Source organism: Furipterus horrens, unplaced genomic scaffold (assembly GCF_987537825.1).
Source record: "Furipterus horrens unplaced genomic scaffold, mFurHor1.1.pri manual_scaffold_6, whole genome shotgun sequence".
NCBI classification, from domain to species: domain Eukaryota; kingdom Metazoa; phylum Chordata; class Mammalia; order Chiroptera; family Furipteridae; genus Furipterus; species Furipterus horrens.
This window is the reverse complement of record NW_028327176.1, coordinates 54,129,060-54,201,148: the sequence shown is the minus strand read 5'-3', so window position 1 is coordinate 54,201,148 and position 72,089 is coordinate 54,129,060. Positions and strand designations below refer to the sequence as shown.

Sequence of the window (72,089 nt, the reverse complement as noted above, 5' to 3'; positions counted from 1 at the left end):
TAACAATGGATTAGGTCAATGCACAGTGTTCTTCATCTGAGTTCATGGTAAACCCACTTTTCCAGTTGCTCAGTCTAGAAATTTTGCAATCATTTGGCTCCTTTATTTTTCTATCTATGGCACAAACAGAACAGCAAATTCCATCTGCCTTGCTCTCAAATTGTATCTACAACTTGTCCACTCTAGTTTAAAGGGTCCACCATTTGGGGTCTGGATTACTGGGAGACTGTCCGAAATCAGAGTTTTCAAATGTCTAGATTCACAGAGTCCTTGATGTCTTACTTTTAGGCTTAAATTCACAACAAAAAGAAATAACCGTCCTATTTATTATTATTATGTTGGCCAAAACGTGTGTTTGGTTTTTTTTCCCCCATAAGATTGCTCTAGTAGTGCTTAGTTCTCTTTAACTTCATTCAAAACAATTTTCTTAAGAATATATTTCGAAAGCGGTCCTATTAGCGTGTATTTTAAAAACACATAAGAAAACTGGTAGATTTTGTGTAGCCATTTTAATATTGAAGATGGGAGAAAATCAGCAACATTTCCAGCATGTTATGCTTTATTATGTCAAGAAAGGTAAAAATGCAAATGCAACACCAAGAAGAGACTTGTGCAGAGTGTGGAGAAGCTGCTATGAATGATACAACACATGCAAAAGTGGTTGGAAAGTTTCATGCTGGAAATTTCTTGCTCCAAAGTGAGGAGACACATTGAAGTTGATAGTGAGGTATACCCAGAACAGGCTATGTAACATAAACGACCATTTACGCAACACCTGAGCGCCATGCCCACTAAGACACTACTTCAGTCAACTTTCCCAATAACACTCAAGGCCAGCATGCCTGTGCCACTTTACTCCTGATGTTCACTCATGGGCTGAGGTCACATTGCATGTGGTGGAGAAAAGCCTCCACTTCAGGCTTGTCTCCAAAGGCCTCAGTATTTACAAGGGCCCGTGGGTGGAAACCTGACTTTCAGAGCACAGTATCCTGATGTTACTGGTAGATGACATCAAACTTCAGGTGAAGCCTAAGCATTTAAGTAGAGGGGCCATCAAGGGCCTCCTCTGTGACCCAGGCTGCATGTGCTGCCTCGTCTAATCACCACCTCAACCAAAGTCCATGAGAAAAATCTGATGGAAACGTCCATTGCCATGGGGGCCAGAGCCACAAGCGCATGTGCACACTTAATTGCTGCTTGAACAGCCCTACTACAAAGGGATCAGTTCAAAGGCGCTCCTTGGGAGGCCTCCTGGGGCTGCTGGGAGAAGTGGTGGGGGGGGAGCATGGGGAACAGGAAAGAGAGTGGAATAGGGGAAGGGCAGAGATGGGACTCATCATCATTTGAAAATTGGTAATGTGTATTTCAACAATTATTTTTATTGAGGTATAATTTGCATACTATCAAGTTCATCGTTTTAAATTGTAAATGCAGTGACGTTTAGTGCATTCAAAACTCGTGTAACCATCACCATCATCTATCCCCAAACATTTTTACCAGCCCCAAAAGAAACCCCCTTCACCATTAGCAGTTAGTTGTTTCTTGTTACCTCGTCCCTCCAGCCCCTGGCACCACTACTGTGCTTTGTATCTGGATGAAAGTCACTTTTCCAGAGATTTCATACGTGGAGAAAAACAATATGTGACGTTTTTGTCTGTCTTCTCTTACTAGCATGTTGTCAATGTTCATTCATGTTGTAGCATGTGTCAGTCCTTCATTCCTTTTTATGACTGTATAGTGTATTGAATGGATTTACCACTTTGTTCATCCTTTCATCAGTTGATGGGCATCTGCATTGTTTCCAAAAGCATTTTACATTTATTGAGAGTTCATTCTGTGCCAGGTGGCAACAGGCTACCTTAATCACTCCATTTCACAGATAAGGAGATTGGCTTGGAGCTTGTCAAGTATTTACCCTAGATTAAGAGCTGGCAATTGGATGAGCTGGGATTTGAACTCAAGCAGTCAGACTTCTGAGGCAGTAGATTCACATGATAGAAATTTAGAAAAGTACAAAAGGGTTTTCAGTGAAAATCCTCCCTTTTTTCTTAGTTCCCCAGGCACTACTTTCCCTCCTCCATCAGAGACATTATTTTGCCATGCTGTGGATTCTTCCAGAGAAATTACCTACACTCCAACATATCTGTATCACAATTTACAGATGAATCTGTCTCACTAATTTGAAATATCACTTTTATGCAACAGTAAATCCTTATATGTACTTTTGTATTACTCTCTTAGAATTGTCCATGCTTTTTTCCCTTTTATATTTCACATTTCTCTAGAGTCCTTTTATCTTATTTTTGATTTCTAAAACTTTCATTGTTTTCTCATTTGTTTCCCTTAAGGCATTATCCATTTTGTTCATTCACTCTTGTATTATATTTAATTAGTCTTCATTTCTGAAATTTTTAAATGTGTTTTTAATTCTGTACTGAGTTCCATCATCTCACTTTATTCTGATTTATGCTTACTTTCATTATTTTTAAGTTATGGTAAAATATTCATAACACACAATTATCCATTTTAACCCTTCTTAAGTATACAATTCAGTCACAGTAAGTACATTCATGATATCACACAACCATCATTACCATCTAAATATAAGTAATTACATCAAAAGACTGAGCAGCACTTCAGAAAGGTAGATGGAGCAGGATATGGTTTTAAAATTTCCAAACCCTGTCACGAAAATAGACGAACCCATACTAAACATTCATGGGTAGCTTTTACATGCATTTATCATTTCCAGAATATTTTCTTTATTCCAAACAGAAATTCTGCGCCCTTTATATTATAATGTCCCACCATGTTCTTTCAACTTCTGCTTTGTTTTACTGAATGTCTTTTAGCTCATTTTGAAATAGCAGGTTACTGTTTTGTGGGCCCATCTATTCTGACTCGTTTCTTTTGCAGATGAGATACTATTCTGCTCTTTATTCTTCTTTTTCCATACTACCTTTGTATGGGATTTTATCTCAATCCTTTCCTGTTATTTATATTTTAGGTAAAATTAGTTTTAATGTCCTTAGAAAAGGTGAGGTTGAAGACCTCTTTTTTAACTTACAAAATTTTTCTGTATTTATTTTAATGTAGTCTTCAGAAACATGGGGCTTGCTATCTGAGGTTTACTGGCTCTGTTCTCCCTCCCCAACTTCATCAGGACATCTTCCCTCTGTGTCTATAGTTCCTCTGTGCACTGTCTCCTCCGTGTGGGCTACATCCAGGAAAGACACTCCGGTGCTCAGTGTCAACATATATAGGGTCTAGACCGCTCTAGTCCTTCATACTCTTTCGCCAGCCCCTTGTACTTGCTCACTTTGGGCTTGGGCAAAACCCCTCTCAGTCTCCGCTACTCTTCTCACACAGGCCTTCAGTGCTTTCTGGTGGCTACTGTTGGTGCTTTGAAGGCCTCCTGCCGTCATGTCCCACAGATGCTTTCTACTGTCTGTCACTTCTTTTGGTGCAGATGCTGAGGCCTGGCAGGTGTGTGTATCCTGCACCCTCTTATGTTGGGGTTTCTAGTTTTGTGGTAAATGCTACCCATGGGTATCTTGTTTGGGTTGACCTATTTCCAGGAAAGGGTTTGAGGATATCCAATCACTGTGTTGCAGAGCCTATTTTTCTTAAATTCTGCTCCATCCTTTTACATATATTTTTAAATTGGGGACCCTGTAATTTTCAGTTCCCCAAAACAGAGTCCCATTTGCCCTGCCCTCATAGGACTTTGGGTCAGACAAGTATTTCTGTCTCCCCTCTCTTATTGCATAGCACCTCATGTCTACATTTGTTCACACCACATTTTGAATAAGAAGGCAAAACACAACGACCTGAAGGCCTCCTGAGTAGAGCTACATTTGTCCACCAGGAGATGTGGAATAAGCCTGTGGGCTGCTGGAGGAAGGCAAAACACAACGACCTGAAGGCCTCCTGTGTAGAGCTACATTTGTCCACCAGGAGATGTGGAATAAGCCTGTGGGCTGGTGGAGAGTCTGTAGGCAGTCTCTAGTCATGTTCCTGTATCTTTTGCTTCCCTTTTTCCTTCCCTTTTTATCTTCTTTTCTAAAAGTGTACTAAACAGAATTGGCCCTGGCTGGTTTAGCTCAGTGGATTGAGCGTCGGCCTGCGAGCTAAGTGTCGCTGGTTCGATCTTCCAGTCAGGGTACATCAGAGAAGGAAAACTCTGACTCCAAAAAACCTCCGCTGCCTTGCGGCATACCTCTTCAGGGGAAAGGCTAAGGGAGTAAACCCCGACAGAAAATCCGGAGCCGGAGTCCCTAAGGCGGTTTGACGTTGTAGTCAACACCGGCAACTCCTGCGGCGCACCTGAACCCAAGCTGTATCGACTCCGTCTTTCCCTTGGACCCTTCAGCTGCGAAGAGAGGGGGGGTCTGCTGCATGGGCAACAGCAGACCCTCCATATTACCCTGCCCAGGCTCTGTAGCTTCAGCGTCATCATAAGATGTCGATTCAACACGGGAGGAGACAGATACCATGTCACTCCCGAGTCGGACTGCACAGCCATTCTCGGCGGTGCAGATAGACTCTTAAGAAGCTACACCATCGTCTCTCGAGACGGACGGCTGCCGACGACGACGACTAAACAGAATGCCCCAACTGCCCTACTTGTAAGAGACAATAGCAACAACAATAACAACAAAAAAACCCCTACTTCCGGCCATAGACAGACAGGCTGAGTCTCCCTCCACAACTAAGAAGGAATACAACTACCTCAAAACTAGAAACAACCAGAAGTTCGAGGAAATCAAACTACATGGAAGTCCAGCAAACAAAGATATAAAGAAGAAATACTCATGCAGACAGGTAGCGGGGCGGAGCCAGGGCGGAGAGGACGCAGTGTGGTAGCGGCAGCAGGGGCGGCAGCGGCAGAAAGTGCAGTCACATGTTTTAAAAAGTCAGGAGCGTTCCCAGCCCCTCACCGGACCTCTCATCTCACAGTCCCAGCACTGGGGAAAATCAAGCCTCATTGCTTCTGACTGTGCACAGCAGTTGCGGTTGGGGCAGAGGAAGAAACTGCAAGTCTCTCAGCAGGGACCGCTTGTGTAAAGGGCCCCCACAGTCCTAGAACGTCCGCAGACCCACCCACTCTGGGAACGACGGCCAAGGGGCGAGTGCTGGGAAGGCGGCATTGTTCCCCCTCGGACCCCATACAGCACCACAACATGGTGAAACAGGTCACCCTGTACTGACAAATCCCTAAGGCTCCGCCCTTTACAACGTAACAGGAGTGACAGCTCTACCTGGGACACAGAGGCAAACAAACACAGGAGCCTGTCAGAATGAGGAGACAGAGAAGTATGCCCCAAAATGGGGAACAGATCAAGGTTCCAGTGGGAGAACTAAGCGACGAGGAGATAGCCAACCTCTAACAGATGAGGAGATAAACCACCTAAGAGATGAAGAATTCAAAACACTGGTGATAAAGATGCTCACAGGCTTGACAGATATGCTTGAGTATGGCAAACACAGAAGAGAAGAAATGAAGGCTATGCTAAGTGAAACGAAGGAAAATCCACACAAAACCAACGGTGAAGGGAAGGAAACTGGGGTTCAAATCAACGATTTGGACCATAAGGAAGAACAAAACAGTCAACCAGTGCAGAATGAGGAAGAATTGAAAAAAGTGAGGATAACTTCCCAAATTTTGCAAAGGAGATGGATATACAGGTCTGGGAAGCACGGAGGGTCCCAGGCGAGCTGGACCCAGAGGGCACCACACCAGGACACATCATGATTTAGATGCCAAAGGTGAAAGATAAAGAGAGGGTCCTGGGGGCAGCAAGAGAGAGGTGGGGAATTGTCTACAGTGGGGTGCCTATAGGACTATCAGCTAATTTCTCAGAGGACACTCTGCAGGCAGGAACGGACTGGCAAGCAGTAGTTAATGTGATGAAAGGCAACCTGCACAGGACTCCTCTATCCATCAAAGCTGTCATTCGGAATGAAAGGGCAGAAGAAGTGCTTCCCGGACAAGGTAAAGCTAAAGGAGTTCATCATCACCAAGCCATTATTATATGAAATGTCAAAGGGACTTACTTAAGAAAAATAAGTTCAAAACTATGAACACTAAAATGACAACAAACTCACAATTATCAACAACTGAATCTAAAATATAAAAACAAAATCCAACGAAGCAAACCAGAAAAGGATAGAATCACAGGTATGGGGATTATTTGGAGGGTTATAAGCTGGGAGGGGGGAGGGGGAAATGGTGAAATGGTGCAGAAATTAAGAAGCATGATCGGTTGGTACAAAATAAACAGGGGGAAGTTAAGAATAATATAGGAAAGGGTGAATGAAGCCAAAGAACTTATATGCACGACCCATGAATATGAACTAAGGGGGATGGGATTTCTGGAGGAGGGGGGTACTGGGCAGAGGGGAGCAAAGAGGAAAAAGATTGGAACTACTGTAACAATATAATCAATAAAATATACTTAAAAAGAAAAAAAACCTGGTCCCTGCACCTGCACAGTTTTCTTCACCTCACTCCATGGTAAAGCAACTTCCCAGTTGCTCATTCCAACCACCCACCAGAACATCATAAAATTTCATCTGCCTTAGTCTCAAATTGTATCACGAACAGTTCACAATTGAGCACTTTCCTCCACATCCACTTTATTCCAAGTCTCCCGTCAGTTCTTGCCTGGATTAGTAGGAGAGTCTTCTATCTTAGAATTTCCCAAAGTTTCTAGATTCACAGAGCCCTTGGTTTCTAACCTCTAGGATTAAAATAAAAAATAAAAGTTTTACCAGTTCCATTTATCAAAGTAGTTGGTTCCCAAAAACTTAAAAAGCATTTGTGCCTGTAGTAGGCTGGATAATGACCACCCAAAGAGATCAGGTGCTATTTTATTTATGAAAAGTGTCTTTGCATGAGTGATTAAATTAAGGATCTTTAAATGCAGAGGTCATCCTGGATTATCAGGGTGAGCTGAGCCATAAATGCAACCCCTGCGTCCTTATAAAGTGGAGGCAGAAGGAGATTCGGTGCAGACAGAAGAGAAGAAGGTGATGTGACGATGGGGCAAAGACTGAGTGCTGCCGCCACCAGCAGATCAAGCCTGCGACCAGCAGAAGCTGCGAGAGGGGAGCAACAAGATCTCCCCCAACAGCCTCCAGAGGGTGTAGTCCTGCTGACACCTTCATTGGGCCCAGTGATACTGATTTCAGACTTCTAACTTTCAGAACTGTGGACAATACATTTGTGCTTTTTTCAAAGCCACCCAGGTGTGTTCATTTGTTACATCAGCTTCAGGGAAAATGCTACAATAAAACTACACATTGTACTGATACGATCGTTCAACGACTAAGTAGATATTTGAAAAATAATACATGCGAATTTTAAAAATATTTTTATTTTACCCTTAACCACAATTCATCGTCATCATCATCGGCAGCCGTCCGTCTCGAACCACAATTACTCATGTGATTATTAGGCACTGTACAACATGTCATGCCCTGGCTGGTTTAGCTCAGTGGATTGAGCGTCGGCCTGCGAGCTAAGTGTCGCTGGTTCGATCTTCCAGTCAGGGTACATCAGAGAAGGAAAACTCTGATTCCAAAAAACCTCCGCTGCCTTGCGGCATACCTCTTCAGGGGAAAGGCTAGGGGAGTAAACCCCGACAGAAAATCCGGAGCCGGAGTCCCTAAGGCGGTTTGACGTTGTAGTCAACACCGGCAACTCCTGCGGCGCACCTGAACCCAAGCTGTATTGACTCCGTCTTTCCCTTGGACCCTTCAGCTGCGAAGAGAGGGGGGGTCTGCTGCACGGGCAACAGCAGACCCTCCATATCACCCTGCCCAGGCTCTGTAGCTTCAGCGTCATCGCAAGATGTCGATTCAACACGGGAGGAGACAGATACGATGTCACTCCCGAGTCGGACTGCACAGCCATTCTCGGCGGTGCAGATAGACTCTTAAGAAGCTACACCATCGTCTCTCGAGACGGATGGCTGCCGACGACGACGACGACAACATGTCATACCTTAAAATCAAATTGGATCCTGCCAGCCTCATTTCCTATTCCATATCAGTTTTCTAATAGTGCTTGCTTCTTGTTTCAGCTACTGCCAAAAACTCAACTTCACAAAGACAAGATAACATTGAAAAGAATATAGCGTGACCTAATGCTGAAACTGTCAACTAATCACTGGGTAGAAGCACACACGGTATCTAACAGCTGTCAAGTATCACTGTAAATGCTTCAGAAATTTAAAATACACTGCTACACCCTGATGAGTTTGCTGTGGTGTTCCGGGGGCACCCCAGTGTACTGGGAACCGCAGTCCTAATCGGCTTACCTGCTCCAACCTTTGCCTCTAAAACTTGTCAACACAGCCACCAAAACTTCAGTCAGATCCTGTCCTCCTCCTGCTCAAACCCTCCCAGAGATCCTCATTTTTCTCAGAATCAAAGCCAACATTCCAACAGTAGCCTGTAAGACCCTACCAACATCAAGGGCCAGAAGTCATTTTCTATAAAAAGCCAGACAGTACATATATTAGTCTTTGTTTGCGGGGTTGTCTCTGTGTCAACTACTCAACTCTCAACTGTAGCAGCTTACTCCATATACAGGTGGGGACAAAGAGGATCTATGGTGTGAGTAGGTAAAACAGTTTATTCTAATAGCATTATTTATTAATTTTTGTATTACTTTCCATATGAAAAACTGTATACCTACTTTGGCCCCACCCTGTTAGGTCATTAGCAACTCAGCCCTCACTCACAGTCACAAGAGTGGTGAATGTGAGCAGCACTAAGCAGGGGAAGAAAAGCAGAGGCAACCAAGGCCAAGTCGGGCTGACTGCACACATCTCTCCCTTTGCTTGGTGCACAGTGTAACTCACCACAGTGCCTTGCTCACAGACCTCTTTTTAAGTTTCTCCACAAAATCCATCAGGTCAAGGTGGTTCATGATGCTTCTAAAAAAAGTCATCAGGTCAAAAACATGTGATATGTCTTACAATGATAGAATCTTTAAAATTTTGACAAGGAAGAGAACATCTGGACAAAGGCAGAGCACTGATACACAGCATGATCTTCAAACATACCAGTGAATGATATAAGTGAGGTAATAATACATATAACAAAGTAGGAAATACATGGAAGATTATTCTCTCTTCTGAACAGAATTCCTGGGGGTTTCTGCATTACTTAGCACATATATTCTGTTAATAAAAAATGAGGTCATAATGTGCCAACCTATTTCTCACAGAAACTGAAAAGTCCACATCAGACTCCTTCTTCCTGTACACTTTCACCTTCCCTCTTCCCTCTTCTCCATCAATGTCCTTGACTTTCTCTAACTATTATCCTCTTCATTTCTGCCTGGCCTTGCACCCAAACATGGCAGACAGAGAATCCTAGAGGCCCAAAATTCTACAGAGGCTGTTTGCAAGGGGGAGGAGACTACAGTAACTGCCACACCGGATACACTTTATGTAAGAAGGAAATGGAGAATATTGTGAATGCCTCTTCCATGTGAAAGAACAGGATGGCAGCATTCCTTCATGGGCCAAAGAAGCAGAGGAGGCAAAATCTGGTCAAGAGAATCGCAACCAAAGGCTGGGAGCGGAAAGGTTTGCAATGAGCTGACCCCTCTCGCTCTTTGGTATTTGCTTCTAATGGGCAGAGTCCATTTGGGGAAGCCAAAGACACTGAAGAGAAGTCCCGGCTGCTCAAAGTTGACAGGAAGTAACATCCATGAGAGTAAGAATTCAACATCAAATCTGTTCTCAGATACAACACGGACAATGAAGAAGAAAAAGAAAAGGAGAGCAGAAGAGAGATGCAAGTACAAACAGGCCCACCTTAGTGCAGCCCAGCCCAGCCCAGCCCAAGGAAGGTAGGATTCAAGGAGAAGGAACTATAAGTGGGAGCCTTAGACCACATCATTCACCACAACATGCACTCAACAAACTCCATTTTATTCTTTAACCTAGTCACACAAAGAGCTCCTTAATCCCTTTCTCTGCTCCTCCAAAGCTGCAGTATATTCCCTAATGAGATGGCCTGATATAATTTCATTGGGAACATTGTAATTATATAACCTGGATGCCCTTTCCCTTCTACCTAAGGATATTAACAATATCCTATTATACAACATAATATAGAGAATTAACTAATATTTAATTATATTAATGAGCATCTATAGAAACATTGAGATGATTCTTTTTTTAACATAAGAGCCTGAGGAAAGTGAGATTATCACATCTGCCTTGTAAACTATGACAACGGTCCCCCAAACTCAGCCATTTAGTTGTTGACTTAGCTCCCTCCATCCAATCCTGTCATCTTGTTGGGAATTTGAGCTCCCTATTGGCTCCCTGGTGACTTTAAACTGCCTGTTTTGTGACATCGTTCTCCCACCAAACCTACCACAACCTGGTAGAATCTTGGGGTTTCCATGGAGCTGCCTGTAAATAAATTTGTATCATCACAACTGACCAATGACCAGTAACCAGTGGCCAGTGACCAGTGCGACCAGTGACTTTCGCACTGGGCACATGTGCTCTTGGGCTCCAGCCACTCAGCCTTCTCATATTGTCTCCTCGTCCTTTGCATCTACAGTTGATATTTCCTCTTCTCCTCTGACCATGTCAGGTAATGAGAGAATCTTTTCTAAAGTTATTCCTTAGATATTTTTGGGCCCTACATTTAGCACTAGAGCCAAAATACTATATTATAAGGGGAGAAAGTGTGATCTGAAAATCTGGAGACTTTAGTTTTGATTTTGACATTCCCTAGCTATGTCACTTTGGACATGTAATTCAATCTCTCACATAATCTGCTTTTTCCTCATCTATTACATTAAAACATTAGTTTGGTTGTTATTTCTAATCCCTTTCTTTTCTAATAATGAGCCTTAAAGGACACCCATATAAAAGTGAAATCAAGACTTGCCGAGACCATTACAACAGGAACAGATAGAAAACCTAGGTGACAGAGAAAACTATATATATATAAAACCATGTGTAATGGTCTCCCACCACTGATATTTCTACCTCAGAGTTTTAAATTTAGTGCTGTTTAAAAAGTAATTTATACCAGTTTTTCAAGTTTTCTATCCAAACTAAGTGAAAATATATTGAAATGTAGGTATTATTTTTATCAGCATAGGCCAACAGGAGGAACCGAGAGGGAGGCAAAATTATAAGAACGAAGGAGGGAAAACCATAGGAATGAAAGAAGACAGCATGGAGGAACCCTTAAGAGCAAAAGTGGTAGTTAGGAATGGAATGTTGAAGGAATCCAAATATTTTAAATTAAAGCAGCAATAGCACAGGGTAAAATCTGCTCAGAGTAGGGCAAAATAAAGGTGACTTTTAGCAAATGCTTCCATTAGTAGAGTAGAAAGAAAAGTAAGACCAGAATATAGAGTATCACTAGGCAAAGAAAGTTGTCCAGAAGTCATGTGTTTGTGTTTAAAACCACCTCTCTGAACACAGATGGCAATTGACAACTGAATATAAATATTTAAAAGCTATATTTCAGAGCAGAGGTTTTCTATAAATGTGAAACTATAAAATTGGTTATCTGGGGGGCTGGAGGAAACAGCACTTTCAGTGTTTCACTTCATTCTGATTTTTAAACTTTGTAGATGTTTAGTCTATCAAAAATAAATATTTTTAAATGCTATATCCTTATTTGAACCAGAAAGACTAATTCTTTTGTGTGATGATTATGTTCTGAGACAAAGTGGGTTTTCATCTTTACAGTTAGTTTCTCCCTAACACAGACAGCACACTGATAAACAGCCATCATCTCTTTTTAGATCTTAGCTACCTAAGAAAAAGAGAAAAGTCACACCCCATACTCTAATTTCACATTTATCAAGAAACAATTTTGTGGAGTTTCTTGGGTATTCTTACTTCAAATTTTTGAAAATTAAATCTATGATGAAGGCTTTGGGTATAACACATTCCTGGATGTTGAAGGCCATTATAATCCAGGTTTTAAGATAAATATAAAAACTACATGATACTTTTAAGTGTCCTTTTGTGTTTTATTAATTGGAATATATATTTCTACTGGACTCACTGTTATATAGCTGTTATATATCTGTACTTGCTGGGTAATATTCACATGAATGTGAATGAGCACAATAATGGAATTCCTTTACACTTACTTTACTCTCTGCGTTATAGCTGGCTTTACTAAAATATTTGTCTATATTGGGGCTACCTGTACATACACATTTATTGCATCTTGCTACTTGTTAGGCAATTTTTACTGATATGTATTCTCTGTCTGTGTGTACTAGCTGGGAATTCCTTCAAAATCACCTTTCATTCTGGGCTACACTTTGCTTATAGTACTCACTGAAATAAAATAGGCAACATTCAGTTTTATACTATTGCATGTATAAAACAGAACTTCACGTACTACCAAATTTATTATGCTTTGATCCTTGCTGCATGCCCTAAATTTTATATATATATATACATATATATATATATTTATATATATATTTAGTTCTGAAATATGATTTTCATTTCATTTGTAATGTATCACTTGTCATATATGAATTACTGCTGTTGTTGTTATAAGCACTTTATGGATGAGTAGCCTAAAGCTCAGAGAGTTTAAATAATGTTTTTCTTTCAAAAAATACTTCTTGAGAAACACACTCTCAAATACTCATTTTGAGAAAGGATCAGAAGTCAGGCTTCAAGAATGTAAGAATGACCCTTCATTTTTACCAGCCAGACTGAGTTATATGTGATTTCTAAGAATAACATGTGAACTGTGCAGGCAAAATGAGACACTGAAGGTTATGATGGTAATAGCTGTACTGGTTTCTCATGGACAAAACTCTGCCTACATTAGAGTTGTATTGTTCCCAGTTTATGGCTGTGTAATGCTCAGAGCACAGTCCTGCAGGGCAGTCAGGATGCTGAGGTTACGTAACCTGAGAATAATACTGATATAAAGGGAGAACTTAAACAACTCTATCTGACCTCTCTGAGCCTCACTTACCTCACAAATAAAATGAGAATGCTAGAACAGAGGTTTTCTAAAGACTCCTGGTTCTAAGCGCTTCAATTCTAGGAAATAGCATGCAAATCAACACAAGTGCAGGCTCAAGAGATGACAGGGCAAGGAGAGGTTGATTCTAATCTCGAGAACAATATACAAACCACACTTGTTGGTCTTCTGAACATTTTTCCTCAGTTGGGAGCAAAGGCACTTAATACAGGGAGTAGTAAACTGCTCTAGCACTTACAACCATCATAAACTGTTTTATTTTTGATATCTCAATGAGCACTGGTATTAGAGGCTTTCTCATAGCAACAATCTAAAGATAATTATATTCTTCAAACATAGTGAGAGTTCATCAGTCTCACTGACTTTTTTCAACACCCTCTTGTTCCCCACAGAAAATTTCCAAAATCCACATTTCCTTGGAAATTCAGATTCTACACAGCCCTCTCTTCCTGCAGTGAGCAATGCAGCCTCCCTAACAGGAAGGGTCTGCAACTTCTCCAGTAACTCTACTCCAGCTGTCAGTTCACAATGGCTACTGCCATCAGCCTCTGGCACCTCTTTCCAAGCACTCATGGGTAGTGCCTGCCTCTACCAACATGCTAGCACAACTATGTGGCCTGGAGGCATTGGCCAGAGCCAGATCTCCACCTCAGCCGCTTCCAATCCTGGGGCTTTTCAGTGGGCTATCACAGGAGGCTCTGAAAAGAAGTCATCATCACTCAGAGCCTTCACTGTGCCTGCCACTGGCCAAAACACAGCTGTTTCCTCCATGTCTATGGTATCCCAGTATAATACCACTTCAGTTGCCAATAACATGGCCCCTCTGTATCCATCACTTTCTGCCCGCCTTGTTCAGGTGGCACCATCTCAGATTCCAAATCAGGGATATAGCCTGTCACTTCCCTACCAGGAGGGAAGTAAGGTATACTACTATAATCCAGGCACACAAGGGCCTCTTCTCTCTGGAGAATTTGGTCCCTACCTCCAATCCTATGGCTCTGTTGTTTCTTACATGGAAAGCAGAGCCTCTGTCCCTCAACCAGAGATGGTCATGGTACTAAAGGACAATCAGCCCACAAACGTGATTCCACCGGCCTCCACCTCTGGAATCTACTACTCTGTGCCCACTCAACCCATCGCAGATACAAGTTTTCAAGGTGAGTACAAAGAGCAAAAAGGAAGAGGAATAAAGTCAGCATTCAAAAATAGGGTCAATCTGCAGCCGGGAAGTGGTGAGTCCACAGACAGGTGGAATTTATGTCCTGTGACTTTAGAGACTACTACCCTCAGTCAGAACTCTGCATTTTCAGAGTCATTACGGGAACACATAACAGAGGTGGGAAGGTTGGACATCTAAAGGCCATGTATGCTCTATGTAGGAGAACCACAAGAGCATATACCAAGGGATATCACCCCTTCACTGCCCTGTACTACCACACTGAAATGAACTCCCTTCCCTGATTTCTTGATTTAGTCTATTTGTAAAGGTATTTCAGAACTCTTACTGTGACAGTGCCAATTTCACTTTCTCTCTCTTGGTTTATACCAAGACTTAAAAGAGTTGTTTCTCAATACTTTGTTAAAGAAAAAATAATAGGCTAAAAACCTGTCTGTGCTTATTCATTTCATTAGGAAGATTTCCACTCCTTCTCCTACTGTGTGGTATTAAGCGTTCTTATTAACTCAGGAAAGTTGAAAGAATTAAAAGGATTATATGTGAAAACACTAGGCTTGTAAAATATTTTTAAAATCACTTTTACTTCTTATTTGACTCATAACAATCCTGTGAACTTCAAAGATAACCATGGAACAATGACATTAAATGACCACCAGTAACAACTAGAACAGTGGCCTCCTACCTCTTGCACAGGGTGCAGTCCATGATCCTTAAAAAGAGCTCATAGAAATACCTTTCCCATTGTTGGAAGGAGCAAGATTGCTGCATTTGTGATAAGGAAGAATTTTATTTACCAGGAACTAACTAAGTTCTCCTTGATTCCTTTGTAGTGATGGAGCATTCCCTGAGGATGGAGACTTCCCTGGGATTGCAACCTCCAGGCCAAACATTTTGTCTGCCACAAACTCCAGAACTCCCTCAGTCCTGTAATAGCAGAAATACCCAGATACTTGAGAGTAATCCACCACCTGGTAATGGGGACATTTCAGTGGTAGCTCCTGTCCAAAGTTCTAGTAATCTACTATCACTGCCTCCAGTGCCAAGCCAGGAACAGAGAGAAAATAAGAATTCAGACAATATTAAAGCTACCCTTTCAAAGCCTCTGGATTCCTACCAGATCCCAATAGAAAACCGAGATCTTCCTCTGTTCCCTTTAGAAATCTCTGATACTTATGAGTTCCTGGACAGTATTGATCCTCTTGTCCCAGAAAAACAGCCTGATTGTGAAAAGGATGATCTCAGAAAGAAAACCTTGAGTCTTAATAACAGTCTTAAAAACCAAGAGATACTTGAATATGGGACTGAACCTTATGATGGTTTTGTAGACATCGCTACACTGGTGAAGGCTATTCAACTTCCCCCACCCTTAGAGCCCTTGGATGATCTTGATCAATCCATAGGTCCCAAGGATATTCAACTTCCCCCGCTCTTAGAGTCCTTGGATGACCTTGATCAATCCATAGGTCCCAAGGATATTCAACTTCCCCCGCTCTTAGAGCCCTTGGATGATCTTGATCAATCCATAGGTCCCAAGGATATTCAACTTCCTCCACTCTTAGAGCCCTTGGGTGATCTTGATCAATCCATAGGTCCCAAGGATATTCAACTTCCCCCACTCTTAGAGCCCTTGGATGATCTTGATCAATCCATAGGTCCCAAGGATATTCAACTTCCTTCACTCTTAGAGCCCTTGGAAGATCTTGATCAATCCAAAGGTCCTGAGGAGATCAAAACCAAAGGTAACAGAGGCAACAAGTTGAACAAGGTGCAGGAGAACTCAAGTGTCATTAAGGCTTCTGATAAAGCCAGGAAGAACAAACGTAAAGCCTCCGAGCCCATCAGCGTTGCTCCCAATGCCAAAATCAAGTCTGAGAGCCCGGATTGCGTGTGCTCGGGAGAAGTGGGTATTTGCAAAGTTGCAGTCAGTGGCATGGCTCCTACAAACACAGCCAGGCATTCTAACAGCAAGCCTCACAAATCTGCATCCAGCAGAAACAGCGAAACTAAGAGCCACGGGCAGGAAAAAAACAAAAGAAAAAAAGACAACAACTCCAAGATCGCTGAAAAGAATAAGCAGGCAGGGAACAAATTTAAGGCAGAAGAAAAGCCAACCAGTTCCAAGAAGAAACAGAAGAAAAATCAAACTGAGCTGACCCAAGAGACCTTCAAAAAGCCTCGCAGCTGCCTAGCTATGCACATGCTGGAATCAGTGCAAGTGTTTCACGCACTAGGGAAGAAGGCTGATAAGAACACTGAACTGTTTTCATCCCGGGCTGTGGGAAACTCAAGCAACCCTAAAGGCCCCCAGCCACCTCCTCCTACCAAACGAAGGCTGGATACCTCGGGTGAGGGCAAAGGTCCTGAGAAAACTCAAGTCAAACACCAGAAAACAGATGGCAGTGCTGAAAAAGAGTGTTCTTCTCCAACTCAGATTGAGCTGCCACCTCCTGGCCAGGTCAAGTTGGTATCTTTGCCTTTTTTTAAACTGGACAAACCTCAAGCTCGACCAGTTCCTCGCAGACCACAGCCTGTGGCATCACATCGGCCTGCTGTGGCTAACCCTGCCCGGCCTGGTTCTACCTCAGTGCAGCCTGCTGCAGTCCATTCATCCCGGCCCACTGCTGCACCTTTGACAGGTCCTGACAGACCACCTTGCTCAGTTTCAACCAACCCATCTAGACCAGGTTTGACCAACACTACCTGCCCCAGTGTCCCTCCGTCTGCTGCTCCCAGGCCTGTGCCGTACAAAACATCAGGTTGCAGTTCTTTCCAACGGGAGCCCTTTCACAGTACTGTGACCAAGCCCCACTTCCCACCCAAGCCTCAAAACCAGTATCTACTCCAGGATTTCGCCCTCCAGCCAAGGCCATGGAAGAACCCCGGCATTTCTGGGCCCATCGTATCATATCCCATCACAAATGAGCAGAGGCCAGAGCGGGAGGCCATGAAGAGGAAGGCTCAACTAGAGCGTGAGAATGCTGCCAAATACACCTCTGTGGGGAAAGTGCAGTATTTCATTGAAAGGGAAAAAGAAATGGAAATCTCTCAATACTATGGCTACGCACGGTAAGAGAGGCTAGCATGGTTGGTGCCACTTTGAATACCAACTTCTTCCCATAGATAGATATACATTTCTCTATTCCGGTATATTTTAAAACTTAATAAAATTGAATAAATAAATAAATGTAATAGACTTAGTAGATGAGAAATAAAGAAGCCTTCTGAATTTGGAGATGCTGTTAACTGTGGTTTTTCTGTGGTGACGGTTGGGATCAAAGGCTGCCTGAGAATGAAATATTGGAAGTTGGATGAGCAAATCAGGGACAAGGGGTAAGAAGTGAGGAAAAGGCAGGAACTTAGTCCGTGGTCGTAATGACCATGGGACTCTCCCATGGGGGAGAGGTGTTATGAGTTTATAAAAAGAAACAGAGGAGGGAAAAAGGTCTAAAATTAAGATAACAGAAGAAAATTGGATTAGAGTTGAAGATGGCAGAAGATGACTCTTGGTTGGCCAGAAGAAATATAAAAAGTCTCCTGTGGTGGCTGGCCGAATGCCTCATGATCACCAAGTAAGTATATATATTAGAAAACAGGTTCTGGAAACATTTCCAGCTGGTTTGGGTTGCCTTATCCAAATCTGATTGTAGTTGGGGGAGGTGAGTACAAAACAGGGGAATCTACCAGATGAGTGGCACTGGATTACTGTTATCCTGGGGGCAGCTGGTCACTGGGGCCTGGACAACTGGTGAACTGTTGCAGTAGGAGGGATACCCAGAACAGGCCATGTAACGTAAACGACCATTTACGCAACGCCTGAGCGCCATGCCCACTAAGACACTACTTCAGTCAACTTTCCCAACAACACTCGAGGCCAGCATCCCTGTGCCACTTTACTCCTGATGTTCACTCATGGGCTGAGGTCACATTGCATGTGGTGGAGCAAAGCCTCCACTTCAGGCTTGTCTCCAAAGGCCTCAGTATTTACAAGGGCCCGTGGGTGGAAACCTGACTTTCAGAGCACAGTATCCCGATGTTACTGGTAGATGACATCAAACTTCAGGTGAAGCCTAAGCATTTAAGTAGAGGGGCCATCAAGGGCCTCCTCTGTGACCCAGGCTGCATGTGCTGCCTCGTCTAATCACCACCTCAACCAAAGTCCATGAAAAAAATCCGATGGAAACGTCCATTGCCATGGGGGCCAGAGCCACAAGCGCATGTGCACACTTAATTGCTGCTTGAACAGCCCTACTACAAAGGGATCAGTTCAAAGGTGCTCCTTGGGAGGCCTCCTGGGGCTGCTGGGAGAAGTGGTGGTGGGGGAGCATGGGGAACAGGAAAGAGAGTGGAATAGGGGAAGGGCAGAGATGGGACTCATCATCATTTGAAAATTGGTAATGTGTATTTCAACAATTATTTTTATTGAGGTATAATTTGCATACTATCAAGTTCATCGTTTTAAACTGTAAATGCAGTGACGTTTAGTGCATTCAAAACTCGTGCAACCATCACCATCATTTATCCCCAAACATTTTCAACAGCCCCAAAGAAACCCCCTTCACCATTGGCAGTTAGTTATTTCTTGTTACCTCGTCCCTCCAGCCCCTGGCACCACTACTGTGCTTTGTATCTGGATGAAAGTCACTTTTCCAGAGATTTCATACGTGGAGAAATACAATATGTGACGTTTTTGTCTGGCTTCTCTCACTAGCATGTTGTCAATGTTCATTCATGTTGTAGCATGTGTCAGTCCTTCATTCCTTTTTATGACTGTATAGTGAGTGTATTGAGTGGATTTACCACTTTGTTCATCCTTTCATCAGTTGATGGGCATCTGCATTGTTTCCAAAAGCAATTTACATTTATTGAGAGTTCATTCTGTGCCAGGTGGCAACAGGCTACCTTAATCACTCCATTTCACAGATAAGGAGATTGGCTTGGAGCTTGTCAAGTATTTACCCTAGATTAAGAGCTGGCAATTGGATGAGCTGGGATTTGAACTCAAGCAGTCAGACTTCTGAGGCAGTAGATTCACATGATAGAAATTTAGAAAAGTACAAAAGGGTTTTCAGTGAAAATCCTCCCTTTTCTCACAGTTCCCCAGACACTACTTTCCCTCCTCCATCAGAGACATTATTTTGCCATGCTGTGGATTCTTCCAGAGAAATTACCTACACTCCAACATATCTGTATCACAATTTACAGATGAATCTGTCTCACTAATTTGAAATATCACTTTTATGCAACAGTAAATCCTTATATGTACTTTTGTATTACTCTCTTAAAATTGTCCATGCTTTTTTCCCTGTCTTTTATATTTGACATTTCTCTAGAGTCCTTTTATCTTATTTTTGATTTCTAAAACTTTCATTGTTTTCTCATTTGTTTCCCTTAAGGCATTATCCATTTTGTTCATTCACTCTTGTATTATATTTAATTAGTCTTCATTTCTGAAATTTTTAAATGTATTTTTAATTCTGTACTGAGTTCCATCATCTCATTTTATTCTGATTTATGCTTCCTTTCATTATTTTTAAGTTATGGTAAAATATTCATAACACACAATTTTCCATTTTAACCCTTCTTAAGTATACAATTCAGTCACAGTAAGTACATTCATGATATCACGCAACCATCACTACCATCTAAACTTAAGTAATTACATCAAAAGACTGAGCAGCACTTCAGAAAGGTAGATGGAGCAGGACATGGTTTTAAAATTTCCAAACCCTGTCACGAAAATAGACGAACCCATACTAAACATTCATGGGTAGCTTTTACAGGCATTTATCATTTCCAGAACATTTTCTTCAATCCAAACAGAAATTCTGCGCCCTTTATATTATAATGTCCCACCATGTTCTTTCAACTTCTGCGTTGTTTTACTGAATGTCTTTTAGCTCATTTTGAAATAGCAGGTTACTGTTTTGTGGGCCCATCTATTCTGACTCGTTTCTTTTGCAGATGAGATACTATTCTGCTCTTTATTCTTCTTTTTCCATACTACCTTTGTATGGGATTTTATCTCAATCCTTTTCTGTTATTTATATTTTAGGTAAAATTAGTTTTAATGTCCTTAGAAAAGATGAGGTTGAAGACCTCTTTTTTAACTTACAAAATTTTTCTGTATTTATTTTAATGTAGTCTTCAGAAACATGGGGCTTGCTATCTGAGGTTTACTGGCTCTGTTTCCCCTCCCCAACTTCATCAGGACATCTTCCCTCTGTGTCTATAGTTCCTCTGTGCACTGTCTCCTCCGTGTGGGCTACATCCAGGAAAGACACTCCGGTGCTCAGTGTCAACATATATAGGGTCTAGACCGCTCTAGTCCTTCATACTCTTTCGCCAGCCCCTTGTACTTGCTCACTTTGGGCTTGGGCAAAACCCCTCTCAGTCTCAGCTGCTCTTCTCACACAGGCCTTCAGTGCTTTCTTGTGGCTACTGTAGGTGCTTTGAAGGCCTCCTGCCATCACGTCCCACAGATGCTTCCTACTGTCTGTCACTTCTCTTGGTGCAGATGCTGAGGCCTGGCAGGTGTGTGTATCCTGCACCCTCTTATGTTGGGGTTTCTAGTTTTGTGGTAAATGCTACCCATGGGTATCTTGTTTGGGTTGACCTATTTCCAGGAAAGGGTTTGAGGATATTCAATCACTGTGTTGCAGAGCCTATTTTTCTTAAATTCTGCTCCATCCTTTTACATATATTTTTAAATTGGGGACCCTGTAATTTTCAGTTCCCCAAAACAGAGTCCCATTTGCCCTGCCCTCATAGGACTTTGGGTCAGACAAGTATTTCTGTCTCCCCTCTCTTATTGCATAGCACCTCATGTCTACATTTGTTCACACCACATTTTGAATAAGAAGGCAAAACACAACGACCTGAACGTCTCCTGAGTAGAGCTACATTTGTCCACCAGGAGATGTGGAATAAGCCTGTGGGCTGGTGGAGAGTCTGTAGGCAGTCTCTAGTCATGATCCTGTATCTTTTGCTTCCCTTTTTCCTTCCCTTTTTATCTTCTTTTCTAAAAGTGTACTAAACAGAATGCCCCATCTGCCCTACTTGTAAGAGACAATAGCAACAACAATAACAACAAAAAAACCCCCTACTTCCGGCCATAGACAGACAGGCTGAGTCTCCCTCCATAACTAAGAAGGAATACAACTACCTCAAAACTAGAAACAACCAGAAGTTCGAGGAAATCAAACTACATGGAAGTCCAGCAAACAAAGATATAAAGAAGAAATACTCATGCAGACAGGTAGCGGGGCGGAGCCAGGGCGGAGAGGACGCAGTGTGGTAGCGGCAGCAGGGGCGGCAGCAGCAGAAAGTGCAGTCACATGTTTTAAAAAGTCAGGAGCGTTCCCAGCCCCTCACCGGACCTCTCATCTCACAGTTCCAGCACTGGGGAAAATCAAGCCTCATTGCTTCTGACTGTGCACAGCAGTTGGGGTTGGGGCGGAGGAAGAAACTGCAAGTCTCTCAGGAGAGTCCGCTTGTGTAAAGGGCCCCCACAGTCCTAGAACGTCCGCAGACCCACCCACTCTGGGAACGACGGCCAGGGCAGTAGCTAGAGGGGCGCCAGTCGGGTGCAGTAGTGAGAGAGGTGACTGGAAAAGGGGCGAGTGCTGGGAAGGCGGCATTGTTCCCCCTCGGACCCCATACAGCACCACAACATGGTGAAACAGGTCGCCCTGTACTGACAAATCCCTAAGGCTCCGCCCTTTACAACGTAACAGGAGTGACAGCTCTACCTGGGACACAGAGGCAAACAAACACAGGAGCCTGTCAGAATGAGGAGACAGAGAAGTGTGGCCCAAAACGGGGAACAGATCAAGATTCCAGTGGGAGAACTAAGCGACGAGGAGATAGCCAACCTAACAGATGAGGAGATAAACCACCTAAGAGATGAAGAATTCAAAACACTGGTGATAAAGATGCTCACAAGCTTGACAGATATGATTGAGTATGGCAAACACAGAAGAGAAGAAATGAAGGCTATGCTAAGTGAAACGAAGGAAAATCCACACAAAACCAACGGTGAAGGGAAGGAAACTGGGGTTCAAATCAATGATTTGGACCATAAGGAAGAACAAAACAGTCAACCGGTGCAGAATGAGGAAGCAAGAATTGAAAAAAATGAGGATAACTTCCCAAATTTTGCAAAGGAGATGGATATACAGGTCTGAGAAGCACGGAGGGTCCCAGGCGAGCTGGACCCAGAGGGCACCACACCAGGACACATCATGATTTAGATGCCAAAGGTGAAAGATAAAGAGAGGGTCCTGGGGGCAGCAAGAGAGAGGTGGGGAATTGTCTACAGTGGGGTGCCTATAGGACTATCAGCTAATTTCTCAGAGGACACTTTGCAGGCAGGAAGGGACTGGCAAGCAGTAGTTAATGTGATGAAAGGCAACCTGCACAGGACTCCTCTATCCATCAAAGCTGTCATTCGGAATGGAAGGGCAGAAGAAGTGCTTCCCGGACAAGGTAAAGCTAAAGGAGTTCATCATCACCAAGCCATTATTATATGAAATGTCAAAGGGACTTACTTAACAAAAATAAGTTCAAAACTATGAACACTAAAATGACAACAAACTCACAATTATCAACAACTGAATCTAAAATATAAAAACAAAATCCAACGAAGCAAACCACAATAGGATAGAATCACAGGTATGGGGATTATTTGGAGGGTTATAAGCTGGGAGGGGGGCGGGGGATGGTGAAATGGTGCAGAAATTAAGAAGCATGATCGGTTGGTACAAAATAAACAGGGGGAAATTAAGAATAATATAGGAAACGGTGAAGCCAAAGAACTTATATGCACGACCCATGAATATGAACTAAGGGGGATGGGATTGCTGGAGGAAGCGGGTACTGGGCAGAGGGGAGCAAAGGGGAAAAAGATTGTAACTACTGTAACAATATAATCAATAAAATATACTTAAAAAAAAAAAAAAACCTTGTCCCTGCACCTGCAGTTTTCTTCATTCTCACTTCATGGTAAAGCAACTTCCCAGTTGCTCATTCCAACAACCCACGAGAACATCAACAAATTTCATCTACTCTACTGTGACAGGCAAGTGGAGAAAGATCCCAGTAAGCTGTGCTCAACAGAAAAGCAAAAACATAAGTAGCCATGCAAGTCTTCCCAGATATTCCAGGCTTTAAATGTCATATTCTATTCTGTTCATTAAGCAACCTTCATTATCTATAAAAGTTTTCAAGTTTTCTGAATAATTCTACACAGTTGATAACAATTACCCTGTCAGGTAGGTTACCCAGCATTCTGATTCATCAGTCTCTTGCCCAACCGACAATCAATCCCTAAAAGTTTATCCACTCCTGTGTTAGATGGTATATATGACAATTCAGTGAAAGGAAGTTGGTCAAACCTCACAACAGACTGCCAAAGAAAGTAATGCCTAATCACAAAATACCACAACTAATTGCAAATAGTGATTAGGTTCCAAAGAGATTGTCTCCTAGGTAAATTTCAATAGAAATCTTGAAGAGTTAGGGAAAAAAAGAAAGCTTAATGATTGGGTCAAAATAGAACATGACTAAAAATTTTTGTACAACACACATTCATATCATAAGTCTAGTCAAAAGGAAATACATAGAAAAGATAGAATTTTTTAAAATTATGTACATGGGATGTTCTTTATTACTTTATCAGTTCTAAATTAACATCTTCCTTTAAGAAAATTTAAGAAAGGAACAACAAATCATTTCCTTCACTATTGCAAATACCGCATATTTGACAGCAAAGAGTTAAATATTAATATGATTTTTTCCTTAAGTTTGAACTTAAGGGAGAAAAAATAGATTATAAACCTCATTTGACCTGATCTTATAAAAAGTCACTCCAACTGTCTTCAGTCCTTCTGTCTCCAGATAGATTTCCAGGATAGGTTTGTGTCACTCAGTCCATCCATAATAGGTTGGATAGGATAATCCATAGTAACCGCCAGGACGCCAACTTTTATTCTGGACTACTTGATTTGCACTTGGCTGTACATTCCAAGAATACCTTCTTAGTGAATAGTCCTCTCCAGAGGGACCAGGAGGAGGAGGGCTATGGCATCTCTGGTAAAAGTTTTGATTCTGTGAAAAGTTTCTTAAATAAAACAAAAGTAATAAACTCTTATTAGTTTTAAAAAAATATATAATAAGCTTTGTAAATGATACAGATACTCTGGTTCTGTTTTCTACCCGTATAACCTTAGCAGATAAATTACTTTATCTTCAGATGTCTTAGTACTTTATAAAATGGTAGAAAATAACACCTTCCACCTTCATGAGTTGTTCTCAAGGTAAATTAAGACAATACAATTAAATGACCTACCATAATGTCTCAGCACACACAATAGATCCCTAGGAGCCTTCCCACCTTTCCCTATAGAGATAAATGCCCGTCCTATTCTAATCAGATACTTTCTTTTCAAGTCTGGCAGGTTGAGACAGAACAAGTTATTTATTTCTGAAAACATAAAGCTGCTTTCATTTTATAAATACATACATATATAAATTAATTATAAAGTGAAGAAATTCTAACCATGGTACATGCAACAAAACTGGAAAATTAAGATTTAAAGCAAGATCAGTAAATCTAATATAATCATACAGAAGAAAATTTGAAATCCGAGAAAAAAATAACCCTCTGCCTCCCTAACTCTCAATCCTGCCTAATCTAATTCAACTGGTTAATATTTCCTTTTTGGTATTTTACCCCCTAGCATCTTAAAAAAAAAAAAACTGTTAGATCATATCAGATTATTTTTACTTACCGTAAATGAGCTGTCATGTTCCACAGCCTCATAAAATGTCACGGTATGGACATAATTTACCTAGCTATTCTTCACTGTTAGAAATATAAGCTGCTATCTACTTTTTCACTACTATAAATAATGTTGGAACTAACACCTCAAAACATACACTTCTGTACCCTGAGTACCTAGCCGAGTGTCTGATATGTAGCAGGGAGGCTTGAGAAATGTGCTGAATGATTAAATGAATATAACTTTTCCCATATTTTATATTTCCTTAGTCTCAATGTGGAATTAACAGGTATGAACATTTTTTAATGGCTATTAAAGTTATGTTTCCAAAGGACCATACCAATTTTCAGTGCCATTGGCAATACAAGCAACATTTTAAAAAAAGGTTTACATCTTCTAAAAATGCTAAAATCTTTTTGAAAGTGTTTATAATGTGAAGTATTTTTTTTAGTTCATGTAATAGTCAACAATCCCTATGAAATAGGTATTATTAAAATTGCCATCTGATTGACGAAAAAGTAGAAATTTAGAAATCTTACCCAAGATCACACAGCAAGTGAAGGGAGAGCCAGAATGCAAATCTAGGTCCAGCCTGACAACCACTACACTGGACTGCTTTATCACAAACTGTTGTTAACTTCACAGGCAAAGAATAGAACCTTGCTATTTTAACTGTACTGAGATTTTTTCAATTTCCCAAGTGAAAATACTTTTGTGATTTATTTGTTCAAGTCCTTTGCAAATTTCTCTACTGGAATTTTTACTATTTTCCCTATAATTTATACTTACTCTTTAAATAACACTCTTTCTTATTCTGAAAAATATACCACTTTTAACATAGCCAAAGAATGCAAGATTGCTTTTGGTAGTCACATCACATTGTTGGCTTAAACTAAGTTTAGAAGCAATGAAAATTTCTAAGGTGCTTTCCCAGTCACCTCTGAAAAGTCACATATTTCCCATCCTACACTTGACTTTTCAGCCCTAAGTGCAAAATATGAAGAAACGATACCTCTCGGTTGACACTGACCAGCAGGAAAATGTCAATTCCTCACCATTATCATAATGTGTTTGCACTAATTTATAATACTATTCATTTCTATTTCAGTTCTAGAAAAAAAAAAGAAAGCAGAGATACCTTACAGACTGCTGCAAGTCTTGGGTCTGCATGTGGAAACGCTAAGAAGGTGTTGGGTAACCTTGGGTCCAATGCATGTTATTCCTAGGTCCTTGGTTAACAGCCTTATTAGTGGTATGGACTGGTTCCATCATATATGTGGAATATTCAAAACCAGTTGATCTGTATACACAGGATCCCTGATTCCTTAAAGAGAATGTTTTTTACACATAATATTACTGGTTTCCAAATTTAGTAGCCAATTTACTGTCTATATTTTGGGCAATGACAATAACAATCCCATCCTCCCTCCGTTCCTACTTGTTTAGATTTCCCTGAGCAGGTAAACAAGCAACAGGAAGAATGGCTATGTACAACTTAAATAACATAAAAACAGATGTCCCTCACCACAAATTTTACATACAAAATGCAACTTACTTCCTGATGGGACCATTCTGAAGGTCTTCAATGTAGTTTTGTCCTTCTATGCAATGTCCCCGGCATCTATTGAATACTAAGGAGTGGAAGAACTATTACAAATAACTGTAGAGAAAGCAGACCAGAGCTGAAATCCATTGACTAATTAATCAGGCTGTTATATCTCAATATTTCCAAGATACATCTCTGTATAAACTTTTTGCAAAAGATTATCTTAGGCCACAAGAAATAAATTACAAGCTTTTCTTGTTTTCTAAAATTTGAGAAATTCAACTACAATTACACCTTCCACTTTCATAAAAAGGGAAAAGCAGTGATAACCCTCATACTTATATTCAATTGCATCATCTGGTCTCATGTCTTCTACGTCAATCAAATATCTAACAAAACAATATAAAAATCAAGTTTTTGCAGAAAAGGTCCAATTTCACTTACAAAAATAGATACAAAAATCCTAAGAAAATATCAGCACATCTAATCCAATAATTATTGAAGAATGATACACCATGATCACAAAAAGGCTTTATTCTAAGGATGCAAGGATGAGCCAACTTTAGAAAATCTATTAATAAAATTATTTACATTAGTACAACAATTTAATTAACAAAAGAGTAGAAAATACAGACCCAACTTGGGCAGATGTTAAAAAGATATCTGACAAAATAAAGTAATTTTTTAACCAAAATATGACAGACTATTTATCAGAAATCAACAAATAGCAAAAGACAAATTAGGGAAAATATTAATATCATATCTAAAAAATAATATTTAACCAACTGCATGGGCCAGAAACTTACAAGTCACCATCCCTGCCAGCCACTTCCTCCTTACCCTCATTTTTAACCCACCACCAATCCTAACAATTATATCACCTACATATTTCTAGAATATGTCCACATCCTCCCACCAAAATGACCACCAAATGCTGCAGCAAGCCACCATTATGCCTCAACTTGCCTAACCTGTCTACTTGCTTCCACCCTGTGTCCTTGCAATACAGACTGATTATGTTCTACACTAACCCTCAGTGAAAAGAGCTCAATGGTTTTCTATCACTCTTAAGATGAAGTCTAAAACCTTAAACACAGGCCTGCACAATCTAGTTTTATTTTAATGCCGTACTTCCTCCATGGCCCAGGCTCCCTTATCAGGTCTTCCAACACAGCATATGCTTTCCTGTTAAAGGGCCTTTATTGTTCCTTATGCCCAGAATTTTCTCTCCCATGTCCCTACCTTGTTAACACCCATTATTCCTTCAGATATCAGGTCAAATCTCCCCACAAAAACCTCCCTACTCTCCATGATGAGTCAAATCCTCCCTAATATGCTCTCTTAATACCATGTCCCTCTCCTTCTTGGAATTTGTCAAAGTTGTAATTTTATATGCATGTGTGTGAGCTATTCCCTCTCTAGATTGTTAGGATCCACAAAGGGCAGGTCAAGTCTCTTTACTCAGAAAGTCTCACAAGTCTTTTGGCTTAGCACCCAGCACAGTGCTCACACATAACAGATGCTAAACAAGTATGTTCTGAATAAACAAACATAAATCAGTACACTGTGGCAACATCCACAAAAAAGCACAAGGGCATAAACTTTTTGATTCAGAAATTCCATTTTTAGTGAAATGATCCCTGAGACAACTGCATATATATTCAAAGATGTACATAGAGGAATGTTTATTATTTCAACATTTTATAGTATCAGTCTTCTACTCTTTATGTTCATCAGTAAGCAAAGGAACAATGCAGCCTTTAAAAAGAATGAGGTCTCTAAATGCTTTCATAGGATGATGTCCACCATGTATTAAATTGTAAAACAGCCTGTCTAAATATCATATCATTAAATTACATGTACATGCTTATATTTGCATTTTTAAAGTCTGAAAAATATGTAGTAAATTATTACTGGTAGTAATCTCTGGGTGGGGGGCAAGACTGCTTTCTGCTCCACACACTTCTATACTGATTGCATTTTTGCAACTAATTTATATTACTACTTAAAACAACTTAGGCATGGTCTGCATCTTGGGGTTGGCAACTCACCTGCAGATGAGGTAGCCAGTCCTGTTTAAACCATGGGTACAGTGGACACCAATAAGTCTGTCTATAAAACAGGGAATGTACAGTTAAATAAATAAATACCCTAAAAACAAATCATCCAGTTTTCTGAAGAGTAACATTTATTAGTTACGTAACAACACTACCACTACCTGAAAATAAATAACACTTGCAGAGAAGTGTGTGTGTGTGTGTTTTATTAACATACTATAAAGAATGATCTAACATAGAATCAAAATTCATTGTCTCTGGGAAATTTTGCACAGTTCCCAATGAGATGCAATAAAGCAAAATGGTGAAGGCCTGGTCAAGTACAGTAAAACTCCACTGAGACAAACTCATTTGTCTTAACATAGAATGCTCATCAGTAACTGATTTAATTACAGAAAAATGGAGTTAAAGAAAAACAGGCTATAAGAAGTATGAAATTTCTTTCTGAGTGAAACAAATGGAATACCTTCACTGTTAAAACGGATTATTAGAAAGGGCAGTTTCTGAAGTACTCCTACGTTCTCAAGGCACTTCCATGCCTTCCCTCATTTGCTGCTCCTAACCCACCATAGATCTATGTGCCCAGTGAAGTACAATGAAAACGCAAGACCTGGAGATGTAAGCCTGGGCTACACAGTGGGCAAAGAGAACAAAGACAAGAATCGTGTCTAAGATTTTTCCAACTATGCCACAGCTTTTCTCAGTCCATTGTTTAAAAAATTCCACGAGAAAGTAAATAAAAAACAGCAATGTGTAATTGATCTCTGCAAAAGGTATGCCTGTGACTAGGTGCTGTCTAGTGGGAAGGTGCTCATCATTTCCTACCTGGACTACTACCTCCCTACTTCTCATCTCTTCTATTTCAATTGATCCTCCATATGGAAGATGCTCTTTCTGAAATACACACTTGGCTGGGTTGTTCCCTTGCTTAAAAATCTTCATTTTGCATAGAATACAGCCCAAACATTTAGGAAAGCATTTAGAACTCCTAATAAAAGGATGTCACTCTGTCTCTCTAACTGAACTGTGAATCCGCAATGATCTGAACTGTAACTTAAAAGGACCCACATGGTCCACCTCCCTCCTACCCCACACCAACCTCTCTGATCCCACTTTCTATGGCTCTGACCTCAGTCGCTCTCCTCACACCAGCTACACTGGCCTCCTCAGACATGCTGATAGTCATGACAGCTGCGCCTCAGGGACTTAACACGTACTATTCTCTCTGCTTTAGAATACTACCCACCCTGTCTTCCCCAGATATCCAATGGCTTGTTCCTCGCTTCCATTAAGGCACTGCTAAATGATATCTTAACAGAGTAGCCTTTCCTCATCACCCACCACATCCTCTCACTTCTTTATTATTTTGTTATTCTACAAGCACTTATCACCACCTGGCATTTCATACATTCACTTATTTCTCTCTCCCCCCACTAGAATGTGAAGAATATAAGGGCAAGAACTTCTTCTGTTCCTACTTCCTAGATCACTGTCTTTACCTTCGAAGGTGTTACATATAAATATTTGCTGAACATGAACATAAGAATTATATCCCCTTTCACTCTACCCTCCAGTGGCACCAGAGGCCACTTCTCTATGACACAAATTAAAACCCTGTGCATTTTGCACTGCTTCCAACACTTGAGCTGTCCTTTCCTCGCTCTCGCCAAATCCTCTTCCCCCCTGCCCAGCTCAAACACTGACTTCTCAGAAAGGCCTTCCTCAATCCCTCTATATTCCCAGTGCACATAATTTATTTTTTATTATAATTAACTCAGTGACTTATAGTTATTGCATGTTTATCTTCCTAGTTAACTGTGAATTTCTAATAAACAAAGACTGCTACTCACCTCTAAATCCCTGTACCCTAACAATAAACCCAAAAGGCTCTTGAATATTGACTGAATTGATTTATTTTCTGAGTCTACCAGTTCTAAGGAGTAGAATATGTAGTGTCCTCCTCTTCGCCTGTGAGCCTGGTATCTGTGTGAGGGGTTTACAGCAGAGGTAGCCAAATGGATCATAAGCCAGGTCCTGAGACCGCTATGGCAAGGAGCACTGCAAGACACAGTGAAGTCAGCACAATGCAAGCAGGAGACCAACATGGAGTCAACCTATGCAACAGACTACACGTGGTGTAACATGTGAACAACCAGTACTTACAAACATGTTCTCATACACTCACATGGATCTTCTAGCCCTCATGGAAACAGATGGAACACCGTATAATAGTTCCACACAAAGGGCCCTGGAAGCCATGAGCAGGCCAGTACCTGTACCCTAACATTTTAAGAGGTAATGTTTCTGTGACTAGTTTACACAAATAAGATAATTTACCTCCTCTGTAGACTCGGTGATTATCACAGGCCAAGTCCAGCCTCTCAAGATTTAAAGTACAGGGTAGATCTGTGACCAGGGCTTAAGATAATTTACTAACTAGTGCCTCCATTAAGCAACGAGGTAACAGTTTGAAAATTTACATTAAAACCCACTGATTTCATCCCTCTCTTTCCTTCCATCTCCTATCTTCCCACATCTACCTCTAGTCTTTCTCCCCTACTCACTGTTTATTTATACTTATGTGTCACAGTTACTTAATAAAGTGTACACTCCTTAAGCTAAACCTAGAAACAAGACAAAAGGAACACTTTGTCCTGTGGGTGTGTGGCTTTACAAAAAAAGATTCCTCAGTCTTAAAATATGGCAAACATCATGATCCTCCTGATAGTTAAGATGCCAGAAAAAGGCAACCATTCTTTAAAATTCACAAGCTATGAAGATCTGTTTTCAAACAGAATTAGGTAGATCTTAGAGCAGGAACAAGAAAACACCAGTCTAGTTTAGTTCTTCCTGTCTGAAAACTAAAAATAAGAGGTGGTCGTGACCTTCCCTTACTTGTACCCAAAGTGGAAAAACAGCAGTGAAGATGCAACTTCACTGGTCCGCTCCATTTTGTTCTGCTTCTACGGGTTTGTCTCACTCCAAACCTCTGCTTTCTGCTTTCTTTTTCCACTCCAAAATGCTGAGATTCTAAGCTTTTCTTCCACCCACCAATCACCTCTTAACCAATAAATAAGACAAAAGAACATTTTTATTTTATTACATTTTCCCCATTCAAATATTTAAAAAAGATGAGCTAGTTCAGCTCCTATTTCTCACTAAACTCACTTCCCAAACTAAATTGCTTATTTGTAACCATAAAAGGACACCTTACTCTATTACCACCATCTGATATGCCCACATTATCAAATACAACAGGCCTAATGTAGGAACTATTAAAAATATTTAAAATTTCCCACCACACTCAAAATGCAAACCAAAGTTCAGGTAAGAAAAAGAACAACTTACCGTTATCTTTATTTTCTTTTAAAAAATCCATTAACAGCACATTTAAATTTAAAAATAGTGTCATCATCAGGCACCTGATGCCCAGTCGTATAAATTTTTAAGTAAGGAATAGTTTCTGGTAAGTCCTATAAGGCAAAATCATGAAAACATATATTATTTCATTTGCAGGGAAAGAATTAAAATTTAATTCGAAGAGCCAGAATATAAACCAAGAGGTTAGAATAAACTCAGTATGTCAGTAATTCTGATGAGAGCCATTTTTTTCGAAGCTGCTTCAACCAAGAGGTATCACTAGATTTGCACTAAAACTACAGAATGAATAGTTGACAGGTTTTTAAAAATGAAAGCAAAATTCATGTGAATGAATGCGTATATAACTAAAAGATACATAAATAATTTTACCTAATAGCTTACATTTCAAAGGCAATAGAATCAGAAGAACTTGGACAGAGCAAATTTTAAGCACTGTTCAGAACTGGTATTCTTGGGGTGGGAGAAAGTAGATATTGATAAAAGCCAGAACAAGTTAAATAAAAATCCTGCATTTCTGAATTTAATAGAAAACTATTAATATGAACCTATAATGTACTGTATTTTATATTAAACACAAACATACAAACATATTTCCTAATTGTTACCACTGAAAAAGTATAGGAACAACTGATATCATGTCATGTCAACAGGACTTAGGAGCCAAACTGAGAAGCTCCAACTGGCCAAAGATAGGACCTTGATTTGTGCCTCAGTAAGAGTAAGAACTGCAGTGAAGTTCCTGATGATACAAAAAATAAATAAAATAAAATAAAATCTAACTGGTTTTCACTGGAGGAGTAAGTGAATCAACTCATTATTTTGAAAACTGTTAAATAAAAGGAAAGAATCATGCCTCTATAGCTGGGCAACCAAATAGCCAATGAGCTTCTTGTAGTAGAAATATACCCAGCTAATAAATTAAAAAAACAAAACAGTAGGGTTCACCATTTTTGAAGTCCCAAATGAATTTATGGATATAGGTAACAATCATAACTGACTGCTAATATTGCAAAAAGAGGCAATCGCTTATATGTCTCCATGGAAGAACACATCATCACCTATGAAACTGTCTCGCAAAAAAAACAAAACAAAACAAAAAAACCCCTTCAAGCCTGAATCTGATCAAGCCTCTAGTTTACAACACAAGGACTAAAGAATATGTTAACGGGGAGATCCAAGATGGCGGAGGAGTAAGTGGAAGCTACACTAACCTCCTCCCTGGACCAGTCTGGAGTTACAACTTAATATTGGAGAAATCATCTGGAATAACCAACGGAACACTAGCTGGAAAGAAGTCTTATAACCACGGAGAGACAGAAAAGGCCGTTACATCACAACTTGACCGGTAGGGAGTGCGGAGACGCGGAAGGGCTGGCTGGGCTCACACGGGTGGCAGCTGAAGGGACTGAGAAACAGCTCAGCAGCCGGGGATTTCCCCTGAGAAGGGCAGGGTCTAAACTCCCAGCTGAGCTTCCCAGCCTACAGCAACATAGTGGAAAATAAAATAGTATCAGCTGTGAAAAGCAAAAAGCCACAGGGTTTCTTGTTAGCCGGAGAGAAACAGCAGGAGAAAAAGAGCTCTTAAGTGGATCACATACGAAAATATTTTGGCCCCCACTTACCCTGGGCTCAAGCAGAGGGAAGGCAGAGAGGACTGGAGACACTTGGGGAGAGTTTGGCACGGTGGCTTTGAGGGGAGAACTGGAGGAGCAGCCGACTGGGTCCCAGTGCTGACTCATCCCCAGTACTGCGGGTAGACCATTCCCCTCCAAGTGGCGTCAGCGTGAGGGGAAGCAAAAGCCCTGCCTACAGGAATTAAGCTGCCACACCCACAGTCCTTAAGCCTGACAGCTAATCACAGATTGAATGGATTAACAATCAAAGAAGACAGACAACAGCAGTAGATCCCTGGAAGTCTCCAACAGGCTGCCTAGGGCCAGACTGGTACATGATCTGACGCCACCAGAGGCAGATCCAGGAAGTGCAGATCATTCTAAGAAGCACCAAGAAACAATAGGAGTCAAAAAAATGGGGAGACAGAGAAACAACCTCCCATCAAAAGGAAAGGTAGAATCCCCAGAAAGAGTGCTAAATGAAATAGAGGGAAGCGAACTATCAGATATGGAATTCAAAACATGGATTATGGAGAAGCTGAATGAGCTCAGCGGAAACTACAAAGAACTCCAGAAAATCTATAAGGATCTCACAGAAAATTACGTGAGCATGAAAAAGGACATAGAAGCTATCAATAAGAGCCAGGAGGAAATGAAGAATACGATCTCTGAATTGAAGAACACAGTAGAAGGAATTAAAAGCAGGCTAGAGGAAGCAGAAGACCGGATCAGCGAGCTGGAGGACAACCTACACAAAAACTCCCAGACAATGCAACAAAATGAGCAAAGACTGAACAAGACTGAAGAGGTTCTAAGACAGCTGCAGGACAACATGAAACGCAATAATATCCATATCATAGGAATTCCAGAAGGAGAAGAAGAAGAGCAAGGGATGGAAAACCTCTTTGAAAAACTAATGACAGAAAACTTCCCTAACATGACGAGAGAAAGAGTCACACAAGTCCAGGAAGCACAGAGGGTCCCAATGAAGATGAACCCCAACAGGCCCACCTCAAGACACATCATAATTAAAATGGCAACATTCAAAGACAAAGAGAGGATCCTAAAAGCAGCAAGAGAAAAACAACTAATAACATACAAGGGTACTCCAATAAGGCTATCATCAGATTTCTCAGCAGAAACACTACAAGCCAGAAGGGAATGGCAAAAAATATTCCAAGCAATGAAAAACAAAGGCCTACAACCTAGAATACTATACCCAGCAAAGCTCTCATTCAAAATGGAGGATGAAATAAGGAGCTTCCAAGACAAAAGAAGGCTAAAAGAATACATCTCCACCAAACCAGCAATGCAAGAGATGCTAAAGGGTCTGCTCTAAGAAGATAAAGAAACAGAGAGAGACAGAGAAGAACACGAGTACAAAGGGGAAAAATGACAATGAATAAGTACTTATCGGTAATAACCTTAAATGTAAATGCATTAAACGCTCCAATTAAAAGACATAGGGTAGCTGAATGGATTAGAAAGAATGACCCACACATATGCTGTCTACAAGAGATCCACCTTAAAACAAAAGATCTACACAGACTGAAAGTAAAGGGATGGAAAAAAGTATTTCAAGCAAATGGGCATGAAAAAAAAGCCGGGGTAGCAATACTTATATCAGACAAAACAGATTTCACAGCAAAGTCCATAAAAAGAGACAAAGAAGGGCATTTCATAATACTTAAGGGAAAAATCCATCAAGAAGATATAACCCTTATAAATATATATGCACCCAACTTAGGAGCACCCAAATATATAAGGAAACTTTTGAAAGACTCCAAGAAAGATATAGACAGCAACACACTCAATAGTAGGGGACTTTAACACCCTATTGTCAACAATGGACAGATCTTCGAAGCAAAGAAACACCAAAGATATTGAGGCACTGAATAACACTCTAGATCAAATGCACTTAGTCGATATATATAGAAGTTTTCACCCCAAAGAAGCAAAATATACATACTTCTCAAGTGCACATGGAACATTTTCAAAGATAGACCACATGGTAGGACACAAAACAAGCCTTAACAAATTCAAAAAAATTGAAATTATATCAAGCATCTTCTCAGAACCCAATGGCTTAAAATTGGAAATCAACCTCAAGGAAAAAACTCAAAAACATTCAAACTCATGGAGAACGAATAACATGCTATTAAATAATGAATGGGTTAACAATGACATCAAGGAAGAAATCAAAAAGTTTCTGGAATCTAATGATAATGAACATCAACAACCCAAAACCTATGGGATACAGCGAAAGCCGTCCTAAGAGGAAAGTTCATAGCAATACAGGCCTACGTAAAAAAGCGAGAGGAATATCTAATAAAAAATTTAACCCTACAGCTACAAGAACTAGAGGAAGAACAACAAGCAAAGCCCAGATCAAGTAGAAGGAAGGAAATCATCAAGATCAGAGCAGAATTAAATGACATAGAGTCTAAAGTAACAATTCAAAAGATCAACAAAAGTAGGAGCTGGTTCTTTGAAAAAATAAACAAAATTGACAAGCCTTTAACCAGGCTCATCAAGAAAAAAAGAGAGAGGACCCAAATAAATAAAATCAGAAACAAAAGAGGAGAAATCACAACTGATACCACAGAAATACAAAGGATTATAAGAAATTATTACGAACAACTGTATGGCAAGAAATTTGACAACCTAGAGGAAATGGACAAATTCCTGGAAACCTATAGTCTTCCCAAACTGAATCAAGAAGAAGCAGAAAGTCTGAATAGACCAATAACAGCTAGTGAAATTGAAGCAGTAATCAAAAACTCCCAACACACAAAAGCCCTGGACCGGATGGCTTCACAAGTGAATTCTACAAAACATTTAGGAAAGAACTAACTCCTATCCTTCTAAGACTATGATGAACATAGATGCTAAAATCCTCAACAAAATATTGGCAAACCGGATCCAGCAACACATTAGAAAGATCATACACCACGATCAAGTAGGATTCAAACCAGGGATGCAAGGATGGTTTAATATTTGCAAATCAATAAACGTAATACACCACATAAACAAAATGAAAGACAAAAACCACATGATCATATCAATAGATGCAGAAAAAGCATTTGATAAAGTACAACACCCATTTATGATAAAAACTCTCAGCAAAATGGGAATAGAGGGAGCATACCTCAACATAATAAAGGCCATATATGAGAAACCTGAAGCCAACATCATACTCAATGGGCAAAAACTGAGAGCATTCCCCCTGAGATCAGGAACAAGACAAGGATGTCCGCTCTCTCCACTCCTATTCAACATAGTCTTGGAAGTTCTAGCCACCGCAATCAGACAAGAAAAAGAAATAAAAGGCATCCAAATTGGAAAAGAGGAAGTAAAACTGTCATTATTTGCAGACGACATGATAGTGTACATAGAAAACCCTATAGACTCCACAAAAAAACTACTCGACCTAATAAGTGAATTCGGCAAAATAGCAGGATACAAAGTCAATATTAAGAAATCAAAGGCATTTTTATACACCAACAATAAAAACTCAGAGATAGAAACTGAAAGAAAAATTCAATGTACCATAGCAACAAGAAAAATAAAATACCTAGGAATAAACTTAACCAAGGAGGTAAAAGACCTGTACTCAGAAAACTACATAACACTGAAGAAAGAAATTAAAGAAGATACAAATAAATGGAAGCATATACCATGCTCATGGATGGGAAGAATCAACGTCATTAAAATGTCTATACTACCCAAAGCAATTTATAGATTCAATGCAATCTCTATTAAAATACCAGAAACATATTTCACAGACCTAGAACAAATACTTCAAAAATTTATATGGAACCAAAAAAGAGCCCGGATAGCCACAGCAATTTTGAGGAAGAACACAGTAGGAGGAATCACAATACCTGATATCAAACTATACTACAAGGCCACGGTAATCAAAACAGTCTGGTACTGGCATAAAAACAGACATATAGATCAATGGAACAGAATAGAGAGCCCAGAAATAAACCCAGGTTCATATGGTCAACTAATATTTGACAAAGGGGGAAAGAACATCAAATGGAGTGAAAAGAGCCTCTTCAACAAATGGTGTTGGGAGAACTGGACAGGGACATGCAAAAAAATGAAACTAGACCACCAACTTACACCATACACCAGAATAAACTCAAAAATGGATCAAAGACTTAAATGTAAGCCGTGATACCATAAAAGTCCTAGAGGAAAAAATAGGCAGAAAAATTTCAGATATCCCACGTAGCAACATTTTCACTGATATATCTCCTAAGGCAAGGGAAATAAAGGAAAGAATAAACAAATGGGACTACATCAAACTAAAAAGTTTCTGCTCAGCTAAAGAAAACATCAGCAAGATGAAAAGGAAACCAACCATATGGGAAAATATATTCGCCAATGACATCTCAGACAAGGAATTGAGCTCCAAAATATATAAAGAACTCATACGACTCAACACCAAGCAGACAGACAACCCAATTAAAAAATGGGCAAAGGACCTGAACAAACTCTTCTCCAAAGAAGACAGAGGGCCCATAGACATATGAAAGTATGCTCAACATCACTAGCCATCAGAGAGATGCAAATAAAAGCCACAATGAGATACCACCTCACACCAGTCAGAATGGCCATAATCAACAAATCAACAAACCACTTGTGCTGGAGAGGATGCGGAGAAACGGCAACCCTGGTGCATTGCTGGTGGGAATGCAGACTGGTGCAGCCACTATGGAAAACAGTTTGGAATTTCCTCAAGAAACTAAAAATGGAACTGCCTTTTGAACCAGCAATTCCATTGCTAGGATTATATCCGAAAAATCCTGAAACACCAATTCAAAAGAACCTATGCACTCCAATGTTCGTAGCAGCACTATTTACAATAGCCAAGTGCTGGAAACAACCTAAATGCCCATCTGTAGATGAGTGGATCAAAAAACTGTGGTACATTTACACAATGGAGTTCTATGTAGCAGAAAGAAAGAAGGAACTTCTACCATTTACAACAACATGGATGGAACTAGAGAGAATTATGCTTAGCGAAACAAGCCAGGCAACGAAAAAAAAATACGTTATGCTGTCACCTATTACAGGAAACTAATGAACAACACAAACAAATGAGCAAAATTGAACCAGAGGTATGTAAACAAGGAGTAGACTAACAGTGACAAGGGGGGAGGTGGGAGGCAGAAAAGTGGGTAAGGAGGGGAAGTGTCAAATCAAAGAACATGTATAAATGACCCACAGACATGGGCAACTGAGTGGGGACTGAATGTGGGGGAAGGGAGGGGCAGGGTACAGGGAAGCAAGAGGGGGGAAAAAAAAGTGAGACAACCGTAATGGAAAAACAAACAAAAAAATTTTTTTAGTGCGGGAAAATGAACATATGAAGAATGGAAATGCCAGTTCAGTGAACATTAGGACAAAGATTTTCCTTCACGTTGTATATTTTTCTCCCTATTTGATCTCTCCAGAGTTTGGCATTCTAAACAAGTAAGTAATGACTTAAGTCTCTTTGCATAGAAACCAGTTGTTAATAGAGGTTCCTTTTTTTGACCAAGCCTTTGACTGGAATGTCAAGCCTAAAGGAGACATGTTTGGGCTCAGGTTGTTACCAAAAAGCCCTGAGGAACTGGGAATGACTCTCAAAGGTAATAAAAGCCCGTGAAATAAAAGGCCTGCTGCCATGGTTGGTTGTGCGGTCCACAGCAATCTCTCCAGGGAAGGAACGAAGGTTGTTTTCCTGAAAGATGGCTAGAAGGGACCTTAAGGCACAATGGAAAACCAGAAAGACTTGGAAAGGACAGGTGTGTACAGGCAAGGATGAATGCCAGGTATGTGGCCCAGCTTCTGTGCCCTGAAGAGCAGACTGAGGCTCACTCTAAATGTTCCTTGGGTAAGTTCCAGCAAAACAGAACTAAAGATCATAAGTGTTCATTTGCTGCTCTTGTTATGTTTATGCAAATGAACAGGATAAATTAAAAATGGACTTAATGTAGTCCCTTTAAAGACAAGGAGAGTAATCTTAGGGAGAAAAAATCATTATTCAAGGAAAATCACAATGATCAGTGGCAGACTGTAAAGTAGGGCAGCTAACCGTCTTAAAAGTTTCTTCTCATTTAAAAAATGGTTTCACTTGAAAATTAAACCACATCTGTGATATCACCAAAGAGATTCAAGTTGCAGGCAAGTAGAATGTCAAGTGCCTTGCAACTGGATGTCTTCCCAATAAGACAGTCTTACAGATTTAGAGACTTGTTTGCTGGTTATGTTACATAAATTAACATGTGTTTTCTGTTTTCAAAGGGCATAAGCCTATGACCACATTACCTGAGTGATTGTCTATACGCATAAGCCTCACTTAATCCTCTCTGCAGCGCTGCCTCCTGAGACTCAACAGTTTGGCTGAACTAAATGGCTGGGTTGGTGAAGAATGGGGTGGTCTGTGGGCTTCACTTTAAAACTGGTTTCTCTTTTCTATCCTAATGGCTTGGACAGAAAGGGCCCAGAGGTCTGAGAGGGGAGAAACATAAACTATTTCCCTCAGCCCAAACTAAATATAATGGGCAAAAGGGTTTTGGACAGGTGAGATGTGCCTAGCACACCTTCTTCCAAAGAAGCCCTTTTCTTTTTTTCCTTTTTTTTTTTTCTCCTAAAGTGGAACATTGAAAAATTAATCCCTGCCTTTTGTCATCTAGTAGTTATGGATTGAATGATGTCTTTTAACCCTTTTTGCCAAATCTGTTGCCCCCAGAACACAACAAGGACACCAGCCTGCTAAACCAAGCACGCCGTTGTCCGGAGACAGCCAACTGACCTGGAGTCTGCACGATCCTTCCCCATGTGGGAAGGCCACCCTCCCTTCCACACCCCCACTATTATTAGGGATTTCTGGACCCAGGGGTAGGTAGGACAACGACCATGTCCAGCTTGAAGCAGCTAGAGGAGCTTGAGACCTTCGCCCATTGTCCTTTACAAGATTACAAAGGGTCTTAATACCTGAGAGGGAGGGATAGTTATTTTTTACGAACCATGGGTATGGACTTGGGGGGGGGGGATTGCTGGGGGAGGGAGATACTGGGTGGAGGGGAGTAAAGGGGAGAAAATTGGAACTATTGTAACAATATAATCAATAAAGAAAAGCTGGGGGGAAAAAAAATAAATGTTTCCTGACGCCTTTTCAAACTTAAACAAAAGAAAAAAAGAATATGTTAACAACACATGGGGATAAAATCATCAAACACATATGGGGCAAACTACCTAGTTTCTTTAAATGAAATTCAAGGGGGGAAATCAAAGAAAGTAAAAGAGACATGGAAGGGAGAACTTATAAATTAAATAAAGCCTCACAGACCTAACAATCAATTGCAAAATGTGGACCTTATCTGGATCTAATTCAAACCCTTAAAAACGTTTTAATGAGATTTAGAAGACAACTGCAAATCTGCGTGCTGACTGGATATTTAATATTAAAGAATTATATTGAGAAATTAATCTGCCCCACCCTCGGTCCTTAAGCATGACGGCTGATCACAGATTCAGTATATTAACAACTAAAGGAGAGAGACAAAGGCAGTAGATCCCTGGTAGTCTCCAAGAGGCCGCCTGGTCCCAGACTGGGACACGATCTGATGGCACCACGGGTAGACCCAGGAAGTGCGGATCAATCTAAGAAGCAGCAACAAACAAGAAGAGTCACAAAAATGGGAAGACAGAGAAACAACTCTCCATCAAAAGGAAAGGAAGAATCCCCAAAAGAGCGTTAAATGAAATAGAGGTAAGCAAACTATCAGACACGGAATTCAAAAAATGGATTATAGGGAAGCTCAATGAGTTCAGTGAGCTCAAAGAAAATTACAAGGAACTTCAGGGAAACTACAAGGAACTTACTGAGAACTACACCAGCATGAAAAAGGACATAGAAGCTATCAATAAGAGCCAGGAGGAAATGAAGAAAACAATTTCTGAACTGAAGAACACAGTAGAAGGAATTAAAGGCAGGCTAGGGGAAGCAGAAGATCGAATCAGCAAGCTGGAGGACAACATAGAAAAACATTCCCAGACAGTGCAACGAAATGAAAAAAGACTCAAAAAGAATGAGGAGGTTTTAAGACAGCTGTAGGACAACATGAAACGTAATAATATCCGCATCATAGGAACTCCAGAAGGATAAGAAGAGGAACAAGGGATAGAAAACCTGTTTGAAAAACTAATGACAGAAAACTTCCCTAACTCGATGAGAGAGTCACGCAAGTCCAGGAAGCAAAGAAGGTCCCAATGAAGATGAATCCCAACAGACCCACTTTAAGACACATCATAATTAAAATGGCAACATTCAAAGACAAAGAGAGAATCCTAAGAGCAGCAGAGAGAAACAGCTAATAATATACAAGGGAGCTCCAATAAGGCTATCATCAGATTTCTCAACAGAAACACTACAAGCCAGAAGGGAATGGCAAAAAATATTCCAAGCAATGAAAAACAAAGGGCTACAACCAAGAATACTCTACCCAGCAAGGCTCTCATTCAAAACGGAAGGTGAAATAAAGAGCTTCCCAGACAAAAGAGGGCTGAAAGAATACATCTCCACCAAACCAGCACTGCAAGAGATGCTAAAGGGTCTCCTTTAAGAAGATGAAGAAACAGAGAGAGACAGAGAGGAAGACAAGTACATGGGGGGAAAAATGAATAAGTACCTATCGATAATAACCTTAGATGTAAATGGATTAAATTCACCAATCAAAAGACATAACAGCTGAATGGATTAGAAAGCACGACCCACATATATGCTGTCTACAAGAGACCCACCTTAGAACAAAAGATCTGCACAGACTGAAAGTGAAGAGATGGAAAAAAATATTACAAGCAAATGGACATGAAAAAAAACCCTGGGTAAGCAATACTTATATCAGACAAATCAGATTTCACAGCAAAGGCCATAAAAATAGACAAAGAAGGACATTTCATAATACTTAAGGGAAAAATCCATCAAGAAGATATAACCCTTGGAAACATATATGCACCCAACATAGGAGCACCCAAATATATAAGGAAATTTTTGAAAGACTTCAGGAAGGATATAGACAGCAACACACTCATATTAGGGGAATTTAACACCCCATTGTCAACAATGGACAGATCTTCAAAACAAAGAAACACCAAGGATATTGAGGCACTGAACAACACTCTAGATCAAATGGACTTAGTTGATATATATAGAACTTTTCACCCCAAAGAAGCAAAATGCACATTCTTTTCACGTGCACATGGAACATTTTCAAAGATAGACCACATGGTAGGACATAAAAAAAGCCATAACAAATTCAAGAAAATTGAAACAATATCAAGCATGTTCTCAGATCACAATGGCTTAAAACTGAAAATCAACCCCAAGGAAATAACTCAAAAACATTCAAACTCATGGAGAATGAATAACATACTATTAAATAATGAGTGGGTTAACAATGACACCAAGGAATAAATCAGGAAGTTTCTGGAAACAAATGATCATGAACACACAACAACCCAAAACCTGTGGGATACAGCAAAAGCAGTCCTGAGAGGAAAGTTCATAGCAATACAGGCCTACTTAAAAAGGATAGAAGAATCTCTAATAAAAAACCTAATCCTACAGCTACAAGAACTAGAGGAACAACAACAAACGAAGCCCAGAGCAAGTAGAAGGAAGGAAATCATCAGGATCAGAGCACAATTTAATGACATAGAGACTAAACAAACAATTCAAAATCAACAAAAGTAGAAGCTGGTTCTTTGAAAAAATAAACTAAATTGACAAACCCTTAACTAGGCTCATCAAGAAAGAGAGAGAGGACCCAAATAAAGAAAATCAGAAATGAAAGACGAGAAATCACAACTGATACCATAGAAATACAAAGGATTGTAAGAAATTATTACGAACAACTCTATCACAAGAAATTTGACAACCTAGATGAAATGGAAAAATTCCTGGAAACAAATAATCTTCCAAAACTGAATCAAGAAGAAGCAGAAAGCCTAAACAGACCAACAACAACTAGTGAAATTGAAGAACTAATCACAAAAAAGCCCTGGATGGATGGCTTCACAGGTGAATTATATAAAACAATTAGGAAAGAACTAACTCCTATCCTTCTCAAGACTATTCCAAAAAATCCAAGAAGAGAGAAGACTCCCAAACTCTTTCTATGAAAATACTGTTATTCTAATTCCAAAACAAGGTCAAGATACAACAAAGAAAGAACTACAGGCCAATATCACTGATGAACACAGATGCTAAAATCCTCAACAAAATATTGGCAAGCTGAATCCAGCAACGCATTAGAAAGATCATACACCACGATCAAGTGGGACTCAAACCAGGGATGCAAGGATGGTTTAATATTCACAAATCAATAAACGTAGTACACCACATAAACAAAATGTAAGACAAAAACCATATGATCATATCCATAGATGCTGAAAAAGCATTTGATAAAGTACAACACCCATTTATGATGAAAACTCTCAGCAAAATGGGAATAGAGGGAGCATACCTCAACATAGCAAAAGGCCATATACAAGAAACCTGAAGCCAACAGCATACTCAATGGGCAAAAACTGAGAGCATTCTTCCTGAGGTCTGGAACAAGACAAGGATGTCCACTCTCTCCACTCCTATTCAACATAGTCTTGGAAGTTCTAGCCACAGCAATCAGACAAGAAAGAGAAATAAAAGGCATCCAAATTGGAAAAGAGGAAGTAAAACTGTCATTATTTGCAGACGACATGATAGTGTACATAAAAAGCCCTATAGACGCCACCAAAAAACTACTTGACGTAATAAGTGAATTTGCCAAAATAGCAGGATACAAAGTCAACATGCAGAAATCGAAGGCATTTCTGTACACCAACAATAAAATAGCAGAGATAGAAACTAGAAAAAAAAATTCCATTTACTATAGCAACAGGAAAAATAAAGTACCTAGGAATAAACTTAACCAAGGAGGCAAAAGACCTGTACTCAGAAAACTACATAACACCGAAGAAAGAAATTAAGGAAGATACAAATAAATGGAAGCATATACCATGTTCATGGGTGGGAAGAATCAACATCATTAAAATGCCCATACTACCCAAAGCAATTTATAGATTCAATGCAATCCATATTAAAAGACCAACGACATATTTCACAGACCTAGAACAAATACTTCAAAAATTTATATGGAACCAAAAAAGACCCCAAAGAGCCAAAGCAATCTTGAGGAAGGAAAACACAGTAGGAGGAATCACAATATCTGATACCAAACTATACTACAAGGCCACGGTAATCAAAACAGTCTGGTATTGGCATAAGAACAGACATATAGATCAATGGAACAGAATAGAGAGCCCAGAAATAAACCCAGGTCTATATGGTCAACTAATATTTGACAAAGGGGGAAGGAACATCAACTGGAGTGAAAAGAGCCTCTTCAACAAATGGTATTGGGAGAACTGGATAGGGACATGCAAAAAAATGAAACTAGACCACCAACTTACACCATACACCAGAATAAACTCAAGATGGATCAAAGACTTAAATGTTAGTTGTGGCACCATAAATCTCCTAGAGGAAAACATAGGCAGGAAAATTTCAGATACGCTGCACAGCAACATTTTCACTGATATATCTCCTAAGGCAAGGGGAATAAAGGAAAGAATAAACAAATGGGATTACATCAAACTAAAGACTTTCTGCTCAGCAAAGGAAAACATCAGCCAGATGAAAAGGGAACCAACCATATGGGAAAATATATTTGCCAATGATACCTCAGACAAGGGATTGATCTCTAAAATATATAAAGAACTTATACGACTCAACACCAAGACGACAGACAACCCAATTAAAAAACGGGCAAAGGACCTGAACAAACACTTCTCCAAAGAGGACATAAGGAGGGTCCATAGACATATGAAAGAATGCTCAACATCACTAGCCATCAGAAAGATGCAAATTAAAACCACAATGAGATACCACCTCACACTGGTCAGAATGACCATCATCAACAAATCAACAAACAATATGAACAATATGTGCTAGCGAGGATGTGGAGAAACGGGAACCCTACTGCACTGTTGGTGGGAATGCAGACCGGTGCAGCCACTATGGAAAACAGTATGGAATTTCCTCAAAAAACTAAAAATGGGACTTCCTTTTGAACCAGCAATTCGATTGCTAGGATTACATCCGAAGAATCCTGAAACACCAATTCAAAATAACCTGTGCACCCCGATGTTCATAGCAGAGCTATTTGCAATAGCCAAGTGCTGGAAACAACCTAAGTGCCCGTCTGTAGATGAGTGGATCAAAAAACTGTGGTACATTTACACAATGGAGTACTATGTAGCAGAAAGAAAGAAGGAACTTCTACCACTTGCAACAACATGGATGGAACTAGATAAAATTATGCTTAGCGAAATAAGCCAGGCAACGAAAAAAAAATACCTTATGCTATCACCTATTACAGGAAACTAATAAACAACAGAAACAAGCAAAATTGAACCAGAGGTATGTAAACAAGGAGTAGACTAACAGTGACAAGGGGAGAGGGGGAAGGAGAGAAAGGGATATGAAGGGGAAGGGTCTACTCAAAGAACATGTGTAAATGACCCATGGACATGGTCAACTGGGTGGGGACTGACTAGGGGAGAAGGGGTGGGCAGGGTGCAGGGAAGCAATAGGGAAAAAGTGGAACAACTGTAATAAAAAATTTTTTAGAAGAATTATATTAAGGAACAAATTCCTATATTTTAAATATACATACCAAAAATATATAGATAAAATGATATCTGTGATCTACTACAAAATTATATGGAATAAGGTGAAACAGGTAAAAGTAGAGATGAAACACAGTATTAATAAATATTAAAGCTGCATGAGTTTATGGGTGGACAACAAATACCTACAGTATCATGTCTACTTCTATATAAGTTTAAGATTCGCAATAATTGTGTAAAAACAAGAGGACGCTATGGAAAACAGTCTGGCAGTTTCCCCAAGGTTAAACACAGAACTACCATGCGACCTAACAACTCCACTCCTACCCCTACATCTAAAAGAATTGAAAGCAGGGATCTGGACAAATATTTGTACACCCACATTCGTAGCAGCATGAGTCACAATAGCCAAAGGTGGAAACAGTCAAAGTGTCCATCAACAGATGAATAAATAAAATATGGTATTATACACACATGGATTATTCAGCTATCAAAAGGAAATACCAATTTGTTACATGATATGACATGGATGAGCCTTGAAAACATGTTTAGTGAAATAATCCAGACACAGAAGGACAAATGTATGAACACTTGTATGAAGTACCTAAGACAGGCAAAGTCATAGAGACAGAAAACAGAAGATGTTACTAGGGGCTGAGAGGAGGGGAAATGAAATTGTCATTGTTTAATGGTTCAGTGCTTTTGTTGAGGATGACGAAAAAGTTTTGGTTATAGACAGTGGTGATGGTTATACACATGGGAATGTATTTAATGCTACTGAATTGTACACCTGTGAATAATTAAAATGATAAATTTTATGCATATTTTAAAACAATAAAAAGAGGAGTAACTGAGCTCAAGTTTTAATTATTCCTTTTTCTGAGCCCGTTTCATTATCTATAAAACTCATAACTGTGATCATTTATTCTCTGTGCTTAGTGAAGAGTAAGCACTCAGTAGGAGATATCAGTACTACTACTTCATCAGCTAAAAATAGATGAACTAAGGTATGTGAAAGTACTTTATTTACTTATTTTTTAAAAGGTTTTTAAAATTTATTTTGAGCGAGAGGGGGAAGGAGGAAGAGAGGCAGAGAAACATCGATGTGTGAGAGAAACATTAACCAGTTGCCTCTTGCACACCCTCAGCTGGGAACCTGGCCCACAGCTCAGCATGTGCCCTGACTGGGAATCAAAAAGATGATGTTTCAGTTTGTGGGACGATGCCCAACCCACTGAGCCACACCAGTCACTGCTGAAAGCACTTTTTTAACTTTTTTTTTTCTTTTTTTAAGATTTTATTTATCTATTTTTAGAGAGAGAGGAAGGGAGGGAGGAAGAGGGGGAGAGAAACATCAATGTGTGGTTGCCCCTCGCACGCCCCCAACTGGGAACCTGGCCTGCAACCCAGGCATGTGCCATGACTGAGAATCGAACCAGTGACCCTTTGGTTCACAGGTTGGTGCTCAGTCCACTGAGCCACACTAGCCTGGTGGAAGTACTTTTTTAAATGGCAAACTGCTACACAAGTATTAAAAGACATTAGTTGTTATTGTTTCCCATGGACATGAACTGGTCAGAAGGACAATTCTTTCAAACTGATATGCCATGTGGGCCAACATAAAACACGGGTTTCTGCTCTGCATTGAAAAACTGTAGGAAAGGCAAGCATACAACTTTGAGGAACTTGTCTTTTACTGTAATGCTTACACATGGTCTGGTAACGGTTTAAAATAAATGCTAAAGACATAATGACTATTTCTTTCTCCTTACGATACTACTATTCCTACTAAAAGTTGACTTCATTTTCAAAACACAGAACACGGAGGCTTACAGAACTTTTTAAGCACACACAGAGCCTACTGCCAAATATAAGAGTTTAATTCATGTCTTTAATTTCATTTTGAAACAGTAACTGGAAGTGTTTCATTAAGGAATCCACTTGTTTCCCTTTTTCAACTGTTACCCATGACAGAAGGCCTGGATTCATCTTGGCATGAGGTGATAACTACTAATTACTATGACTTATTATAGTATCACAAAGAAGATTCTTTTCAATTAACATTTCCATTTACCTCTGTTTTGTAATAGCGTGGGTATATGTTAAATCAATGATCAGTCCAAGTTCTTCATTCTGTTCTTGGATTTTGTTAAAAAGATCCAAGGGGGAAAATCGTTCTTCTGGAGCAAGTCTCTCTTCAAAACTCTGTCAGAGAGAATGAAATAAGAAACAGCAAAGGTGTGCTTAAAATCCTTTGTTATATTATCCATTTAGCCAAGCCCTCTGATGCTAACATACAATAAGATTCAAAGGAAAGTTTTCATTTTTCTGGGATTTACAAGCAATATTACAATTCTTCCTTCCAGAGACATTGGAGGGAAGAAAATAAGGACCACATTAATTTTGTCCACCACTGTATCTCCAGCTCTAAGTGAAGTGCCTGTAAACTAGCACTTATAAATACTTCTGAAGTGTGAATATATATAAAGAATGGATTGCTAATTTTTTTTTAATGCATTAGGCTTATTTGTGCCTACTCTTCCACTGATCTTATTGGTAATTCAGGTGCCAATAATAGTGTTTTGTTTTGTTTTTTTTAATGGATACACTAGTTTTTAGAGTACACTTAAGTTCACAGTAAAACTGAGCAGGAAGTACAGAGTACGCCCTTATAGCTTCTCTCTTTCACCCCACATAACCGTCCCAAACATCAACATTTCATACTAGTGTGGTACATTTGTTAGAATCAATGAACCAACATTGACACATAACTATCAATTAAAACCCAGTTTACACTATGAGTCACTCTGCATTGTAATTCTATAGGTTTCGACCAATTTATAACAACGTGCATTTACCCTTATAGCGTCACCCAGAATAGTTTCACTGCCGTAAAAATCTCCTGTATTCTAGCACCATGTTCAATGTGGCTTAATTTCTAGTAGGGCTAGATGACCCCCTCCCACCATTATTCTTCTTCTACAAAATTTTCCTGGCTATTTATTTTTTATATGAGTTTTAGAACCAGCTTATTTAAGATGATGTCAGGTTTATGGATTAACTTAGAAAGATTCGACAGATTTATGATGTTGAGTCTTCCACATAATATTGTAAGAGTTTTAAAGGGTACATTAATTACAAGGCATACAATCTCTCTAGTCAATTCCTTGAAGACTTGGAGATTATGGATCGATTATCATCACCAGCTATATGAACAATATATATTTTTTAATCCTCACCCGAGGACATTTTTGTTTTTCACTGCTTTCAGGGAGAAAGGAAGGAAAAGAGGAGGATGGGAAGGGGAGGGGAGGGGAGGGGAGGGGAGGGGAAGGGAAGAGAGGGGAAGGAAAGGAAAGAGAAACATTGATTGTATGAACCCTACCGGAGATGGATCCCACAACCTTTCAGTTTCCGGGATGAAGCTCCAACCACCTGAGCCACACTGGCCGGGGCAACAATAACTAGTTTTCGATAACTAAATAAGTCAGAACCCTTTAGGATGTCTTCCTTGATTAACTCTGTTATCATCACCCCCACCCCTTTGAATTCCTAGGTAATCCTTCCAATGGAATTCATTTGACACTTAACATATTTTACATTCCAATGTGCTTAAGAAGTGGCTTTCAAGTATTGAGGTGACTTTTCCTTGGGTGACTTTCTTAAAACACACAGGAGATTCATGTCACATTTCACTTCTACACCAGGGTAATTCGTCTCCCTAATTCTACTGCATCAATAGGTACTACGCTGGGAGTGGTTATACAGCTTTGTGGTGTCATACGGTGTCTTAAACAATCCCAATCCCGAATAAAATAAAGTATACAAAGCTACAAGTAAAAGCTAAAAGATATAATGACATCATACGGGAAAGATTTGTGGCTCTGTGGAGGAAAGAAAACTAAAGAGCCTTCCTGTTTTCTCTCTTGCTAATATACTTTCAGGACAGAGGCTAAGCAGAGACCCTTGTAAAGCCTGAGGAATTCACTTTTAGAGGTCATGGAGTAGGGACTTGAGCAGTTTAGAAAAACTGCATAGAAAGGAGGAATATTGGAGAAAATTCACAGTAACTGCAAATGTGGGCAGGGAGTCCATGCGTTCACTCAACAAAGATTCGTTAAGTATATGATGCCAAATACTTGCTTGATGTTGATGAATGTGAATAAGAACCATATATTTGTCTTTATGCAATAACAAAATTTTAAGTCCAGATATGCAGAAGAAACAACACGGTAGGAGAAAAACGAATCCTGACCTATAAGTCACAAACAAATTTCCAATAAAGTATGCTTTTTCTGATGCTAATCCATGCTATGCTGGGAATTTTAATGAGACGTGGAATCTCTTCTCACCTTTTTTTTGTATCAGTCAAATGTCTTCCCTACTCATTTCTTTCTAGTTCAAACAGGAACACAATTTTCAGAATTTCCATGCTGAAATCCTAACCTTGCTGATCAGGGCATTTTTTTGGTTGTGATGGTGGGAGCAAAGGGTCTCACTGGCATTTAGTGTGTGGGGTCATGGATGCCAGGCATTTTGTCAAATTCAGAACAGTCCTACAAATGTGTCCCATATTTGAATGACTACTGAATATCCTACTCAACATTCATACAGGAGAAAAAACTGTTCACAATTATCTAAGCCTTAGAAACTAACTCCATTTCACAAATAAACACAAAGGGTTTTGTTTTTTGTTTTTGTTTTCTTTTTGCAGTTTTAATAGACATTGAATTTTCCAGGACGGTAATCACCTAATATTAACCAAGTGAAGAATGAACTTGGTTTTATTTAGAAATCTACTAAGAGCTGTTCACTGTCATGGAAACTCTAATCACTAAGGCGATATAATCCATCTAAACCGGTCTGCACTTGCAATTTTTGCATTCATGGTGCAAGTAACCAACTACTTCTTTATTTCTAGTATAGTCATGCCTAAACATTTACATAATGAAATGTTAATACACATTACATTATAAATTCTTTTATTTATTCCTTGTATTATATGAGTGGGAACCCCCCGCTTCCCCCCCCAAAAAAACAAAATTATCTCCTGGAGAGCGGGTCCCTTGTAATACAGGCTTCCCCTGGTAGGTGAGTGTTCTAGGAACCCGTCTGTATCAGTGTACCAGCTGCTGGTGTTGTAAGGCTGCATTCAGCTCCAGTGAATTTTTTTTTAACTCTTTCATACATTTGCCCATCTCATGACAGGTGATTCATGAATATACCTGCACACACTGCACTGACCAAAAACAGCATGACCCCTGCGCCCCACCCTCCTTATCACCTGATCTCTCCCCAGCGACATTTTTGTTTGTTTGTTTCCCTTGATGAAAAAGTCCTCAAAGGGAAACATTTTGCTGAGGTGGACGAGCTGAAACAAAAACGGCAGAAGCACTAAAAGGCATCAAAATCAACAAGTGCAAAAACTGTTTTGAGTGGTAGAAAAAAGTCTCGATAGATGTGTTTCATCAAATGGAGAGTACTGTGAAGGTGACTGAAGTTTAAACATGTAAGAATACACAATTTTTTATAAGTGCCTTTTTTGGGGGGGGGGGTCCCCTCTCATAATTAGAGCATTACACTGATTTTTTTTTCTTTAAAATTAAGTATGGAAGTAGGTTGTATTTATCTATGAATTTCACTTCATGGTAGTAAAGGGCAAAATACAATGTATAAACTAAAGAGAAAATGGAGTATGACAGGACTGAGATATAGAATGGTAAACCCAACTTCTGAGAGAATATTGAGTTAATTTTTGCTTACCTTTTTCAAAGGAACTTTGAAAGCAATGAAACGAGTCCCAGGCATCCTCTGTCCAACTGGGAGATAGTCTTTCCACCTGTTAATATACTTTTTTTGTAAGCCAAATTTTATTAGCCTGTCTCCCCGCACAGACTGAAGACTCCTCAGTCCCTTCTTCTCTTTGCTCTGCATTTTGCTGTTCCACTTATTCAACCCACGCTAGTACCCTCTAGCACTTCCCTTCTTCTTCCTGCTTCCCCATCTTCAAAACAGATACAAGGCAACAAAACAATGCACAGGTCCCAGCATATAAGGCATATCTAAAACCAGTGATGGCTATAACTTCTATAGCCCTGATAAAAATTAGCTGGGTTCTGGATACTAAGGTGCCATTAATACATACTTGTTGTGTGAAATAGTTTAAACTCAATTCTTTCACTTCGCTGTTTATTTTTAGTCCTCATACAACTGATGCCAGCAAATTAGGTCAGTGGGAGTTTCAGTTCATACTTTAAAAGGAAACCTGATAGAAAAGGGACTCTGACTTCACTTAATGCTAGGCGTCCGAGTAAAAAGCGGTATTTGAGCTGGCTTCTGTAAGATGATTAGAATTAACTAAGGCTAATTTACTATATCTGAAACATAGAAAGTGAGGGTAAAAGTGGCACAAGCTGGGGCTGAAGAAGCAGACTGGATTCTAGACAGTACAGAACCTTAAAGGCGATGGTAAAGTTTGTTTTTATTCTTGAAACAATACTTTTGAGTGATGCTTTTGAGCAATGTTCCAATTTACCTAGTAAAAAGATTTCTATGTGAAGAATGGATTAGGAAGAAACGAGTAGACGGATACACGTACACTAGTTAGGACCTAACTGCGATGGATCAGGCAAGTTCTGTATTAGGATGCTGACAAAGAGGCTGAAAGACTCGAATATTTTCAGGAGATAACATGAAGGGGACTTAATGAGGTTTGAGGTGGAGAAAAGGTAGGTCTCAAGGACTAAAAAGGCGTTCACTGCACATATGAGCAGAGTCCGAACATTTATCATTTGAAGCTATAGAAAAAGATTTCTCAAGTGAGACCTGCTACGAAGCAACAGTAGGCCCGCTGTGACCTCTGTTAACAATACAAACCAACGTTTTCGGTTAAAAGTTCAGCGGTACTGGTGGGTTTTTTTCACTTAAAACTTCGTAATTACTCATTTTCTGGGCCACAAGAACACAGCTTCTAAAATCAAGGGGGGCTCTATTTTGGCAATGCATGGATATCCCCAACATTGGCAGTCCCATTTTAAAAAGCAGTCCTTCCCCATTTACCCGAAAAGCAATGGCCCGAGCCTTGCTTTTAAAAGGACGGGAGAAATCAGAAAAGCACTGACGGTCCCTTCCGGCTACTACAGGCCGGGCAGCGACGGGGGCAGAAACTCCTAACGCCGAGCGGACGGGCCGATCGCGGGGCGGCCCGAGAAAGGCAGAGACCACAAGGGGTGAAGCCCAGGCCCGGGAGCTAGGAGCACGAAGGGCCACGCCCAGGGGCCCACGCAGATTACCGTTCGGGGATGTGGTTTCCGCCCTTCTTCTTGGCCTTGGAACGTCCAGAAGACACGCGTTCCTGGCCCCAGCCACCGCGAGCACGATGCCACTTGCTCACGTGGGCCCCAAGACACCGCTGAGCCAACGCCAAGAGCGCGAGAGTTGCCAGTCCTACTCGGTCGGAGCCCAAACAAGACCCTCCGGGGAAAGCTTTTACACAGCAACCTACGCGGCTCCACCCCCTACCTGCTCCTCGCTAATGCGCACGCGCCGCCGCGCTTCATGATGACGTCACCACGCTGGCTGGCGGGAGCTTGGATTAGCAAGGAGGAGTCTAGTGACCACAGAGTCCTCCTGAGCCGGCGTCCTGTAGCACAGGCCCTTGAGTTCGTGTACCTACCCTTCAAAATTCAGCTACTACAGCACGTGAAATGAAAAGTCAAGCCCCCTCTCCCAGTTCCTTGAGTGGTCATTCCAGGTATTTTCCAAGTGTTTACATTCACACTTACTGTATAGTGTATGTGAATATTTGTACAAATATGGATATCCTCTACTTTATATGAAAGCAGCATACTATATATATTTTACAATATATCCACAAAAATTATAATTTCCTCAGTCAATTTAAGTGTACATACATTTTATCGTTTTTAATGGTCACATAGCATTCCATTCATTGTAAGTACCATAATATATATAACCAGTCCAATATTGATGGACTTTTAATATTATTTTCAGTTTTTTTGTCTTCCGTTACAGACAGGATGCAATGTGAATACACTTAAACATGTATAAAACTATAGCTGAACTCCTAGAAGTAGAATTTCTGGGATGAAGGATATGCGGACTTAAATTTTTGAAAGATACTGCTAATTGCCCACCAAAAACAAAGTTTTAACCTACATTCCCACTCACAGTGAAGCTTTTATTGGGTTATATCATGTGCCAGGTAGTATGTATTTACATTTTAGAAAATAAAAAATAACAGACTATATGGAGAATGTGCTATCACTGATCAAACTTGTCAAAAACGGTTTGCGAAGTTTCATGCCAGAGGTCCCTAGCTAGATGATGCTCCATGGTCTGGTACATCAGTTGAAGTTGATAGCGATCAAATTGAGACATTAATTGAGAACAATCAATGTTATACCATGAGGGAGATAGCGGACACATTCAACATATCCAAATCAATAAAGTTATTGGTGAAAATGAAAATAAAAATAACTGAGAGGTGAGAGGAAAGCTCAAGTCTAAGATTTCCATACAGTATCAGGCATAGAGATCCACGTCTGTTAGAAAAATCTCTCGTTTCCACTACAAGTGAAACAGGAAAGGACAGCATATCCTACAGTAGGTCTGAAGGCAGAATAGAACACCAAAATTCAGATTAAAATGCAGATAATTATAATGGCAAAGGCTTTTCTTTCTTTACTTTTTAGTTTCTAATTTCTGAAAGTACATTATAGACAGTCTTACTAATCTTCACAACAATTTGAGATCTTGGTAAACTAAATGTCAGAAAGGTCAATTATTGAAGACATAATTAAATAAATGGGTAAAAAGATCACTAGTTTTAACATTTTTCAGACAATCATATTCTAACCAAGTTTATATCCACAAGCATTTACAATTCTGAAAACTTCCACATAATTAAAAATGGGTTAATAGTATTAAATTGCCATTTGCAAAAGTATATATATAAGCTAGCACAGCACCATCTGCAAACTTACGATTAGGCACATTCAAATTTGGTGCTAAAACATAAAATATTATTTTGTATTTGTGAAAAATATACAATAGGAGTGTAGTGACCAAAAAGTATTATTGGTACAAATATCTATGGACTTGACAATATACAAAATGTGACATAAATCTATCAGAAACTAGAAAAACAACATTGGTCTTATACCTCCAATTTGTTACAAGACATGGCTTGAGGTGGGAACAAACTTGGTTATAGCTGACACAAGAAAATCTAGACCTAGGTACAATAGGATTTCCCGGAAGTATGGGAACCAGCATAGAGTAGGCCTTTGGATGGGAGTGAATACAACATGAGCTGAAGAACAGAAAATATAGCTGCAAAGGATATTTGGAACACCAAACAGCTAAGTAGTTGTTGACACTATAAGATCTACCAGTACCATGTAGGGATTTAAGGGATTCTAGTCTTTAATTAAAACAAAAGTGAGAGCCTTGGACTGTGTGGCTCTGTTAATTGGAGCATTGTTCCATGAAGGTCGCAGGTTTGATTCTTGCTCAGGGCACATATCTAGGTTGCAGGTTTGGTCCACAGCTGCGGCGCAAATGAAAGGCAACTAATCCATGTTTTTCTCCCTCTCTCTTTCCCTCCCTTTCCCTCTCTCTAAAATCAATGAGTATGTCCTTAGGTGAAGATAAAAAAAAAAAAAAAAGTGAAAGTAGCAAAGAATTCAGGGGTAGATGGACTGAGTATGTTTCATCAAGATGAGTCCTAGTTATCTCAATGGGTACAAAAGGCAGGAAAGAAGGTCTGTGAGATAAGACAATACATGATCTATAAAAAGGTTTTAGGTCATGGTAGAGCTTGATGTTAAGTTTTAGAGTTCCAGGCTAAACTTCTTTAGGTTCCTCCTCCTATATTTAAGATGCTTTTAGAGGTTAAGATGATGGTGAATGCACAAGCTAAAAGTTAAATGGATAGACCTATGGAGAGAAAATAGTTATACAGGCTGAGCACAAGTAAAGGCCAAATTAAAAATTTGTCTGGATAGAATTGAATGTTGGAACTGAGTTTTTGAAACACGTAAACATTTTATAGTGCCACCAGAACTTATCTTACCACACCTGCCCCCAATCTTATACCACCCCTCCAAAACTGCAGTAGCAATGAATTCCCCTGATTCCATGGAAATACAGAAAAGAGAGAGACTGATTGGCATATACTTTTAGCCTCACATTATAGACCAGTATCATGTAAGCTGGCAATCAGAGAGGTATGAAGCTTATGGGGAAGGAAGACCTTAAAGTAGAAGCCACATCTTTACACTGCAACACCCCTCAAAATTTCCTCTCAGACAGGCATCATATCCAATCCCTCAAAAAACAAACAAACAAACAAAAAACACTTATGTCATAATTGAAAAAGTAGGCCTATAAAAAATATCTATTTGCAGATCCCATCTATGAGCTATCTTCTTGTGGGCTCTTGGCATTTGTATCACAAACGTCCTACTCATTGGCAATAAAAAGCCCCTAGGCAGATTGAGCTATGCACCTCTAAAAGCTTATCATTAAAAAACAAAACAAAAAAACCCACTAGATCCATATATTTCCCCCCCAAAAGCAGCTTAATGGAAAAATGGGGAGAGGCAAATGGAGGTTTACAGTTATGGTATATGAAACAGTTAATTCCTGCATTGCTATTTATTATTTATTATTTATTGTTTTATTTTCCATATGAAAAACTGTATGCCTGCTTTAGCCCCACCTTGTTAGGTCAATAGCAAGTCAGCCTTCAGTACAGTCACAAGAGTGGTGAGTGTGAGCAGTGCTAAGCAGGGGAAGAAAAGCAGAGGCAACCCAGGCCAAGTCGGGCTGACTGCACACATCTCTCCCTTCTGCTTGGTGCACAGTGTAACTCACCACAGTGCCTCGTTCACAGACCTATTTTTAGTTTCTCCACAAAATCCATCAGGTCAAGTTGGTTTGTGATGCTTCTAAATAGTCATCAGGACAAAAACATGCGATGTGTCTTACAATGACAGAATCTTAGAATTTTTGACTAGGAAAAAAAGACATGTGGACTAAAGCAGAGCATTGATACAGGGCATGGCTGCAGTCTATATTCATAGACATACCAGTGAGTGATATAAATGAGGTAATATGACATAAAAAAGAAATAGAAAATACATGGAAGACTATTCTCTAGACTGTGCAGAACTCCTAAGAGTTTCTGCTCTATCTGCACATATATTCTGTTAATACTAAATAAGGCCAGAATGTGTCAACCTATTTCTCACGGAAACATAAAAATCCACATGAATCTCCTTTTTCCTGGTCACTTTCACCTTGCCTCTTCCCTCTTCTCCATGAATGTCCTTGGCTTTCTCCAACTATCCTCCTCTTCATTTCTGCCTGGCCTTGCACCCAAACATGGCAGACAGAGAATCCTAGAGGCCCAAAATTCTACAGCAGCTGTTGCAACGGGGAGGAGACTGCAGTAACTGCCACACTGGATACCCTTTATGTGAGAAGGAAAAAGGAGACTATCGTGAATGCCTCTCCCATATAAAAGAACAGGATGACAGCATTCCTTCATCGGCCAAGGAAACACAGGTGGCAAATTCCAGTCCAGAGAACTGCAGACAAAGGCTGGCAGTGGAAAGGTTTGCAATGAGCTGACCCCTCGCTCTTTGGTATTTGCTTCTAATGGGCAGAGTCCATCTGGGGAAGCCTCAGACACTGAAGGGAAGACCCAGCTGCTCAAATTTGACAGGAAGTAACACCCATGAGAGTAGAAAACAAGATCAAAGCTTGTCTCTGACAGTGTGGAGAATAAAGAAGAAAAAGAAAAGGGGAGCAGAAGAGAGATGCAAGTAAAAACTGGTCCAGCTCAGCCCAGCTCAAAGAAGGTAGGATTCAAGAGGAAGGAACTAAACTGGAGAACCTTGGACCACATCATTCTCAACAACATGTACTCAACAGACGTCATTTTACTCTTTAACCTAGTCATACAAAGAGCTCCTTAATCCCTTTCTCTTCTCCTCCAAAGCTGCAGTAAGTTCACTAATCACACAGTCTGATAAAACTTCAGGACAGCTGTAACTGTGCAACCTGGATGTCCCTTTCCTTTCTCCCTGAGGATATTGACAACATATATAATGATAAACATATATATTATACAATGTAATATAGAGCATTAACTACTATTTGATTACATTAAGGAGCATTTATAGAAACAATGAAATGATTTTTTTCCCTAACGTAAGAGCCTGGGGAAAGCAAGACTTTCTCATCTGCCTTGTGGACTACCACGTCTGCCCCAGAACTCAGCCATTCAGGTGTTCGCTTAGCTCCCCCACCACTCCCTCCATCCAATCCTGTCTTGTTGTTGGGAATCTGAGCCCCCTATTGGCTCTCTGGTCTCTTTAAACTGCCTGCTTTGTGACATCATTCTCCCACCAACCTACCACCATTCGGCAGAATAAGTTTGGATCATCGCACCTACCAGTGACCAGTGACCACTGTGACCAGTGACCTTCGTACTGGGCACAAGTGCTCTTTGGCTCCAGCCACTCAGCCTTCTCATATTGTGTCCTCACCCTTTGCATCTACAGTTGATATTTCCTCTTTTTCTCTCACCATGTCAGGTAAGGAAAGAAACTTTTTACAGGCTTTAATTAAATTTTTTTTGCCCTCAAATTTAGCAGTAGAGTCAAATAGCATAAAACAAGAGGGAAAGGTATTGATCTAGAAATCTGGAGACCTAATTTTACTTTTCATTTTGACATTTACTACCTTAATTTTGGACAAGTCATTGAGTCTCTCACAAAATCTGTTTTTTCATCATTTGTTACAATAGGATGTTACATTGGTTATTCTCTCTACTCCCTTTCTTTTACAATATTGAGTCCTAAAGGACACCCATATGGAAAATGAAATCAAGGCTTCTTGAGGGTAATTCAACAGAAGCAGAGAGAAACCTATGTGATGTACAAAACTAGCAATATATATACAGGATGTCTCATGTGTGATGGTCTCCCACCAATAGTAGTTCAACTTTAGTATTTTGAATTTAGCGCTCTTCAAAAAATAACATTCATCTGTTTGGGGAGTTTTCTATCCAAACTAGATGAAGAGGAAACATAGGACAAGAGGATGGAGAGTACCGGGCTATAGAGGGGCAAGTATCTACATTTAAGAAGTTTAGGATTGTTTTGATCAGCACAGGCCAACAGGGGGAACCAAGAGGGAGGGAAAAATATAAGAATGATGGAGAGGAAACCATAAGAACGAAGAAGGAGGACAGCATGGAGGAGCCTGCAAGAGCAAAAAGGGCAGTTTGGAATGAAATGTTAAAGGGAACCCAAGATTTTAAATTAAAGCAGAAAGACAGTAGGGTGAAATTGCTCAGACTAGGGAGGGAAAAAAACAAAAACAAAAAGTAACACGGTGATTTGAGTGAATGCTTACATTACTAGACTAGGATGGTAAGTAAAGCAGAATAGGGTATTACTTGGCAAAGTAGATTATACAAAAGTCATATTCAGTTTCTGCCTTTTCTCTATCACCCCTCTGAACACAGATGGCAACTGACAGTTTTGAATGTAAACACTTAAAAACTATATTGTGGAAATGATGATTCCTATATACAAGAACTAATAGTGACTATGTAGGGGGGCTGGAGAAAATAGCATTTTCAGTGATTTATCTATTAAAACTAAAATTAGGATTTAAAAATAAGATCTATCCTAATTTGAATCAGAAAGAGTAAATTCCTCTGTGTGATATGTATGTTCCAAGTCAGAGCTGGTTTTTGGCTTTACAGTTAGTTTCTTCCTAATACAGGGAGCACACTGATAAACAGCCATCATCTCTTTTTAAGTCTTAGCTATCCAAAAAGACAAAAAAAAAAAAAAAAAAAAAAAAGTCAACCCCACATCTCCAATTTCACATTTGTTAAGAAACAATTTTGTGGAGACTCCTACATTAAATTAAATTTAATTGGATTCTAGCAACGACAGTTTTCGAGGCTTGGGTTTGGCACGTTCCTCGATGTTGAAGACGATTCTAATCTAGGTTTTCAGATAAACACAAAGACCTTCATGATACTTTTTAAGTGTTCATTTGTATTTGTTATGTGGTTATTTAAATTGGAATACCTATTTCTACTGGACTCACTGTCTGTTACTTGCTGTGTAATATTCAGACAAACAGGAATGAGCACAATAATGGAATTCCTTTACACTTACTTTGCTCTCTGCTTTCCACCAGTTTGCACTGAAATATTTGTCTGCATAGATTGGGGCTACTGCTACTTCCTCACTGATTGCGTTTTGCTGCTTGTTATGCAATTATGTCTTCTCTGTCCATATGCAGTGCATTCAAAATTCATTCAAAATTATCTCTATTGTGGACTGGATTTCTCTCTCTTTTTATGGCTAATACCACTCACTAAACTAGAATAGGCAGTATTTTCTGTTATAATAGTGCATGTATCAAACAGAACTTCACTTATTAGTAAATTTATTATGCTTTGATGTTTGCCTCAAGCCCCAATTGTTATGTCTATCTATTTCTTTTTAGTGCTGTGGTATGTTTTTCATGATTTTTCTCTTTCCAGAACTTACTGGTCATATTTAAATTCTCACTTATTCACGTATGAATTATTGCAGTTAATATTATAGCCACTTTATAGTTGAATAGCCTAAACCTCAAAGAGTTTAAATGATGTTTCTTTTTTCAAAAAACACTTTGAGAAACTCACTCTCAGACAGTCATTTTGAGGTAGGACTAGAAACTAGACTTCAAGAGAGTAAGATTGACACTTTAAATCTACCAACTAGACTGAGAATTCTAAGGAACAGCATGTGAATTCTTCAGACAAGTGAGACACTGAAGATTACAATGGTAATAGCTGTACTGGTTTCTCATGGACAAAACCCCACCTACATTAGAAGTTGTATTGCTCCCAGTTTATGGCTGTGTAATGCTCAGAGCACAGTCCTGCAGGGCAGTCAGAATGCTGAGGTTATGTAACCTAAGAATAATACTGATGTAAAGGGAGAACTTAAACAACTCTATCTGACCTCTCTGAGCCTCGGTTACATTACTCATAAAATGAGAATGTTAGAGCAGAGGTTCTCTAAAGACTCCTGGTTCTAAATGCTTCAGTTCTAGGAAATAGCATGCAAATCCACACGAGGACAGGCTCAAACAGAAGACAGGGCAAGGAGAGGATGCTTCTACTCTGGAGAACAATATGTGAACCAAACCACTTGGGTCTTCTGCACAACTTTGCCAAGTTGGGAGCAAGGGCAGTTAAGATAGAAGAGCAGCAAACTGCTCCAGCACTTACAGCCATCATAAACTGTTTCATTTTTGACATCTCAGTAAGTATTGGTATTAGAGGCTCTCTGATAGCGACAATCTGAAGATAACAGTATTCTTCAAACATAGTGAGAGTTCATCAGTCTCACTGATTTCTTCATCACTGTCTTGTTCCCCACAATTGCCAAAATCCACCTTTCCTTGGAACTTCAAATCCACTGCAGCTCTCTGTTTCAGTAGTGAGCAATGCAGCCTCCCTAACAGGAGGGGTCCGCAACTGGACCAGAGCCTCTGCTCTAGCTGTCAGTTCAGAAAAGTTATTGCCATCAGCCTCTGGCACCTCCTTCCAAGCACTCGTGGGTAGTGCCTGCCTCTACCAACATGCTAGCACAACTATGTGGCCTGGAGGTACTGGCCAGAGCCAGATCTCCACCTCAGCTGCTTCCAATCCTGGTATTTTCAGTGGGTTATCATAGGAGGCTCTGAAAAGAAGTCATCGTCACTCAGAGACTTCACTGTGACTGTTACTGACCAAGATACAGATGTTTCCTCCATGTCTGTGGCATCTCAGTATGACGCCAATTCAGATGCCAATAACATGGCCCCTCTGTATCTATCACTTTCTGCCCACCTTGTTCAGGTGACACCATCTCAGATTCCAAATCAGGGACATAGCCTGTCACTTCCTTACCAGGAGTGAAGCCAGGGATATTACTATAATCTAGGCACACTAGGGCCTCTTTGCTCTGGAGAATTGGCCCCTGCTTCTAATACTATGGCTCTGTTGTTTCTTTGCCAGAGAGAAGAGCCTCTGTCCCTCAACCGGAGGTGGTCATGGTACTAAAGGATGTTCAGCCCACAAATGTGATGCCACTAGCCTCCACCTCTGGAATCTCCTCCTCTGTTTCTGCTCACACCATCGCAGAGACACATTTTCAAGGTGAGTGCAAAGAGCAAGAAGGAGGAGAAGTAAGGTCAGCATTCAAAAATAGGGCCAATCTGCAGCAGGGAAGCAGTGAGTCCAGAGAGGTGAAATTTAAGGCACATGGATTTAGGAGCTACTACCCTAAGCCAGTGCTCTGCATTTTCAGAGTCATTATGAGAATGCGTAATAGAGTCGGGAAGGTGGGTCACTGTAAAGGTCATGTATGCTCTATTTAAGAAAACCACAAGAGCATACCAAGGGATACCAGCCTTTCACTGGCCTGTACTACCACTCTCTAAGGCACCCCCTTGCTTGATATCTTGCTTTATTCTATTTGTAAAGATATTTCAGAACTCTTACTGTGACAGTGCCAGTTTCACTTTCCCTCACTTTCTTAGTTTATGCCAGAATTTAAGATGTTGTCTTCTAAGATCATGTCCACAGCAGGCAGGCTAAGAATCTGTCCTTGCTTATATACTTCATCAAGAACAGCTCCGTTCCCTCTCCTAGTTGGTTTTGTGAGGTGTTCTTATTCTCTCAGGACAGTGGAGAGAATTAAAAGTATTATATAAGACTGCTAAGTTTCTAAAACAATTAAAAAATCACTTTTACTTTTTCTTTGACTCATAACATTCTTGTGAAATGCAAAGAAAACCATGGAACAATAGCATCAAATGACCACCATGAGGAAGTAGAACTGTTGCCTTCTAGCACCTAGTGTAGGGCGCTGTCCATGATCCTTTCCCATTGTAGGAAGGTGTGTGATTGGTGTAAGGGGGAGCATCTTGCTTACCAGGGACTGACTTCTCCTTAATTTCTTTGTAGTGATGGAGAGTTCCCTGGGGATGGAGACTTCCCTGGGATTGCAACCTCCAAGCCCAACATTTTGCCTACCACAGGCTCCAGGATTGCCCAAGTCCTGCGAGAACAGAAGTACCCACTTACTCAAGAGTACTGCACCACCTGAGCTCAGGGACATTTCAATGGTAGCTCCAGTCCCGGTTTCTAGTAATTTCCTAGCAGCACCTCCAGCGCCAAGCCAGGAACAGAAAGAGAATAAGAATTTGGATGATATTAAAGTCAACCCTTCAAAGCCTCTGGATGCCTACCAGATCCCAATAGAAAACCAAGATTTTCCATGGTTCCCATTAGAAGACCCTGATATTCATCAGATCCAGGCCTGCATTGATCGCCTTGGCCCAGAAAAGCAGTCAGGTTGTGAAAACGCTGGTCTTGAGGAGAACAGCCTGAGTCTTAAGAACCAAGGGACACTTGAAAATGAGGCTGACTCTATTGATGGTTCTGCAGACATCACTACACTGGTGGAGAATATTCACTTTCCACAGCTCGAAAAATCCTTGGATGACCTTGATCGATCCAAAGGTCCCAAGGTGCTCAGAAACAAAGACACCAGAGCCATCAAGTTGAATGAGGTGCAGAAAAAGTCAAGAGTCATTAAGACTCCTTCTGATGAAGCCAAGAAGAACAAACATAAAGCCTCTGAGCCCATCAGTGGTGCACCCAAAGCTAAAATCAAGGCCAAGAGCCCAGACTGTGTATGCTTGGAAGAAGTGGGTATTCGCAAAGCTGTAGCCAGTGACAGGGTCCCCAGGAACAGCGTCAAGTACTTTAAGAGCAAGCCACAGAAAGCTGCACCCAGCAGGAACAGCAAAACTAAGAGCCACGGGCAGGAAAAGACCAAAAGAAACAAAGACAACATCTCCAAGAAAGCTGAAGAGACTAAGCAGTCAGGGAACCATATCACCGCAGAAGAGAAGCAAATCATTCCCCATATGAAGCGGAAGAAATCTCAACCTGAGCTGACCCAAGAGACCTTCAAAAGGTCTCGCAGCTGCCTAGATAGGCATATGTTGGAGTCTGCACAGGTTTTCCAGGCACTGGGGAAGAAGAGTGATAAAAAAAAAAATTGAACTGTCTTTTTCCCAGGCCCTGGAAAACACAAGCAACCCCAAAGGTCCCCAGCCACCCCCAGCCCTCAAACGATGGCTGAGTACCTCACATGAGGGCAAAGGTCCTGAAAAAGCGCAGGTCAAATGTCAGAAAAGAGATGGAAGTGCTGAAAAAGAGTGTCCATCACCATCTCAGTATGAGCTGCCACCTCCTGGCAAGGTCATGTTGGTACCTTTCCTTTTCCTTAACTTGTACAAGCCTCAGGCTCAACCAGTTCCTCGCAGGCTACAGCCTGTGGCATCACATCAGCCTGCTGTGGCTAACCCTGCCCGGCCTGATCCTAACACAGTTCAGCCTACTGCAGTCCATTCATCCCAGCCCACTGCTGCATCTTTGACAGGTCCCGCCAAACCAGCTTGGTCAATTTCAAACAACCCATCTCGACCAGGCTTGACCAGCCCTGCCCGGCCTGATTCTAATTCGGCACAACCTACTAAGGTCAGTTCATCCCTGCCAACTCTTGAATCTTTGACCGGTCCTGCCAGACCAGCTCGACCAATTTGGAACATCCCATCCCAACCAGGTTTGACCAGCCCTGACAGGCCTCATTCTAATTTGGCACAACCTACTGCAGTCAATTCATCCCAGCTGACTGCTGTGTCTTTGACAGGTCCAGCCAGACCACCTCAGGCAATTTCAAACAACCCTTCCCGACCAGGTTTGCCTAACTCTGCTCGGACTGTGGTTCGTCAGTCTGCTGCTCCTAGCCCTGTGCCCTACAAGACATCAGCTTGCACTTCTTCCCAGCAGGCGCCCATTTGCTCTGCTGTGGCAAAGCCCCAGTCCCAGCCCAAGACTCAAAGTCATTGTCTACTACACGATTTCGCCCCTCAACCAATTTCTTGGAAGAAACCCAATGTTTTGGGGCCCATCGTGTCAAAGCCCAACACAGATGCACAGAGGGCAGGGCGAGAGCCCGTGAAGAAGGAGGCTCAACCACAGCGTGAGAAGGCTGCCAAATGCCCTGTGGGGAGAGTGCAGGATTTCAATGAGAGGGAAAAGGAAATGGAATCTTCTCAATACTACGGCTATGCAGAAGACATGCTAGCATTGTTGGTGCCAATTTGGATACCGCATTTTCCCCCATAGATAGACAGATATAAATTTCTCTATGCTCTTGTAATTTAAAACAATAAAGTTGAATAAATAAATGTGATAGATTTAGTGTATGAGTAATAAAAAATCCTTTTAAGTTTTGAGATGCTGCTCATTGTGGTTTTTTTCTGTGGGGTAGGAGGTCAATGGTTGTGTGAGAATGAAATATTGGTACTTCAATGGGTGAATGAAGGACAAAAGGTAAAAACTAAAGAAAAGGAAGGAAATTGTTTCATGGCCATAGGGCAAAATGGAGGACATGGGTTTATCAAAAGAAGCAGGAGGAGGGAAAAGGGCAGAAATAAGAAGCAGAGTCTGAGGTTAGGTTTAAAAGAATATATAACTGAATACAGGTGAAGATGGCAGAAGATGACCCTAGTCTGTCCAGGAGAAATGTAAAAGGTCTCACGTGGAGCTTGGCCTTATATCCCATAAACACCAGATAAGTATATATATCAGCAAACAGATTCTGGACACATTTCCAGATAGTTTGGGTTGTCTTATCTGTGTATGACTGTAGCTGGGGAGATGAGTACAAAAACAGAGGAATCTACCAGATGAGTAGCAAGAGCTTAGTGTTATCCTGGGGGCAGCTGGTCACTGGGGCCTGGCCAGTGAACTGTGGCAGTACTAGTTCCACCCAGAACAGGATGTGGGATGGAAATGGCCATTTACTCAACACCCGGGCACCAGGCCCACTAATACACGACTTCAATCAACCTTCCCAACAACACTCGAGGCCAGCATCACTGTGCCACTTTACTCGTGAGGTTCAGCAATGGGTTAAGGTCACATTGCATGTGGTGGAGCAAAGCCTCCATTTGAGGCTTATCTCCCAAGGCCTCAGTGTTGTCCAGGGTCCGTGGTGGAAACCTGGCTTTCAGAGCACAGCTTCCCAATGTTGCCGGTGGATGACATCAAACTTCAGGTGAAGCCTAAGCAGTAAGTAGAGGGGCCATCAAGGGCCTCCTCCATGACTCAGACTGCACGTGCCACCTCGTCTAATCACCGCCATCAACTGAAGCCCACCAGAAAAATCAGCGTCCATTGCCAAGGGGGCCAGAGCAACAGGCGCACGTGCGCACTGGACTGCCGCGGGAACAGCCCTACTACGCAGGTGTCAGTTCCAAAGGATCCTTGGGAGGCCTCGTGGGGCTGCTGCAGGGAGTGGCGGTGGGGGAAAGTGGGGAGCAGGAAAGGGAGTGGAATAGGGGAAGAGCAGAGATGGGAATCATCATCATTTGAAAATCGGTAATGTGCATTTTTAGCAATTATTTTTATTGAGATATAATTTGCATACTATCAAGTTCATCGTTTTAACCTGTAAATTCAGTGACATTTAGTGCAGTCACAATTCGTGCAACCATCACCATCATCTATCCCAAAACATTTTTATCAGCCCCAAAAGAAACCCCCTTCATCATTAACAGTTCGTTATTCCTTGTTCCCTCGTCCCTCCAGCCCCTGGCAGCCACTACTGTGCTTTCTGTCTGGATGAAAGTCACTTTTCCAGAGATTTCATATGTGGAGTAATACAATATGGAACCTTTGTGTCTGGCTTCTCCCCTGCCAAGGTGTCTAAGCATGTTGTCAAAGTTCATCCATGTTGTAGCGTGTGTCAGTCCTTCATTCCTTTTTAGGACTGTTGAGTGTATTGAATGGATCTACCACTTTGTTCATACTTTCATCAATCGATGGGCATCTCAGTTGTTTCCACTAGCAATTTGCAGTTATTGAGAGTTCATTCTGTTCCACTCAGCGCCAGGATACATTAATCACCCCATTTAACAATTATGGAGATAGTCTAGGAGAGTGTCAAGGTTAAGAGCTAGCAACTGCATGAGCTGGGATTTGAAGTCAAGCAGTCAGATTTCAGAGCTAGTAGATTCACAAGGCAGAAATTTAGAAAGGTACAAAAGGGTATTTAATGAAAATTCACCCTTTGCCCAAAGGTCCCCAGACACTAATTTCCCTCCTCCCTTAGAGACACTTTTGCCATGCTGTGGATGCTTCCAGAGAAATTACTTACACTCCAGCAGATATGTATCACAATTTATGGGTGGATCTTTCCCTCTAATTTGAAGTGTCACTATTATGATGTATCACACCTTTATATGCATTTGTATTACACATTTCATAACTGTCCTGGTTTTTTGGTGGTTGTTTTTTTTTTTGCCTACCTTTGATATTTGGTGGTTCTCTAGATTTCCTGTTATCCTCTTTTTGATTTCTAAAATATTTATTCCTTTCTCACTTGTTTCCATTAAGGCATTATCCTTTTTGTTTATTCACTCCTGTGTTATATTTAACTTAGTCTTCATTTCTGAAGTTTTTCTTTTATTGTTAATTCTGTCCAGAGGTTTATCATCTAAACTAATTCACATTTATTTTGTCTTTTCCTCTTTTTTCATTATGATAAAATATACATAACACACAATTAAACATTTTAATTCCTTTTAATTATACAATGCAGTCTCATTAAGTACATTCATGCCATTGTGCAGCCATCTCTACCGTCCAAACTTAAAATAATTATGCCAAAAGGTTGAGCACTACTTCAGAGAGATGGAGGGAACAGGACAGATTTTGAATCTTCTCTAAACCTGTCTGAGAATAGGTCAACACAAACTGATCGCCCATGTGTAGGTAGCTTTGACCAGCATTTACTATTTCCAGAACTTTTACACCATTCCAAACAGATATTTTTTTCGTTTCCACCACACCCCATGTTCTTCCATCTTCTGCATTGTTTTATCGAATGTCTTCTGGCTCATTTTGAAATAGCAGGTGATCTGTTTCATGAACCTGTCTTTCTGACTTGTTTCATTTGCAGGGGAAATGGTGTTCTGCTCTTCATTCTCCTTCTACCTTTTTATTTATTTATTTATTTATTTTTAGAGAGAGAAAAAGGGAAGAAGAAATAGAGGACAGAAACATTGATGTGGGAGAGAAACATTAATAATTTCTGTTTGTCCGTGCCCCAACCGGTGACTGAGCCCTCAGCCCAGTCATGTGCCCTGACCAGAAATCAAACCTGGGACCTTTTGCTTTGCTGGACAAAGTCCAACCAACTGAGCTACATCAGTCAGGGCAGTAGATTCCTGTTTCTTATACTATGTTTCTACGGGATTTGATCTCAATCCTTTTCTGTTACTCATTTTTAGGTGAAATCAGTTTTAATACCCTTAAAAAAGGAAATTCTAACTTTGCAGAACTTTTTTGTGATTATTTTAATGTAGTCTTCAGAAACATGGGGTTTACTATCTGAAGATTCCTGGCTCAGTTTCCCACCCAACTTTATATAGACATTTTCCCTCTGTGTCAGCAGTTCCTCCCTGCACTGTCTCCTCTGTGTGGTCCACATCATGGAAAGGTGTTCTGGTGCTCAGTGTCATGGAATAGAGGGTCTACATTTCTGCAGTCCTCCACACTCCATCTCCAGCCCCTTTGCTTAAACTTAACTCAGGGTAGGGTAAGTCTCGGGTCCTCTTCTCAAATAGCCCCTCATTCTTTCCAGTGATTACTGCTGGTATTTTGAAGGTCTCCTGCCTTCATGTTCATCAGAAGCTTCCTCCTGTCTGTCACCTCTTCTGGTGCAGAGGCTGAGACCAGGCAGGGTGTGCCTAGTAGTAGTTGTCTCCTCCCTGCTCTTACTTTGGGGTTTCTAGGTTTGTGGTGAAAGCTACCCATGGATGTTTGGTTTGAGTTGATCTGTTTCCGGGACAGGGTTTAGCAAAATTCAAACACTCTGTCACAGCCTCTATCCTTCTTAAATTCTGCTCCATCCTTTGACATAATTAATTTAAATTTGAGGGCCCTGTTATTTTCGGTTCCCCAAAGTAAAACACCTTTTGCCCTACCCTCATAGGACTTTGGGTTCTACAAGGCTTTCTGGGTCTCCACTGTCTCACACAGCACCTCATGTCTCTATTTGTTTACACCATGTTTTGAATAAGAAGGCCAAACTCAATAACCTGAGGACTCAGGTATCTAGAGACATTTGACCACCAGGAGATGTGGAATAAGTCTGGGGGCAATTGGAGAGTTTGTAGGCAGGCTCTGGACAGGTATGGGTATCTTTTTCATCCTTTTTCCTTCTCTTGGTATCTTCTTTTCTAAATAAGTACAAAACAGAATCCTTTATATTTCCTACTCGCCCCCCCACCCCCCCGACCAAACCCCAACCCTGAAAATAATAAAAAAGGACCTGGTCCATGCACAGTGTTCTTCATCTGAGTTCATGGTAAACCCACTTTTCCAGTTGCTCAGTCTAGACATTTTTGGAATCATTTGGCTCTTTTCTTTTCCTATCTACTGCACAAACAGAACTGCAAATTCCATCTGCCTTGCTCTCAAATCGTATTCACAACTTGTCCACTCTAGTTTGAAGTACCCATCATTTTAAGTCAGGATTACTGGGAGAGTGTTCGAACTCAGAGGTTTCCAAATGTCTAGATTCACAGAGTCTTTGATGTTTAGGCTTAAAATTCAGAAGAAAAAGACTTAATCATCCTATTTATTAGGTATTATGTTAGCCAAAATGTGTGCGTGTTTGTTTTCTTCTGTAAGATTGCTCTAGTAGTGCTTAGTTGTCTGTAACTTCATTCAAAACAATTTTGTTAAGAATTTGTTTTGACAGCTGTCCTATCAGTGTGCATTAAAAAAAAAAAAAAAAAAAAAAAAAAAACTTATGAAATTTGGTAGATTTTGTGTAGCCATTTTAATATTGAAGATGGGAGAAAATCAGCAACATTTCCAACATATTATGCTTTATTATGTCAAGAAAGGTAAAAATGCAAATGCAATACCAAGAAGAGATTTGTGCAGAGTATGGAGAAGGTGCTATGACTGATGTAACACGTTCAAAAGTGGTTGCGAAGTTTCATGCTGGAAATTTCTTGCTAGAGAATACTCCAAGGTCAGGAGACACATTGAAGTTGATAGCAATTAAATTGAGATATTGATTGAAAATAGTCAACGTTATAACACACAGAAGACAGTCGACTTCATCAAAATATTCAAATGAATAAAGTTAATGGTGAAGATGAAAAATGTGTCTTTTATTTTATGGGAAAAAACTAAGCAGACTTTTTGGCCAAACTAATAGGTAAATGCCAACAATTTAAAATGCATTAGTGCCCGTAGTACATTGGATAATGGCCACCCGAAGGGCTTGGGTACTAATCCCTGTCGTCGTCGTCGGCAGCCGTCCATCTCGAGAGACGATGGTGTAGCTTCTCAAACTTGTAAATATTACTCTTGTATTCAGGAAAAGGGTCTTTGCATGAGTGATTAAACTAAGAATCTTTAGTTGTGCAGGTCATCCTGGATTAAGAGGGTGAGCTGAGCCATAAATGCAATCTCTGTGTCCTTATAAAGGGGAGGCAGAAGGAGATTTGACGCAGACAGTAGAGAAGAAGGTGATGTGACGATGGGGCAAAGACTGAGTGCTGCCGCCGCCAGCAGGTCAAGCCTGGAGCCAGCAGAAGCTGCGAGAGGCGAGGAACAAAATCTCCCCCACCCTCCAGAGGGTGGAGTCCTGCTGACACCTTCATTGGGCCCAGTGATGCTGATTTCAGACTTTTGACTTTCAGAACTGTGCACAATACATTTGTCCTTTTTAAAAAGCCACCCAGGTGTCGTCACTTTTTACATCAGCTTCAAGGACAATGCTACAATAAAACTACACATTGTACAATGACACGATGCTTCAACAAGTGGATATTTGAAAAATAATACATGTGAATTTTAAAAATATTTTAATTTTACTCTTAACCACAATTACTCATGTGATTATTGGGCACTGTACAACATGTTATACCTTAAAATCAAATTGGATCCTGCCCGCCTCATTTCCTATTCCAGATCAGTTTTCAAACAGTGCTTGCTTCTTATTACAGCTACATATAACAAAGTGAGTAGCTGAAATACACGCATTATCTTCCACATTATCTGAAGGTCAAAAGCACAAAAGCAGTCTCATTGGGCTAAAGTCAAGGTGTTGCTAGTGTTGATTTCTTCTTTCTTTTTGGCCTTTTCCACCTTGTAGAGGCTGTCAACATTCCTTGGCTTGTTGTAATACTCTAACCCTTGATTTTGTAGCCACATCCCCTCTTTCCATTCTTGTTCCTTTCAGTCCAAGCAGGTTGCATATCTGCTGGTATTACTCAAGAACCATAATGGCCTCCTTCATAAAGCGTGAGAATTTATTCTATTAGACAAAAGGCTCTTCCACTGATCTTTCTGGATAATTCAACCACTACTTGCTTTCTCCTGAGATGACTGAGGGAAATCATGGTTTAAGTGCATAATCTACTCAAAAAGCCTTCTGTGAGGTTAAATGTTCTCATCTTTTGAGCCCTGCAGCCTTAACAAAAGGTTGTCAAGCCACAACTTTGGCTTTCTTTATAGAGAATGTTCTCCTGACAATGAATCCCTAGTACTGGCATCTTCTGAACTCTGGGTCATCTGAGAATTTCTCTAATCATCAAGTCCCGGTTCTT

At 40.4% G+C, this 72,089-nt stretch overlaps 2 protein-coding genes and 1 pseudogene across 3 annotated transcripts; 2 read left to right on the top strand and 1 right to left on the bottom strand.

Moving 5' to 3' along the window:
• Window positions 1-10,472: 10,472 nt before the first annotated feature.
• On the top strand, window positions 10,473-17,258 carry LOC150006221 (uncharacterized protein C2orf78-like). Its single transcript, XM_090280128.1, has 4 exons — window positions 10,473-10,626; window positions 13,404-14,168; window positions 15,019-15,533; window positions 15,849-17,258. The coding sequence occupies exons 1-4, from the start codon at window positions 10,473-10,475 to the stop codon at window positions 17,256-17,258; spliced, it is 2,844 nt and encodes a 947-aa protein (XP_090136254.1).
• A 6,573-nt stretch (window positions 17,259-23,831) lies between these two features.
• Window positions 23,832-55,494, bottom strand: LOC150006220 (RNA/RNP complex-1-interacting phosphatase-like). The gene is given in 12 exon segments (XM_090280127.1): window positions 23,832-24,305; window positions 26,105-26,290; window positions 26,522-26,597; window positions 26,843-26,901; window positions 28,564-28,624; window positions 31,918-31,942; window positions 31,944-32,042; window positions 48,364-48,383; window positions 48,386-48,494; window positions 52,053-52,128; window positions 53,582-53,820; window positions 55,474-55,494. Coding segments are annotated over 12 exon segments (1,170 nt in total). The 3' UTR covers window positions 23,832-24,106.
• A 78-nt stretch (window positions 55,495-55,572) lies between these two features.
• Window positions 55,573-65,658, top strand: LOC150006219 (uncharacterized protein C2orf78-like; annotated as a pseudogene). The gene is made up of 4 exons (XR_016511667.1): window positions 55,573-55,589; window positions 58,800-58,915; window positions 61,773-62,535; window positions 63,346-65,658. The product of XR_016511667.1 is annotated as an uncharacterized protein C2orf78-like (transcript).
• Window positions 65,659-72,089: the final 6,431 nt, after the last annotated feature.

Bases quoted from the DNA above. Each gene is read 5' to 3' on its own strand.
- LOC150006221 (XM_090280128.1), top strand. From the start codon at position 10,473: ATGACCAGTAACCAGTGGCCAGTGACCAGTGCGACCAGTGACTTTCGC. The intron at 10,627-13,403 runs GTAATGAGAGAA...TGTTCCCCACAG, and splicing joins TTCTCCTCTGACCATGTCAG to AAAATTTCCAAAATCCACAT. The intron at 15,534-15,848 runs GCTATTCAACTT...ATAGGTCCCAAG, and splicing joins ACATCGCTACACTGGTGAAG to GATATTCAACTTCCTTCACT.